The sequence below is a fragment of the Ostrinia furnacalis genome, unplaced genomic scaffold, assembly GCF_004193835.3.
Source record: "Ostrinia furnacalis isolate ACB-3 unplaced genomic scaffold, ASM419383v2 OfSCF3432, whole genome shotgun sequence".
NCBI lineage: Eukaryota > Metazoa > Arthropoda > Insecta > Lepidoptera > Crambidae > Ostrinia > Ostrinia furnacalis.
Window position 1 is genome coordinate 104,409 of NW_021133671.1, and position 63,105 is coordinate 167,513.

Here is a 63,105-nt window from a genome sequence, read left to right on the forward strand (position 1 = left end):
AAATAATATTGACTATTTCAGGAGTTTTGTAATCTTATATTGTACTTGTTTTATGGACTGGAAGACGTAGCGTGGGCAGGCCTCCTACTAGGTGGACCGATGATCTGGTAAAGGTCACGGGAAGAGCCTGGATGTGGGCAGCGTAGGACAGTTTATTGTGGAAAACTTTGGGGGAGGCCTTTGTCCAGCAGTATACGTCATTTGGCTGAAACGAACGAACGAACTTATTTTATGTTAATAAAATATACATTTATTTATAGTAGAGGCAATACTCGTAACCGCGCTACTTCACCATCGTTATCAAATATCTCCTGCAACGCGATAACGGTGGTCCTTCACAAAAACAATGGCGTTGCAGTGACTTATGCGATCACATCAAAGACTACGACTACAGAGAGGCTGAATTCAATCTGAAGCCTGTACCTCTAGCACGAAAAACTTTCGTCTTCGAATCGTTTTTGTATTCGACAGAATTCGATACTCAGCCGAATTCAACGGTAACAGTGACGATCTTGGTTGGCAAAATTAGTAATTTCTCATGTTTAGTTTACTTTATGTCACGTTCACAGAGGCACTGTTTATGTCTTTATACTAAGCCTAGGCGCAGACCACCGACTTTTAGTTGGCCGATAGTTGGGTCGGGCTGTTGATCAGTATGAACAATGAACATGTATGGAAGTGTGCACAATACACCGATTTTGGTATCGGCCGATTCTTCATGCAAATTAGAATCGGGCCCAACTATCGGCCAACTAAAAGTCGGTGGTCTGCGCCTAGGCTAAATCTTTTGATGGCGATTCGAATACGCAAACGATTCGAAGTCGAAAGTTTTTCGTGCTAGAGTTACTGAAACCCGGTCCCTGGCGTCGGATCTCCGAAGGAATGTGCCCGACAATGGGTCTCGGAGCTTGTCAGCGATCTGAGACGGAGGATTTGGGACTGTAAGTAGGTGTAATTCAGTTGTGATTGTTAATTTGAAGTAATTAAGATGATGATATTTACAATATTCGTAAGGCAGTTAATAATTACCGTTATTTCAGTGTAATAAATTAAACACAGCACTAAATATATATCCTAAAATCCTATATGAATGTAAGACAATCCTTAGTAATTACTTATTGGAACTAAATTATCACCAAACGGAAGCACTACTTACACGATAACAATCAATATTCTATACAGCACGAAGCACACATCCATCTCACACTCACACACTATACTTACACGCTTACACAACACTCATCATTTCGCACACACTCTCTCTCACACACACACACAAGAACACACACAAGAACACACACAAGAACACACACACACACACACACACACACACACACACACACACTCACCTCCTGAGTTACATAGGTTTAAATTATCTTAGATTCTCTGGTATATTTTTATTTCTTTTTCTATATTAAATACTAGTAATAAGCAAAATTAAACAATAACACACGGTTCGGGCGGAGAGTCTGGAGGCCTGAAATACAGGAATTTCCTCTCCAATAGTATCTGTTTACTTACCCTATTTTCAACTTAACAACTCTCAACTTCATTATGAAATGCAATATAGTGAACATGTAATGTTGTGGTGGAAATAAAGTATTTATTTATTTAAAAATAAAAATAATATAATATACCTAATTCAGTAGAACTCAACGTACATTTGACCCTTTTTTTGTTCTGTTTGATTAATCAGCATAATTTTTAGCTTTGTAAAATTAATAATTTGTCATTGATCTTTACTTCTACCTCTCCCTAACCACTAGAAATGAACTATGGCATTATACCTAAATAAGTAAGTTTTTATAGTTTTTATTCTGTCTTGTACCATCATCAATTCAGCCACAGGGCGTCAACTGCTGAACATAGGCCTCCCCAGATATCCATATCGCACGGTTGGTAGCAGCCTGCATCCAGCATGCAGCATGTTTCTTGTGTTTTTAAAATCAAATAAAGTTATCCATGTATGTACAGCTATAAATTTTATAGAAACCCACCAAATCGCTGGTTGTTTAGTTTTACAAAAATCCTTGTTGAACATCGAGAGCGTTAGTTTCTTAAGAGATTTACCGACTTACAATATCGGTTGTTTGTGTGTAAGTGTGTTAGTTCAGGACGCGGCTTGGGACTGTACAGCATTGAGCGGACCTTAGGGCGTGGACACACGCCATTAAAGGGCAAGCGTGTTTATTTTGACTAGCTTCTTCACACAGCTTTGTTCAACAGTGTAGCTTCGATAAAATTGCCTATTTAGGTACTATTCTGAATGCGGGCAGCGCAGGATCGATCGTTGTAGAAATCCTTGGAGAATACATTTGTCCAGAAGTTGTTGTCAACTTGTCATTTGACTGAAACGAGTGTCATCAAATAAGTACTTTTTACGGGTTAAACTAACAAACACTCATTAATCAATCTATTTTTATACAGAAACTTTCAACTTTTTGCAGAATGTTCACAACACCCGATGACAATTTGATTAATTAAGTTATTTAATTTCTAGTAAATCGTATCTAACAGTACTTATACCAATGTAACCGCGGTCTTAGACGTTACAGAATTTACGTTTATTGTCCCTGCTTAGATTTTGCTTAGGCTTAGATAATAAAGGCTGGGGTTTACTGTCTTGGGAACCAGGACTTATAGTGAAGTACTAGGCCTCTACATTCCTCTTAGTTCTAATAAAAATAGCCAAGAAGTAAGTAGGTCTGCTTGTTGGTGAAATAAACGACTTTTATGGCCAATACAAAATACAAAAGAGGCCACGTACCGGAAAACGCAGCGTGGGACGTCCACCCACAAGGTGGACCGACGACCTGATAAAGGTAGCGGGAAGGCGCTGGATGCAGGCCGCTACCAACCGTGCGATGTGGAAGTCATTGGGGGAGGCCTATGTTCAGCAGTGGACGTCCTGTGGCTGAAATGATGATGATGATGATGATTTAATAAAAAGAATAAATTGGAGCCTGTAAATGATCTAAGTACTAATTAAAACTTGGCTAATCGCAGACTGAAATTAATTAGTTAACAATTAATAATAATTAGGTCAAGTCTGTGAGTTTGTCATTTTTTTTTCTGAGAGCGACGATATTTTTAATTAGTCTTTGGATTGTTTTTGATTTAGTTTTCCTTTATAACGTGCAAAATAATTAAAAACACTTTTAATTTTTACGTTGGAAACGTGTTAAATTCTTACAACGTCGTTTACAATAACAGCTCAATAAACTGGTGACTTAAACACACAAAACGTCTTCATTAACTAATTTACCAACCCCATAACCTTTGTTCTTCAAAATTTTTCAAAAAAGAGCGTCACCATGGACATGGACGCATTAAACATTGGCATTTCACCATAAACATTACATAATAGGTACAAGTTATTATTCTGTCTTGTGTTTCTTGTATCTAAAGTAAAATAAAGTTATTCAAGTTTTATTCTACAGCTATAAATTTTATAGAAACCCACCAAATCTCCGGTTGTTTTGTTTTTCAAAAATCCTTGTTGAACATCGAGAGCGTTAGTTTCTTAAGAGATTTACCGACTTACAATATCGGTTGTTTGTGTGTAAGTGTGTTAGTTCAGGACGCGGCTTGGGACTGTACAGCATTGAGCGGACCTTAGGGCGTGGACACACAATCAAAGGGAAAGCGTATTATTTTGACTAGCTTCTTCACACAGCTTTGTTCGACAGCGTAGCTTCGATAAAATTGCCTATGTAGGTACTAAGCACAATCAGACAATGGGGAAAAAAGCTCTTTAAGATGGCAAACTTATTCGCAAAGGCTGAGCAGAGCTTACCGCTCTCTATTCATTGGAAATTGGAGCACTTTCACTTTAAAAACTGATCCAAGTGTAAGGACTAGTCTATCAGTCTAGAACAGTGGTCCCTGGAGGCATTCCAAATGATCCACGAAGTGCACTTGCACACCTTGGCCAAAACCACTTTTAACAGATTTTTGCAGTCAAACTGGTTTTGACCGATTATGAGGTGGTCCCTGACAAGACAAAAATTTGGTAATATGGTCCCTCATGACTTATAGGTTAAGAACCACTGGTCTAGAAATATTGATTTCAATTTAATTCAGACGAACTTTTGCACGATGAGGAACCTCTTGGCCTGTTTGTCACCTGACGAAGTGATTATCAGGCCAAAGGTGAAAGTAAACGACATGTTCCATACATTTACTATCTAGACAGTTGGTACAACAGGTAGGCAAGTGGTACTCAAAAAATAATTGGAAATTGAAGATGTGTAGAAGTTTAGCAAACCAAATTGAATGGATTTGAAGGATACAATCATGTACTAGGCTGGGCAGTTATGTATCAATTACACTTGAACCGATTTGATTTAGTTGAAAAATTAGGATGCAGCGCAAGCATAAACCAACAGTTGGGTACTTGGCTGGCCTGCCGCTTCAGTACTTACAAAATTATAAGGGTTAAAGGTACATTCACCATCTCCCAAGTAGTCTCAAGTAGGCTATTCGGTGCATAAAGTCATGAGTGCGAATTTATTTAATGGGGATGTTGCCTGGGTCAAAAAGCAAGAGTTTTAATTAGTCCGTCAGTTAACTTATCAAAAAATACTCTACACGTATTTTTCACTTTTTCAAACTAATGAAAATTTAAAGAGATAAAGCGCCCCAAAGTTCATAAGAAGAGGCCCGTGACGTCAACGCTTGCTTAAAAATGCCGCACAAAAATGTGACGTCGTGCGCAACTTCAACGTACCATAACTATGTAATTATTTGTTAGATTGACAAATAAAAATATGTGTCCAATATTTTTTTATATTAAACATTACGGACTAAAAAAATTTTTTTAGGCAACTAGCCTATTGCACCATTTCTGAATAATGCTAATATTTTACTTACTTGCCAAGTGGTGGTAATCAAGAAGTACTAATCAAATTGGAACTTTACACAGAAATGGTGAAGTGTACCAATAGAAATTGTTGGAATGAAAAAGATCCGATGAATTCGTCAGAACTTACTTTTCAGAGGACTGGCGTCTGACTAATTAAGTAGGTACCTTTTCAAATCCTGCCATGGCGACGCGACGCCGAGAACATTTTCAAAATGGCGAACCAACGAAGCCGAGCTTGGAGAACTCACTGAAGTGTTGACCCCACGCCACGGGCCCAATCACTAAAACGATTGGATTATTTACTTTATCAGAAGAACTTTGTTTAGGTTTCACAAACTTTACTACTACGTTAGACCTAAACTTGAAAATTAATTAGAATAGCGCAGGCATGGAGCGCTGGCAATATAGCCGCCATCCAATAGAAATTGGAAATTTTAGCTTTTAACTTATTAAAATTACTTCAGCTTTTAGAGAAACTAGTAAGTATTTAATATCATTAATCTGTGTTAAAATAAATCAAATAAACAAGAAACTTACGAGATTCATAAAAGCACATTTCGTAGGCAGTCCTCGGGTCAGAATGGGCTCCAAGTTAGTAGAATATTATTTACACATGTTTTGATCAAATGTAATGCAAACTAAACTTCTCATGAGTTATTAACACAGTTTGATTGCAAATTATCAATAATAGAAGCTCTACAAACAAATTCACAGAAGACGCCACCGGCCGGCCATTAATTAAAGATCTTAGTAAGAAAATAAACATGGCTGATGGCCGTCAAAAATATCAAGAAAGATCGGAAACGGAAGTAAGAGAAATAGTGACGTGAGCGTGACCCTCGCGAGGAAAAGTTTATAAAGATCGATAGTCGATATTGCACTCTTGGTGTTACGTGGTGTTACTCTCCGTTATCAATGAAGTATTAAAGGTCTTGATCTTTATAAACATTAGGTACAACAAGTCAACAACAATAAAATTGTATATCAATCAGTTGTATGCTTTCAGTTGAAACATTATACAAAACTCACTTATTTTATTATAAAGAAATAATAATGAAAATAAGAAATAATCCTATACTGTCCTACTAAATATTATAAATGCGAAAGTTTGGATGTCTGGATGTTTGTTACTCTTTCACGCAAAAACTACTGAACGGATTTTGATAAAACTTTACAGTATTATTGTTTATAGCTCAGAATAACAGATACAGAACAGACAGAGGCTATAAAAAATGACGATCTGCGACAAACGAAATTTTACGCGGGTGAAGCCGCGGGCTAAAGCTAGTAATAAATAAATTATGAATTAGATTATTTTTCTTTCTCTCTATTAATCGATGTTGCCTACATCACTATGAGCAAAGAATATGGTGGGCAATGGGGCATTTTTGAAAACGGATACGGAATGGGCGTCACCCAAGATTGAGGCGGAAGCGATTAGGCCAAATGCGACTTTTTGATTGGTTGATGCTCGCTGCGCTTGGGGTCCAAATATTTGTAATTGGTTCAAGTTTGTTTTTTATCTGATTTTTTTATTGGCACAATTGCATTATGTACCTATTTAGTACACTTCCGGTTCTGGTCCAATAAAATAATATTATTTTACTCAAATAAGCAATAACGATTATTACAATAACGTTATTAGTATTTTAAATAAATTCCTTACAAATTAATAAAGATTAGATAGAGCTCAGCGTTTTTTTTAATCATTGAAATATTTTGATTGTTGTTATGATAGCTTTTACGCGCTTTTTTGCTCAACAAGATTTTAAAGTCACATGGGTGTGTGACATAGAGTTATTAACCCTATGGTGTGTGACATAGAGTTAATAACTCTATGGTGTGTGACCATGACCTGTGGCCATTAATCCGGAAAATTTGTGATTTACTTACATTTCACATTAACAAACATGATAGTAAATATTTGAAGATAAAAATGGGAACCTTTGTAAAAACAGACTGACGCTGACGTGGTCGTTTGATTGCCATTGAGCCACTCGCCTCCTCAAGTAGGTATGATGATAATTAAAAATCTTCGTCAATATTCTTGATCGTCAATCTCATCATAACTCTCTTTGCAGTTGGTACGAACAAACTAATGAGCCTTCCGACACCCACAACCACCTGCACAAATGCACACCCTTTGTGTAATAGTTTATTGAACTTTAGCATGAGAGGGTTGTCCAAATGTCCAAATAAGTACATAATGTTTTTGCGTCTATTCTATGCAGGATTAAATGGCTTACATTACAAGTTACAACTGTTATGAATATGAGTTTTCGAACCTGTAAGTCCTGTAAGGCCGATGGGACAGCAAGGTTCTGGAGTAGAGGCCACGTACCGGAAAGTGCAGCGTAGGTCGTCCACCCACAAGGTGGACCGCCGATCTCATAAAGGTAGCAGGAAGAACCTGGATGCAGGCCGCGGCAGCTACTAACAGGCCGTTGTGGAAGTATTTGGGGGAGGCCTAAGTAGGTAGTATGTTTAGCAGTGGACGTCCTATGTCTATGAAACTATGATGACAAAGTTCTTTACGAGATAATACCGTAATGCCCCTTTAAAATCTTTGTATTGTTTGTTAATTTGCAGGAATTAAATCCAATAATTCTATTCTATTTCTACTGGCCTATCATAGAGCTGATTTTGATTGCAAGATAGATCGAACACCAAATTTAATTTTTTTTAGGAAGTAAATCATTGCCACATCGTCATCACAACACAAAGTTTTGATTTGAGTAAATTTCATCCCATCAAAAACAATAAGTACTTGTCAAAAAAACCAAGTCTCGCAACTCAGTTGTTCTACGGTAAAAATGGTCATCAGGTCACCGGTACGCTTATCGGTGACCTGCCGTCAGTTTCGAGCCTGTGGCAGGCCTGTTTAGAGTCAAATTCTATTGCTTATATCTTAGACGAACTGTCCACATGCTAACAGCTAAGTATCCTACGAACATTTCTGAGCTCTTGCTAGACGTCGATACCAGTCAAATGACGATTTCATAGAGAGTTTGACATGAAAAAACGGTCATCCTTCTGCGATGTGCACTGGCGCCGTTCAGAACTTGGTCTCGGGATAAAGCCACTAGTCTCCCGAAAGCGTCTTAAAACTTTCGAAACCCAGGACTGGCTTATGTGGACCTGACATGCGACAGCCCGCTGGCTGAGCCCTTCTTGCAATAGTGCAAGGATTTGTGCTGCTTCTGAAGGTGTAGAATCCCAGGTAAAGTGTCAAAAGAAGCTGAGATGTGTATGGATCAACGTGTGAAAGCAAAAATCCGAAAACACGTGCCTTTATAGGGGGTAAATGGGCCGCAACTCGCGATGTATCGAACAGTTGATACATGTCTTTTTCCTTACTTCTTCACATCAGCTGCGATATCTTTTTAAATACTGGTGTGATTTAAATGAATTTGGTATCAATTTAAAGGTAAAAGTTTAATCTTTAAAATGGTGCCACTTTTTTTGTTACTAACAAATTCGTTAGTAGACAAGATCGCGTGGAAACAACTTCATGTAAGTGATTCCATAGTTTTGCTCGCGAGTGTAGTTTTATCCACAACGAAGTTACAGGCGGTCGAAAATGGCCTGAATTGCTTCGAGAAAAGGATGGTACGGCCGTGCCGCTTTTTTGCTCGACTTGGTGGGGGCACTGCCGTGCCAGTGCCCCCAGATTTCCAACTTGACGATTTGGTGAACGCCTGTGCAATCTGCATGAGCAACGACACAATAGTAAAGGTAAAGAGAGCTGTTGCCTTTTCTATTTACTTAGGCGTATTATCAACCGACTTCAAAAAAAGGAGGAGGTTCTCAATTCGAACCGTATGTTTTTTTTTCTATGTTTGTTACGCGATAACTCCGCCAATTATGAACCGATTTGAACAAATCTTTTTTCGGCGTATAGGTAATACCTCAAGGGTGGTCCCATTTAAATCCCAACTAATATTATAAATGCGAAAGTAACTCTGTCTGTCTGTCTGTCTGTCTGTCTGTCTGTTACCCATCACAGAAATTAAAATTGAACCAAACCCAAACTTGATGCGATTGTGTCGTTTTATTGCGAATTACCTTCCAGCTCCATCATTAGACCCCGATTACTATATAGAATTAAAATACTCATCAATACAAAACGAACGAGCCCAAACTCGATGCATTTAAGTCGTTTTATTATAGAGTTCCTATGGCCACCTTCCAGCTCCATCATCAGATCAGCTCCATGTCATCATAATATTGCATGGTCATCCAAATCACATGTGTTTGCGAAATTTCAGCTTAATCGGTTGCCTGGAAGTGGGTCTTAATTCAGTTTGCAAGATTCCACCCATACAAATATGAGCCAGTCGTTGTAATATGACGTCACGCGCATAAAATGGTGGGCCGGCCGCCGCCCGCACTTTTAAAATTCAATATCTTGGAAACTAATTAACGTATCGAAATAATTCTTTCACGTGTATTTTTTATTTTTAACAGAGAATACAGAAAGCTAAAAAACAAAATTAATGAACATTCTTCATTATAATGATGATTTCTTCAAAACTTTTGTTTTTGTGATTCCAATGTTATTTTCAAGTTAAACTAGGTACTAACAATGTGTCTTGAAACAATTTAGTTTACAGTGGATCAAGATTATGATCTCGAATATATTATATTAAATTAGTGGTTTTTAATTTTATTTTTCCTTAAAAAGTACACCAGAGGTAAACCTAGTGTTTAAATGAATAGTATGTTTACGAATGAAACCTGTTTCTCAAGTCAACTAGACGCTAAAAACAAAAAAAGTTATCAGTAGCTTATAACTAGGTAACTTTAATCTCTAATTCACTGGCCGTTAAGTGCGATTGTTTTTTGTTTTTATTACAATCTAGACTTGCTCGGTCAATGACTTCGACCATGGCGTTTTATTAGGAATTGCCTCCTTATTATTTTATGTTCACTCTTTAAACATCGTTTGTAAACACAATAATTCTAATTTTCGAAAGAATTGACGCAAACCGTAGTTTTGTTATCATTAAGGCGATTAGAGTCCTCAATGACCTTGAGCGTTTGACCTTCACGCTTCGCACAACACCCGCGCACCCCGCATGAAAACTCCGATTTGACACCGATCAAAAATACACGGGCATAGGTAGGTACAGAATAGAAGCTCTTTCTTCATACATTACTGCCTATTATTTTAAACTTGAATTGATGATCCTTGATGTCGATGTCATTCAACCCAGGCGCAAGTGATCTCCCGAAATGTTCTAAACTAGCGCACCGTATAGTAAGGTATTTATATTTAACAAAAATTACAAATCCATGAACATTTTGTATGGGATAATATTTTTTATTTTATTTTATTTAGCTTACAATGTATGTTGTGTGTAAAGTATGTTTGTTCGGGTGGAATTTTGCAAGCTGAATTACACTAATAGATTCTATTTAGGTAGATAATAGCGTCCAAGCATGCCTTAATTCAATCGTATCGTCTGACTGAACGTACTCTATGAACAACTCTGACATAAAATATATTGTCAAACAAAGGCTGGGTTGCACCATCTTATTTTAAATTTGACAAAAGTCAAATATCTGTCAAACTCCATACAAAAAAACACCGGTTATCGCCAAAGCTACGGTCAAAGTTAGGTCACGTCAGGTGGTGCAACTCAGCCAAAGAAAAAAATCATTTTGATCGCTAATGTCAGTTTGCAGCGAGTAACACAACCTCCCCGTCTGAAGGCCAGCGGCCGACTGCCGCCCGCACCCCGCGAAGGCCCCCTCAACAGCAAAACGTTCGGAATTTATCAAAAGTAAAATTTATGAATGAAAGTAATGTTCGATTGAAAAACGCAACGTGTCATTTAAAGATTAAAGAATTCTTAATCTATTCGTGCAAAAATCTTTAAAATTAACATAGCCGTTTGGGAGGAGTAGGGAATTGAAGTAAAAAATCGATGTGCCGTATTTATTTTTTTAATCCACAACAAAGAGACGTAGGAAAAATTCAAACGTGTCAAATGTAGTCCTTGAACTGTTGTATAACATATATTTTTTTCAACTATTTCTGTGCAGCAGTAAAAGAGGAGTAGGCTTTACAAAATGACCATTTTACGCGGATTGAGGACACTAATCGCCTTAAGTACAATTATTCGTATTGTTCAAAACACGTTTTTCGGTTAATTACGGAACTTATTTTCGTTGAAAAATTCGAATTGTAGCTTACAAACTTCTATACAAGGGACAGAGCAATTTGAATGCCAACCCGAACTAAAGAAAACTTTATGCACTAAGGTAAAATTTATGACTAAACTAGTGGCTCGCCCCGGCTTCGCACCGTTGCAATGGAATTTCTCGGCTTTTTTCTTCTATAACTACGTCATGCTTTACACAATACATATAAACCTTCCTCTTGAATCACTCTATGTAATAAAAAAAACCGCATAAAAATATTTGCGTAGTTTTAAATAATATCTTACATAGCGACAGACAAACAGGAAAGCGACTTTGTTTTATAATAAGTAGATGTACCTAATGATGATAATGATAATGATGCTGCAATACAATAGTAAAAATTAAATTTACACATCGTTAGGATATGTTTACACAGATATTATTAGTTAACTTTTGACAAAAATAAACACAAACTCTGGACATAACACAAGCACAATAAAATACATATTTAAACAACAATGTGTTTTCCCATTTAATACAAAATCCGAAAAAAAAAGTCCACCTTATTTACACTGTTCTGTGTGCATAAGTTTGAAATAAATAAAATCCGTAATTATAATTATTTGCGACGTATTCAGAACTTTTTCAGCGTGGGACGTCCGCCCATAAGGTGGACCGACGACACCATAAAGGTAGCAGGAAGGCGCTAGACGCAGGCCGCTACCAATCGATCAACATGGAAATCATTGGGGAGGTCTATGTTTAGCAATGTACGTCCTATGGCTGAAACGATGATGATGATAATGATTTAGAATAAATTTTAAGTAGGGGAGACTGGGGCTGATCCTAACAAATTTTGATTTGAGCGTAATATTTTCTGAACTGCTTTAGCAAGAAACATGGTTTTTTGGTACGTGATGTCAAATTTAATGAGTTTTACGTAAAGTACAACAAAATGTATATAATAATTACCATATCTGAGAAAAATCGAGTTTTGCCAAACAAGTCATTTGTTAGATCTTACCCCCGGTTTGGGGTTGGTTTTAACATCGCTGGGGAAAGTTTTAACAGCGGGGGTAAGAAATAATTTATAGTTGGGAATGGGATTTTGGCTAAGATAAACAACAAAATAATAATCAATGTTTATTAGAAACACTAATAAAATTAAATGCGGTTCCTTGCCGTTCATAAAATAAACAGAAAACTTAAATTTTATTAGTTAAATAAACTGACTCACTCAATCAGCATTACTCAAATCAAAGAACAAAAAATAATTTTTGATCATCAAATGATCATTGAAATTCGGCTCCTTGCCGTTTAAACATGTGTAATAAACTTAAAACTTACTAAATCTATCTTTATCAAATAAAATAACAAAAAAAATACTCCTCTAATAAATCAACATACAACTTTGGTTATAAAAGTCAGTCTTACTCAATGTTCGGGGCAAATTAACGCGTTAGAACCTACCTTTGAAATTAATGAAAAATACAATAAATTCGGATTTATGCAATACCAAAGCCAATTTTCTACGATACATATTTAAAGAGTAATGCAAAAAATTAAACACGTAAAAAAGTTCGTTTTCCTGTGAAATTGGAGGCGTCTGAAGCCACCTGCTCCCGTGACGCTTGGCCGGCAACTGACAGGTCGAGACACGTTCGCGCTTATTCGTAGGCACAAAGTGCGTTGGAATTAGCGTGGTAAGTCGAATAGGTTCTATGTAATTACGCTGTTAGTATTTACCCCTGTTAAAACCAGCCCCAGTCTCCCCTACCTTTTAATGTAAGCGGGCCTAGTGTCATACGCGCTTATAAACTTACACGTGCCTTCATGAGAGAATTTGTAAACATTATTTTTCATATTTGTTTTTGTCGTTATCAAGAAGAATGATAAGATCTGCAGTTTACGATTTAATGCAGGTTGAAGGATTTGTGTCAAATTGTTGGCAAATATTTTATTACGCATTTTTATACAACGTGCTCTTTTTGATTTCCTGGAACTCAAGGATATTAATAAGACCACTTCAAAGAATGGAATGGCATTACATTTTTTGTTAAATTCAATAATTTTTTTCGACTTATTTTTTCATACAAAATTATTTAAAAACTCAATTTTTCACTGAAATAATTCATAATTTACATACACTTATCAATAAAAAGTCTGCATAAAAAGACTAGATGACAATTTTGAAAAAAAAAAAAACTAGATTGATGATACTATAATCTTGGGTATCTTCTAAATCTAGAATCCACAATATCTGCAAAAATATGCTTTTAAAAACACAATATTATATTCCTAAGACTCTTTAACTAGTTTTTATTTATAGAATATACCCCTAAAATTTCCGGAAAAAAAGGAGCACGTTGTATAACAACGTTAGTTTGTTATCGGTCTATCTTTGTAGTCGTTTTAAATCAAGTCAATAGCATTTTTACATACATTCTTAAAGGAGTTTATGAACTGTTAAAGAAAATGCGTCATATCTACAACATGTGGTGCAAATAATAATGCGGATATAATATTCTCCGTTACAATTTTACTCTTGTGATTTACATTATTTTTCGCAAAAGACTTGAAAAGGACATCCTTAAACGCGTGGAATAGCAATAAAGAATTGAATTGGAATATAGTGCCAAATATATCCATGAAAACAAGTCTAACCAGAAGACTGTATTTATACAGGGTGGAAACGATAAGTAATCTCACTCGATTATTTCTAAACTATACAAGATATCGAAAAAAATTCGGATAGATCTAGTTTATTCTTTAAACTGTTATTGGTATCATTTGATAGAGTTTATCAAATGGTACCAATTGATAGAGCTTATCAAATGGTACCAACCAATAACAGAAGCATAGTTTAGAAATAATCGAGTGAGATTACTTATCGTTTCCACCCTGTATAGCAATAAAATTAGATTTCACGAGCGTGTTTCTGTAACAAATCAAATTAATTGAATTTTTGTGTTCTTTGAGTTAGAGTTAGAGTTTCTTTGAAATAACACAGAAATGCAGTAAATGGACGCACTGTTCCCACATAAAAAACCTCATCATCATCATCATCATTTCAGCCACAGGACGTCCACTGCTGAACATAGGCCTCCCCCAATGCTTTCCATGTTGATCGATTGGTAGCGGCCTGCGTCTAGCGCTTCCCTGCTACCTTTACGATGTCGTCGGTCCACCTTGTAGGTGGACGTCCCACGCTGCGTTTTCCGGTACGCAGCCTCCATTCCAGAACCTTTCTGCCCCATCGGCCGTCAGTTCTGCGTACTATCTGTACTCCCAGTGAAAACGGAGTTAAGTCGAAAATGGTGATTTTTGGGAAATCGCATTTGAAGTTAAAAAAAATCCTGCTTCGTCGCTATTAGAGATAACTTGGTGAAATATTTTTTAGGTGAAAGGTAATGTTAGATATAATTAGGCAGTGTGCCAGTTTGGGAAATATAGCATGTAGTTTTTTCGTAATAAAATAAAAACCCAGTTATATCGCCATGCACGGCAATTTTACATTCGTGTAAAGTGATGTAATGGGATATAAATCATTTTACACCACACTGAATTGACCACCCGCTAACAAGTGTAAAGTGATACATTTTACGCCATTTCTGTTGATATTTTTTTGGTTCTTTAATTTTAGAAAAAGTTGTAAAACAAACATTAGTAATTAAACTATGAGGAATCATTATTTCAGCTTATTTAGGGTAAATCGTCCAAAAATTTCTACTTATATCAATGTACACCAANGGTCTTATGAGTCTTTAACTTTTTCGATATAATATCGTCACCGTCGTGGCAGAATTAAATAACTGACAAAACCAAAGTTGCGAGATATTCACGTTTTTGTATTTTTTTTCGTTAAAAATGTCGATAACTTTTAAGGGTAAAAATATTTTACTGTAGGTCTTTTGATATTTTATACAGCAAATTTACCTTTATTAATTCAATATTCTTCGATGACGTTACTTTGTATTATTTTAAATAAAAAAATAAAAATGTAATTATTTAGTTTTGCCACAACCGTATTTTACAAAAAAGTTGCAGTTATTTAGTTTTTGTGTGTCACTTATTTAGTTTTACCACAACCAAGGTATTACAAAAACGAATATTTCCATTGAATAAGTACACTTGTTTAATTTTGCCACACTTTTATTGACCTAAATGTTGATTTATTTATTTTATTTTACTTGTTTTGTTGATGCGATTTTAGTCAAAATCTGTAAAATTGTTAAATAATACTAAAATATACCTACTTATTCAATACTTATAAATGTTTAACAAATTGGTATGGTAACTATCAACATCAGATTCCTATAACATTGAAATTAAATTGAAAGAACCAACATCGAAATGAATATCAACATTAAAATAATCCAAAAACAATAAAACTGTAATAGGGATCTCTCCCTAGGGATCCATAGGGATTCCTTACCCTCAACGTCATGGCAGAACGACGTTCAATGTCTCTGCAGATCTCCGTTGACGCTAAGGCACATCGGCAGCTTAATAGACAGATATGGAAGTCCTTCCGACATGATGTTCGCAACTTTAATACAAATAGTATTAAAGAGACGATAGGGCGGAACCAATGCTCCAAAGTGTTCGCAAGAGACTACTCTATTGGGCGAAGCTAGCTGACAAAGCTGAAGACTGCGGAAGGTAGTGTAACGTCAACAAAAGCCGAGGTTCTGGGTGAGATTGAAAAGTTTTATGGACAGCTATATACCTCGACGAAGATATTGTGGATATCAGCATTATCAGCCTATACGAGATTAGGATGGCTCTCAAACACCTCAAGAACAACAAGGCAACGGGGGATGACGGAATAAACTCGGAGCTTCTGAACTCGGGTGGAACATCGATATTAAAGTCAAGTCCTTCAGAGACTATTTAACTTCGTCTTACTCCAGGGAACAACGCCAGAGGCATGGAAGAGAAGCGTGGTGTTACCTACTCTTTTTCAAGAAAGGGGATAAAACCTTGCTGAAGAATTACTGACCAATCTCGCTTCTGAGTCATGTCTACAAGCTGTTTTCGAAAGTTATCACGAATGATCTCGCGCGTAGGATCGATGACTTCCAGCCTCCCGAACAAGCCGGTTTCTGAAAAGTATCGGTACATATCGAGGTGCTGAAGTGCTTGTACACGCCACCATGTTGGTCCGAGTACAGGAGTGGAGTACGAGGGCGATTCCTTTGCAGTGAGGCATGAGGGAGATGTTATATCTCCGGATCTCCGAAACTATTCACCGCTGCATTGGAAGACGCTTTCAAACTCCTTGAATAGAAAGGATATACATCAACGACGAGTACATCACTCACCTTCGGTTTGCCGACGATATTGTGTGATCATGGCAAAGTCATTGGAAGACCTTAATCTCCCAAAAGGTAGGCCTTCGGGTGAACAACATGGAAAAATGAAGCTTTTGTCAAATGTCTATGTTGCGTCCTACCCAGTTTCGGTTAGGAGCTCGAATCTCGAGATTGTTGACAAGTATGTCTACCTCGGACAAACGTTTCAGCTAGGTAGAGAAAGAGGTCGAATCCAACTCAGCTGGGGAGCGTTCGGGAAACTACACATCATCCTTTCATCCAAAATATCTCAGTGCCTAAAGACGAAAATCTACAATCTGTATGTGTTACCACTGATGATATACGGCTCGGGAACGCGGCCTCTTACTATAGGCCTTATAAATAAGCTCAAAGTTGCACAGCGTGCGCTTTGAAGAGGGCTATGCTCAGTTTTTCTGTACAGACAAGGCACATAGTACGCAGAACTGACAGACGATGGGGCAGCAAGGTTCTGGAGTGGAGGCCACGTACCGGAAAGCACAACGTGGATTTCATAAAGGTAGCAAGAAAGCACTGGATGCAGACCGCTACCAGCCGGTCATATTGGAAATCATTGGGGGAGACCTATGTTCGACAGTGGACGTCCTATATGGCTGAAATGATGATGATGATGAAGGTAACTATCCAGATTCAACATCTGAGTAATGAATATTGAAATTAAAAGTAACATTTAAAGTAATGTTACAAAAATGAAATAAATCAAAAACACAATTGTACGAGTATTTTGAAGCAATGTTTCGGATCGAGTTGTGGCAGAATTAAATAAAGTCACTTATTGACTTTCTTAGTACAAGTATTTTGAAGCAATGTTTCGTAGTGAGTTGTGGCAGAATTAAATAAAGTCACTTATTCAGTTTTGCCACGTAAATTCTACAACAAACAGAGTTGTAATTTATGGTCAATAGTTTCACTAAACTGAAGATATCTTTGGAAATATCATAGATATTGCCACGAGAGTAAGACCAAAATATAGGTAACACTTTCTACTATACAAAAAGTGGAAAAAGTGGTTTTTGCCAAAAGTGTCAGTTATTTAATTCTGCCACGACGGTGACGATATCCACAACTGCATCTTTTGTTTGCCTACATCTTTCACAATCTTTCCATTCTGTGTGGTGTTATTTTTCTATTTTGGAGCGCAGCCAGGTCTTGATCTGTGCTTATGGTATCGGCATTATAATTGTTCCGGACCAAATACCGTCGTGTACGATCTCCCTTCTGGCCAGTTCATCTGCTGCGTCGTTGCCCAAGGAGTTACTGTGTCCTTTGATCCACTTCAGGAGTGCAGGGTAACGCCATTTGCATCTGCAATGACTTAGGAGCGCGTCATGGCATTCCAATATAAGTATTATAATGTAGTATATTAAGTTGCTTTGTATTGCTTGCATTATCTGAGATTATTTTTATATTCAGACCTAGGATAGACATCCATGGTTGCAACCTTCTGTGCTGCTCTGATTGAAATCTGCTTGGAAAATTGTATTGTGTTTATCTAGTGTTGTTGATATTCTTAGTATATTTAGGTAATTCGAGAAGACACCAGCTCCCGTACCTTTTTGGGTTTTGGAGCCGTCAGTGTAATATCCTAACTTCATTGATTCCAGAGCAATCTTGCGTTTCCGCTGTAAGCTGGATATTATATCTTCAGTCGAAGAGTGAACACAGGGAATTCTGCCGATAGGTGCCTCGGTGAGAGGTATTTCTTTTATTAGGGTTTTGTGCAGGATCGTGGAATGTCCTGTCTCCTTGTTTTGCTTCTATATGCCGTTCTTACCTTTAAGTCTTAGAGCGGCTGCTTGCGCTTCCTCCTGAATGATGAGGTCTAAAGATCTGAGATTTAGAAGGTACTCAAGTGATGTCGATGGAGTGGTTCTCATACAACTAGTGGCCGCTATGCTTACTAGGCGTTGCAGGCTTTGGATCAAAAATCTTGCTGTTGATAGTTGTGTTCTGTGCCACCATACAAGTGATCTATAATAATATGTGTAAGAGGGCCATATAACCGACGTGTAGAGCCAGTGTTATCTTTGGGTTGAGACCTCATCTACTACCGATGAGTCTCTTGCCCTGATGGAATGCTATACAGGCCATTTTTATTTTGTTCTCGACATGACTCGCCCAGTTCAATTTGTTGTCTAAGGTGATGAGTTTTGTTTATAAAGAGTTCTAGTAGTTGGAGCTCTTGTTAATTCTATAATGCACTTATTAAGTACTTTTATTGACAACGTTAGGCACTATGAATTCAATTATATGTTTTACTAGTAGATGTTAACCATTATTTATTAAAACTATTAACTAAAGTTCTTTGATTTATAAACTACGCATTATGTTTTCCTTTAATCTGACAATTGGGCTAAGTTATATCATTTTACACCAAATAATTAACCAAATCATTAGTTGCGATTTTCAAATGTTTTTGATCTAAGTAACTGATAACATTTTACACATGTACGAAACTTTTGTGGTTAATGGTATTAGTCTAATTGAATCATTATACACAAAATAAATAATCATTTGTCTTTTACTTTTTGTGCTATAAATTAAGTTATATTCTTTTTCACCAACCAACAATACATAGTTTTTTTTGTGTATATTAATATGAGTCATCTTATATTGTTGATCACAAATTCAATCTGAACAACTTCAATCGTGTAAAAAGTAGTAATACGAGTCGTACCTCTTGCTTGACACAATAAAAAATTGAAAGAAGCCTCCGGTACACGTTGTTAAAAGTAGAGATGTATCAATATACACGAAAGAAAACTCAAAATTGGTTCACAAAGCCTTACTTGTATCATTTGGCACAAAATTATTTTCTTTTCTATACGTCGTAGAAACATATCGATTAGATACAAAAATAGCAAATTTTTCAGAGATTCACATTATGTTATAAAGTCAAGTCGGCCGTTTGGTGTAGTGGTTCGAATCGGACTACTATTCCGGAGGTTGCGGGTTCGATTCCCGCACAGTACAAACATTTGTGTGCATGAACATATTTGTTTGTATTGGACTGGGTGTTTTCTATGTATAAATGTATGTATTTACAAAAAAAAAAGTATTTAAGTATGTTTATATCCGTTGTCTAGTACCCATAGTACAAGCTTTGCTTAGTTTGGGGCTAGCGGCGTAGTGTAAAATGTCCAAGGATATTTATTTATTTTATTTATTTATTTAATTTTGATCTAAGTCGAGTTAGATCCCTTTTCACTGGGGGTACAGCTATGTGCCCTGCCCATTGCCACTTCAGCTTGCTAATACGTCGGGCTATGTCAGCGACTTTGGTTCGTTTACGGATCTCCTCATTTCTGATTCGATCTCGCAAAGAAACACCAAGCATAGCCCTCTCCATAGCACGCTGTGCAACTTTGAGCTTCTGTATAAGGCCTATAGTGACATAAAAAACCTACATATTGTAAATAGTACCTACTCGTCGACGTTAATACTAGATGCATAATAAATTCTATTAAATACCTAGACCACTTGTAATGGAGTAAATAAAAGCCGCGCTTTATAAACATGTTTTTTAACATTAGCATACATTGAAACTGTTTTATTTTCTACTAGCTTTTGCCCGCGGCTTCGTCCGCGTGAAAAGTTTGTCACAGAGCGTCATAAATTTTATTATAGCCTATACAGGGTGGAAAGCTGGAAACATTGAATTTGCAAATAGTTCCAATTTATTCTGTAACATATTATTGATACTTACCGTTTGAAACAGCAGCTTTTAGGATCAGTAGTAACCAGGTTTTCGATATATTGTAGATATACAGTTTAGAAATAATCGAGTAAAATCACTTATCGTTTCCACCCTGTATGTTATTCTGGGTTATAAACAATAATACTGTAAAGTTCCAGCAAAATCCGTTCAGTAGTTAGTAACAAACTCATGTTAACATCCAGACATCCATACAAACTTTCGCATTTATAATATTAGTAGGAAGTAGGATACTTTTATTTTACTACTATTTATAAGGTAATATTTTAATATAAGAAAATTGATTTTAGAAGATTTTATAAGTTTTTTTTAGGCAAAAAATAGTTTTTTTACACGTTTTTATTGTAACGCTGAAGTTTAGCGGGCCGGCACGCATTTTAAAGGCGTGTGTTTACACCATTTTTCGTTCGTTGGATGCATCAAGTTAAAGTTTTTGTATGAACCAGTCACCGACATACGGTGGAATCACTCGGTCATGGACAGGATATACTTCACTGTGAACGGAGTCAAGTGTTACGGTAAGTTTTTGTTTTTTAATTAACTAACATTAATTATCGAGGCTTTTTAATTAATTTTAGGAGATGTTTAACGAGATAATCAGCTTTGATGTTGTTGCGGTTATTTATGTAACTTTTGTTTATCTATGTTATAAATTTTTAGCATTTTTTTTTTGTTTTGTTAAATTCGAAACTAGACATCACAATATAAGCAGTAAAAAATAAAAATGCAGTTAACATAAAATTAATATAACTACAGTGGTAGAATATTACATGACTTATCATACTTTTTATAATGCACTGCATTATTATACCTACACTTTTGCTAGGAAAAATATAATAATAATTATCAAGTTTTGTGTCATGCGTAGCTATATACTTTAATTTTAGAGATATAAATTTTAATTTATAATATTGAGCCAGCATTCTGGGCACCATGTCGCGTTGTTTGGACAGCGATTTAGGACGTATTATTTTTTATTTGTAAATATTTAGTATATGTGTTTCAAAAGTTAATATTGAATGAGTACTATTACTATGTTGAAACAATGAATTCAGAATGCATTAATTAATAATTTATTTAAGTGTCATCTACTTTTTACCCTTGCATTGATAAAATGGTGTTGCAGCGTAAGAATCAGTTCAATATTGGTTAACTAATGTCCGTAGGCTAATGGTAAGAGTAGGCGTGTCGTAGGTCGTGGGTTCACTTTTTACCTATTAAATGAAATTTAAAATAAGTAAATATTTTTATGTTCTTCAATTTTATTACTCGAAGTTTCAGAACCCTGAAAATATGCATTTGTAAAATTTATTTTCCGATTTTATACGTCGATTTTAACCAATTAAGATGATTGATTTTTATTAATAAAAGTCACGATATAGTTTTCTAAAATTTTAAACTTTTTTACAACTCGTAGTAGTTTTAGATCAGGCAGATTCCTGTCCTTCAAAAAATTAGAAAATTGCTTTTGATATTTTATTTTATTTGTTTAACAATGTTTCAACAGCATTTAATTGTACATAAATGTGCAGGAAGATATAATTCTTTATTTATGTGTGAAGGTTATAATATGTTATGCCTTTTAAATGTTAACAACAAGGTTAAATAAAAAGCAAGAAATAAATAAATTTCAGTTAACTCCAAAAAGTACACTCAAAAGTAGAAAAATAATTGCATTAACAAAATGTTAAAGTGAAAAAGAAAAACGTTTTATTCTCGAGGTAGAAATAAGTAGGTAAGTACACATTATTTGTTAAGGTAGTATTTTTTTTACAAGAAATACAATTTACAAGGACAAAAAATTACACATGCGTAAACTCGTGTAACAAAACGTAAACTAATTAACACTTCAATAGCAAAATAATTTGTACGTAAAAATGTAGGCAAAATGTACATAAAAATAATTAATATTCATGAATTCATTGAGAGAGGCCTACGCAGGTAGGCAGTTGATGTACTATGAGTGAAATGATGATGATGGAATAAATTAATAGGTTAGCTGCGTGGAGTTAAATCTACTTTTCAAAAAACATTTTAATTAAAAAATAGTCATAAAAATATGTAGGTATAGTCTGCTTTATGTTTGGACATTGAGAAAGCAGCAATACAGTTATACAGATCATACATCAGTGTGTACTAACTGTAGATAACTGCTTTCATAAATTCTAGACTAGTTTGTTGAAACTGGATTACTGGCAAATGATGGACAAAAAACTGAACTTCTGCTTGTGTTGTTACGATCAGATGACATATTTTTGTTGCAAAATCGCACTTAAATTGTAATCTTTTATTTATAATTAAAAAAATAAAACCGACTTCAAATGCGTGAACACAAAAAAAAACTAAAAATTTAAAATATTGCGTATAAAAAAGTTCAACCCCAATTTTCCACCCTTGGGGGTGAAATATTTTCTTCAAATTCGCATGAAACCACCCTTTTGATAATACCTATTCAACAAAAAAAATAATCGTGCAAATTGATATAAAATCGGCGGAGATATTGCGTATAAAAAAGTTCATCCCCAATTTTCCACCCTTGGGGGTTGTTTTTTCTATTATTAAATTTAAATGGGACCACCCTTGAGGTATTACCTATACGCTGAAAAAAGATTTGTTCAAATCGGTTCATAATTGGCGGAGTTATTGCGTAACAAACATAGAAAAAAAAAACATATCTACGGGTCGAATTGAGAACCTCCTCCTTTTTTGAAGTCGGTTGAAAATGAATCGCAAAATGCGTTAGTAAAAGCGCATGAGTTATGCGTTAAAGATGCCTGGACCAATTTTACCAATTCTTTTTTTTTAATTTTCGTTGAAATCCAAGGATGGTTTTTATGAAAAGAAAAATTCGAATAATTTCCGGAAAAATCCCGGAAGAAGCTGCGGGTAGAAAGCTAGTTATTAAATAAAAGCCGCCACAGTATGTTCATTAATGAACTAATTAATTATACCTATCTATTACAGTGGGATGCGAGGTCAGCTCTCATGTGACATTACTGGACTACTTGAGAGATTACCTGGAGTTGCGCGGTACTAAGTACATGTGCAGAGAAGGTGGCTGTGGCGCATGCATAGTGTCTGTAGTCAAAACACCTGGTGCCGCGCCGACCTCCGTTAACGCTGTAAGAATACCCTAATTTAGATATGCATTTGTTTTAACGCGGTGACAGTACGCTTCCCTTTACTAATTAATTGGCAATTGTGTACGAAAGTAACCTTTTTGTGACTGTGAGATAACAATGTTACTTAACTTTCAAATGACCTTAACGGAATTTTGCTGTCGTTGGTATATTAAGCACAAATTATAATTATAAATGTATACTATTAATGCTGATGGTGGATCCTTGCGATTATTAACTGTGTTTTAGTTTTAGATGCAGATAAAAAAGTTTAATGACAGTTTCAGCATCGATTTAATTAAATACTCCGAAAATGTGAATTCCATTGGATGATCCAACAGTATAATGAAATGATTTCTCTTCCACAGTGCTTGGTATCGATAACTTCTTGCTACAACTGGGACATCACTACCATAGAAAAGATTGGGAACCGGCATGACGGCTACCACCCTATACAGAAGACCCTCGCGGAATACAATGGTAGTCAATGTGGGTATTGTTCTCCAGGATGGGTTATGGCTTTATACAGGTAATTATGAAAGTTATCCCATCACAGAAAATAAACTAAATAAATAATCTTCATCGTTGACAACGGTTGGCAAGTTCCATTCCAAAATATCAATTTATACTTATCTTTAGGCGCTAAGTTAAAACGTGGTAGGTATAGGTACAGTAGGCACTTGATTGATTTCAAATGAAATGTAGGCATGCCTTTGAATTTCAAAAAAAGAAAAGCATCAAGTTGTTTTTTTAACTTGAGTTGTAGGTCGAATAATTTTTAAGACATTTGGGGTCAGACAGAATGATGTCTTTTGAATTGAACTCGATATTTTTTTCTGAATTGATTCAACTTGACAGAACTTAACAATATCACGGATACATGCGCCATCAGATTCCTCAAAATGAAAGTGCAGTGCGTTCCGTCAGTGCGCGAGAGTGCCCTGATTACGGGTTCGACCTCAACCGGTACTCTGTGGTCACTTAAAAGTGACACCATAATTTAAGCCCTAAAGGATTTCTCACAGTGGATGCGGTCTGCGTTCAAGTAAAAAACCAGCACGTACCTGTCAGTTTGCGTTCTTTGCTCATGCTCGCCCTGTCAGATCGCAACAATACAAAACATGTTTTGTACTCGTAAGTATAGAGATTGACAATGTTGTTCAAAAATGATGTGGGCTGCGTCTACTTTGACCTGACAGACCACAGTGTGCTTACCATGAGTTTATGTTAGGTGTGCTCCCTAGCGACTGCGTAAAAAAATGACATTAATTGTATGACATATTGTGCAGCGCCCCCTAGCGACTACTTTCAAGAAACAAAATCTTCATAGAGATTTTTGACGTACTCGGTAGCGAGCACACCTAACGTAAACTCATGGTAGGTACACAGAACGCATCCAGTGAGGCAAATCCTGAGCTTTTTGGTAGTAAAATAATTGCGATCAAAATTCGACTGAATCGTAGGAAATAAGTAAAAAATATGCTAGCAAAAACCAGTCTTATGATCCATTGTAAACTTCTCATGATTATGAACTGATTTACATACCTAATATACAATGCGAGTAGTTCGAATCTTTGGCGTCATAATACCGTGTATTTTTACAGCCTTCTGCAAAGTAAAAACAACCTTACCATGTTCGAAATTGAACAGTCATTTGGCAGTAACGTTTGTCGTTGCACTGGATACAGACCCATTTTGGATGCCTTCAAAAAATTTGCAAAAGATGCCCCGAAACGTATCAATTTGGAAGATATAGAAGACATGCCCAAATGTAAAAAGAACGGATCGCCATGTACTAAAAAATGTACCGATGAAGACGATTGGTGCGTTATTACAAAAGAGGATTATCCAAACATATTGGAAATTGATTTAAAGGACGGGAAATGTTGGTTCAGAGTTTCAACGATTCGTGATATATTTGAAGTATTTAAAAGAAGAGGAGTTGAATCGTACATGCTTGTTGCTGGGAATACAGCAAAGGGTAAGTAACTAACTCTATGAGTCCTTGCAGACTACAGAATTTTTGTAGAAAGATAGTTTGGTCGGGCTGTCAATCAGCGTGGACAAATATGAAAGTGCACGCACCTACACTGATTTGGTGCCGGCCGGGCCAATTCCTCATTCAAATAAGAAGTCGACGAAACTATTGGCCGATAAAAAAGTTTGTACTTAGTGTGCACGATGTCTTAAGGATAAAGTTGGCCATACTCGTATATGTATATCGAGTATTTTAGACTAAGGAATAGTTGGGTGTACCTAATAGAATCGTAAATTTTTTCCTGCTTTTTCAGGAGCTTATCCCATAGACGACTACCCTTCAACATTGATTGACATAAGCGGAGTATCGGAATTAAAAGGCTGGCAGAAGGACCAGAACTTAGTAGTGAACGCAGGGACAACACTGAGTGAGCTGTTGGACATATTCCAAGCCGCCAGCACAGATGACGATTTTACTTACATGAGTGCATTTTATGATCATCTCCGATTGGTTGCTCATATTCCTGTAAGAAATGTAAGTAATAACATACCTTTTACTATTATTATTCTATTCCAGGGGTTCCCAAACTTATTTAGTCTACTGCCCACTTTGAGAATAAATTATTTTTTAGCGCCCTCCATTTTTGTAGTCAAGAGTCGAGCTCAGTCGGTGTCTAAGAGTCCTCCTAGTAGATGACGCCTCCCAAGCCTCTACACAACGTCCCGATTTTTTTTCTGGGTCTCTTATCGGCCCCCCTTTAAGCCTGCAGCGCCCACAAGGGGGCGTTATCGCCCACTTTGGGAAATACTGTTCTATTCTATTGTAATCCTACTAAATAGAAGATAAAAGAGAAACCAAACAAACGGCTTGCCCTGAAGACTCCGATGTTATAAGAGATTCATGCCCGTTTTCACCATCAATCCGATAATTTTTCAGTGACCCCTATGGTAACATAACTGGAATTTTGTTTTATAGGGGTCACTTCAAAAATAGGGATTGATGGTGAAATCAGGCATTAACAACTTCCGAGTAATAACGACTTTCTACTACTACCAATGAGGATCATTTCGATTTTTAGCTGTGAATGCAGATTTATAGGGCTAAGAAATCCTTAATACACAGTGCAAAAATTTTTGTTCTACGACAAAAATTGACGAAGTTATGGCCAAATTACTAAAAAAGTTCACTGACCGCCCGGCGCGGGGACGATGACGTCATTATATCCGATCCGAACGCTGCCGGCGTACTGCGTGGATAGAAAATATTTTTTTCTAGCCAAATTATCAGTTTTAGAGAAAAACTTGTAATGTAATTTATTCATCAGAATAAAGTAAGCTATCGATAGGTAATTTTATAGCAATACTTATTTTTCACAATTTTTATTTTTAAAAATTACTGGTCGATAGGTTACTTTATTTTGAAGAATAAATGTTATTAAAAGTTTTTTTCTAAAACTGATAGTTTAGCCGGAAAAAAATATTTTCCATCCCATTAGTACGCCGGCTGCGCTCGATTCGGATATAATGACGTCACGCGGCCTTGCGTACGTTGACTTTTAGCGGCAAAAACGGCCTATGTTTATTACTTAATATCTTCGTAAGTAATGGTCCGATTTGGATAATTCAAAAAGATATATCTTTCTTATGTCTTAAAGATTAACGTAGATACTAGTTTTATTGAATTTTCTACAACAGTACTGATCCTCATTGGGCTGAAACATGATTTATATTAATTACTAGCTGACCCGGCGAACTCTGTTCTGCCACCTGCCTTAAAGGCAATAAATAAGCCATCGCAATTTTTCCTTATTTGCTCACCGTTTAGACCTACCCTGGACTACGACAAACATTTTAAAACCAAAATCAGATCAATCGGCCCAGCCGTTCTCGAGTTTTAATCAGACTAACGAACATCAATTCATTTTTATTTATACAGGGTGGAAACGATAAGTAATCTCACTCGATTATTTCTAAACTATACAAGATAATCAAAAAACTGGTTAATGATCCTGAAAGTGATTCACGAGCTCTTTCAAACGGTACCAATAATAGGTTATTACAGAATAAACTCGGATCCATTCGAAAATTCAATAGTTCCAGTTTCCATACTAAATGTATGCCAGACACACAATATCAAAAGTGTATTTTTTTTAATTAAATAATAAACTCGTAAAATAAGGTCGTGAATTGCATTGTTATTTAAAAATATTTATGGAAAATATTGATTTTAGGCTTTTCTTGCTATAATATTATCAAGAGTTGAGTGCCACGACTGTGGTAGAACTTAATGTATGGAAAATGGAAACATTGAATTTTTGCATAGATCCAGTTTATTCTGTAAGCTATTACTGATACCATTGGATAGATCTCGTGAAGTACTTTCAGGATCAGTACCATTTTTACGATATCTCGTACAGTTTTTAATATTATGTGGCTTTACTAAATGTATGGAAGCTACAAACATTGAATTTTCGGATAGATCCCGTTTATTTTGTAACTAATTATTGATACCGTTGAATAGAGCTCGTGAAGTACTTTTAGGATCATTAACTAGTTTTCAAATATATTGTATAGTTTAGAAATAATCGAGTGAGATCACTTATCGTTTCCACCCTGTATAGATAGATTATTGAGACACGAATATCTACTAAAACGTAAATTACTTAGTACTATGTAAGTACGAGTTCATTGATCATTTGAATGGTGTTAACGATTGTAAATTGTTTATTTAATCACACACAACTTTTTTTTGTGCGTTTTTATTTAATCGAATTATTCAAATTAAACAATGTTGTTTTCCTTCCAGATTGGCACTATCGCTGGAAATCTCATGATAAAGCATAAACATAACGAATTTCCTTCAGACCTTTTTCTTCTTTTTGAAACTGTCGGTGCCCAATTGACGATATGTAAGTTCAAGCTAACAGACGGCTTTAGACAACCCACAGAATTTTAGTCGGTCGAAGTTTGGTCGGCTTGCAGTAGGTATGAGGAATTGGCTAATACTGATTGATCAACAGACCGGCTAAACTATCGGCCGACAAAAAGTCTGTATCTCTAGCACGAAAAACTTTCGACTTCGAATCGTTTGCGTATTCGAATCTAAAGATTCAGTATGGTTGTGAACGTGTCGTAAAGTGAACTTATTAGTAGAAATGGTTGCAAGAATATATTTACTTATTTTGACAATAAAAATTGTCACGTTACTGTTTAATTCGAAGGTTGAATTCGTATTTGGCTTTGTATCGAATTTAGTCGAATACGCAAACGATTCTAAGACGAAAGTTGTTCATGCTAGAGGTACTGTAGTCTGCGGTAACTGTAACATTCGTGTTTGATTTGTATTAGTCAGTAACTTAATATTACACTAGTCAACAAAAAAACAACTTTTGCATGTAACATGAAAACTTTTGTCTGGTTATGATTAGGACAAGGATAAGGATACTAGAAATACAATTTAAATGTTTTAAATACGAATAGTTTTTTTGTAATACCGTTTTATAACATTTTAGAAATTTTGAATTTTTATCAACAAGAAGAAGTTATTTCGATTTATTGCAACTTTAATATGAATTTCCTTTTATGATTTTCGTCTGTATTTTGCTTCAGAAATGTCTCGTTTTAATGTCCAACAGTAATCCGCTAACATTCGTGGGCTCCACTTGCTTTGATATCGCTTTTCTATGGTAGAAGTCTTGATAGAATCTTTCACCGTGTTCATCGCTGATGGCGCCCAAATTTTCAGGGAAGAAGTCTAAATATGAATGAAGAAAATGTATTTTCAATGACATATTACAGGCCAAAGCCTTATAAGTAGATAAAAGCTCCGCAATAATACATTTATGGTCACTTGATCGGTGATTTCCTAGAAAATTGGAAGTTACTTTCATGAAAGATTCCCAAGCTGATTTTTCTAAATTACTAAGCTTTTTTTAAATTAATATATCATCTTTTATCAATTTCCCTGATTTGAGGGCCAACAAATATGCCCTCAAAGTCAGGATCCAATGTGTCTTTTCGATTTTTGGCGTAACGGCCAGATCGCTAGTTTGAGGTGGTTCTGGTAGCGGACTACCGATAGATCTTCACTATGAGGGATCGGTCTTTTAGCTGAAGGCTGAAGGCAGGTCAGGATACTTAATTTTACTTTGTAATACCTTTTTTGTATCAGTAAGACAAAAATGACAATCAGATGAGTGATTCGTTGGTTCCGCCCAAACCATAGGGATTGCAAAAGGCATAGATCGAGATCTTTTCGCTCACCCAGTGAAAAGACCCACACATGTAACACAACAGATGTATGGAATCCTCACTTTGTCTTGTTGTCCGATGGAAAAGCCAAAAAACTGTTTATGTAACTTAGTTACTAATGGTGTCAAATTCCTTCGCTGAGTTTTGAAAGTAATGTCACCACAAATTAAAAAAACTTGTAAGGATCATTTTTGCACTTTCTTGACATTATTTAAGAATCACTTAACTCTAAAAACAGAACAAAACACTACGCTCTTCAAATAAACAATTTCTCTGAATGCGAAAGTGAAACAAAAACGGTTAATTTTTAATTTTGTGTGGGTAGTAGCTGTAACACGAAAACTAGACCTGTTGGAATCAAAATAAATATGGGAATAAATTGAGGGTAGGTAGGTAATTTAAAATTAGCAAGCACCTTTCTTGTTACAAAATTTTGTTGACCAGTGTTATTATTTTTTCAGGTCCACGACGGGGATTCAAAAAAACTGTGACAATGCAGGATTTCTTAAAAACAGACATGAAGGGAAGCGTCATTCTCAATGTTCTGTTACCTCCGTTAAACAAAGAATATAGAGTAAAGACATACAAAGTAAGTACCTACATTCCATTAATATCAATGATTTTATCTTTGTCACAATTAATAATGTACAGGCTGTACATTATTAATTCTCACGTTTTCGTGATTCGGATTTTCGTATCCGATAGAAAAATCATTTTAACATGCTTTAGTAAATTAATTTCCCAGAAAGAACCTCATGATTCTGTGTGTGTCGTAACACACTATATTTTCAACAGTAGGTACGTGGTGTAAGTGACCTAAATCCGTAGGTATTTCACAAGTGCAAGATAATTGCTATATGTGCGTATACATTAATAATGATAATGTATGTACACACTTAGATAATGACTTAAACCTGCTTTCAAATTTAGGCTGTCATGCATGATACACATAATGAATTTTAATTGAAACGTTTGTTTGGAATTTGGCATAAAATTATCTGAATGTTTTGCCAATTTTGTTGCATTTAATTGGAAGTTCCTTTTATAGTAAAATGACACTCGAGTTCACGATATGCAAGCGTTTGACCTGTCCCTGTATTGAAAATTATGCAAGGAATTATTTATTTGCTTAACATTGAATCAATCATTGATGGAACAAGTTTATATTGTCTGAACTTCACAAACTATAATTTCAATTTATCTACATCATCTAATAAATTTTAAACCCAAAGGTTAACTGACAGAGAATGTCCAATGGCATTAAGTTCGCCTTATGTACCAACTATATGGCATTAAAGAATAAATAAAGAAATAAATTGTAGCTGACTTTTTCCTGCTGAAGCATTTTCCAAGCGTTTGGCGTTTCGGGACCGCCGGATGCCTCAAGTCACCACGCGAACGCTTGCCTTTAAAATCCTGACTCCAGTTTGTGCAGCCAGCGTAATCGCTAATCTAATTAAATGGTTGGAAAACGTCAGTCGGATTACAGATTTTTAAATAGCAGTCAAATATTTCATAACGCTGTCTTCACCTCCCGCGACCGTAGATAAATCCCGCATCCAGGCACCTCCCGCGACCTTCACCAGATCGTCGGTCCACCTAAGGGGAGGCCTGCCCACGATACATCTTTCGGCCCGTGCCCCGCCCAGCACTGCCACTTGATTTTAGCGAATATATACCAAATCTATACTATCTATTTGTGTACCTACTAATATCTATACTTATAATAAATCTGTAGAGAGGTCAATTCTGTACATGAAATATATTTTCAAAATAACTATCAGGGCTAATTTGGTATACCTAGACATAGTTTGAGTTTTTATCCCGGTTTTTGAAACAGGGACGAGCGCGATATTTTTTTTCTGTGACAGACAGTATTAAACGCGGGCGAAGCCGCGGGCGGATAGCTAGTTGGCAATAATTATCAAAATTACATAATTTATTCACACTTAAACCGAATTCGCAGTTAATTGACGTCAATTATCTTTAGGTAACGCTCTACTAAATTAATATTGACATTCTAATTAGCATGAAGATGAAATTATTGTAAGTCGAGAAATTAGATCAGATGAGGTAAATTTTGGATAAGTAATGATGTAAGTAAGTATTTAATAAACAGGCTTCGATAAAATATTAAATATGGCGTTTAGAAATTGAACTGAGATTGTTATTATTAATTACAGTAGGTACTTTATTTCTCTAGATCTTCTTTCTTTAGTAAAAAGAGAAATAAAGCATTATAGTGCTAATTAACTAAAGCCTTTTGTATGATTTGTATGGTTAAAGACATTCAACGGTAGCTAGTTATGTTACAATAGCTTCAGTTACATATTTTTTGCTTTATATCCTAGAGATGAATAAATCTTACATATAAATATTATGTTTTCATATTCGTCGTTTATGTATACAGTGCGTGACATCCTCAATACTACATAATATACTGTATATTATTTATCTTCTATCAATCATGCATGTAGCAAACAGCTGTCAGTACCTAATAACTATTATTATTTTTCCAGATAATGCCCAGAGCTCAAAACGCCCATGCAATAGTTAATGCTGGTTTCCTCTACCGCATCAGACCTTCAGACAACATTCTGAGGCAGTGCAGAATAGTCTACAGTGGACTTCAATCTCCATACACTAGGGCGACCCTCACCGAAAAGTACCTGTTTGGAAAAAAGATTTTTACCAATGAAACTCTCCAAGCAGCATTGAACATTTTATCCCATGAACTGGTCGCGGTAGAAAACCCACCGGAGCCTAGCCCAGCTTATAGGAAACAGCTGGCTTTGGGGCTGTTTTATAAGGTTTGTATATAATATATTATTGTATTTCAATGAACCTTTTTTAGATCAAACTCACAAAACGTAACGTACGCGTAACTTAACGGCTATGCCACGGTATACGGCGTAATTTAATGCGTTTTTTTTTATTTTGACGCAAAAAAGGCTGTATAGGTGACAATGACAAGAAAAATTAAAGAAGGATTAGAATTGAGCACTTAAAATTAGATGAAAATTATGGACTAATGTTCTTTTCTGTTGATAAATCCATTTTCTGACGCAAATAGTTCGCATAGATAGTATCATAATTAGAAATTAAGTGAAAAACACGACCTAATTACCTTATCTTAAAAATACGTCTTGTTTTGTACGATTAATGCATTTTTCTGACGCAAAAAAGGCTTTAGGTACCTATTTTGATAACAGTAGAAAAATAGATGACAAACATGAACTAATTACCTATACTTGTTCTGTAAAAGATACGGAAGTATCTTTTCTGACTTAAAAAAGGCTATTAATATGTAAATGAAACTCCTATGATAACGGATATTCGTCGTAGAATTGAGAGTTCATTAAAAATTATATTAAAAACATGAACTCATTAACTTGTTTTGCACGAAATGTTTTGCTTCTTATCAAGTCAGGTTGCACAGCACATGTAAGATAGAAAAGGCAAGCATGACAGATAAAAAGGCATGTGGGAGTCGGGTCAATCGATGTAGGGTTCCGTACTCGTCTTTCACACATTAGGTACACCTTTCATCTTAATAGTAGGTATAGCCTAAATAGGTGGCCATTATAATTATTGTAAATACATACGACATTACTTATTTTCAAGTACCGTTCACGGTTCCTTGTAGTTTTATGATGGAACCCTAAAAGGCAGATAATTATTATCAAGAAAATGTTAATTCACTTGTTTCATCTGTTTGTACAAAAACAGGTATTTAGGTAAGTCACGATAAAACATGTTATCCAATTTGTAATGAAATTGTAATTTTTAATGAATGCAACTAACAATGTTTACCATCTGTTTTTAAAGTGTTATAAGGCGTAATTTGTTCGTGAAAATATTATAACTATCAAGAGAAAAAAAAAAGAGCAAACAGTTTACAAACTCACATATTTTATAAGTACAGTCAGCCAAAAGTGGCCAAAAGTTGACAACACAACCTCATTCCAATTGCGACAAACACGTGTTGCCAACGTATGAATTTGACGCTGACTGTTTTATTTAATTTGTTATTATTTTTACAATGCCAGCACATTCTGTGTTCGTTCTTTTTCAGAGCCTACTTGCACTTTGCCCCGAGTCGATTCTGAACCCTCTCTACAAATCAGGGGCAACCAAAATACACGAAACGAGACCAGTTTCTGATGGCCGGCAGATCTTTGACACCAACCCGTCTCTGTGGCCTCTCACCAAGCCCTTGCAGAAAGTAGAAGCTTTGGTATGTGTGAGCGAAAGTTTTTAAACATAATCTGCTTACCTTCAAACACTTTGAATCTAACATCAAATGATATTAATATTTTAAGGGAAGCAAATAAGAGATGACTGCTTTTCATACTGGTTTTGGTGCATTGAAATTCAAGCTTCAATACACCATACGACAAAATTATCCTGGCGTTTTGTTTCGAAGCGTAGGCAGTTAGCGTTTATTAGAGCTTTTTGGATTGAATAGAGGTACTGGGTAGGCTGACGATCTGGTAAATGTTGCGAGAAGCTCCTGAATGTGGGCGGTGTGTAGGACCGGTTTTTGTGGAGTTCCTTAGTGCTTTTGTTCAGCAGTAGACGTCGTTTAGTTGAAACGAAACACACCCTGAAGTAACTAATCTGAAGGAGGCTTCAATATCTGTAATTTTGAGTTAAATGAAAATCAAAATAGAATTTGAGAACTAATTCTAGTTTTACAACATCATAAAGCTAAAAATGTTATCTTACAGATTCAATGCGCAGGCGAAGCACCATATACGGAGGATTTGCCTGCATTCCCACATGAGGTGTTTGCCTCATTTGTACTCTCTACAGAGGGTTCTGGAACTATTATTAACATAGATCCTTCAAGGGCTTTGGTAAGGCTTTAATAGATATGTAATGTTTAAAACTTTAAATCATATCAAATGATATGACTATACGATTTGATTTAAATTTGCAGAGTGAGCCAGGAGTAATAGCGTTTTATTCAGCTAAAGATATCCCAGGATTGAATTCTTTTACACCAGCCGACAGTGTCCTTTACTCCTCCAACGAAGAAGTGTTATGTAGCGGCGCTATTCAGTATTACAACCAACCTATAGGGATAATAGTAGCTGATAGCAGACATTTAGCTGATAGAGCTGCTAAGATGGTTCATGCTACTTATAAAAATGTGAAGAAGTCAATACTTGATGTAAAAGAAGCAAAGAAAGATCCGGATCGGTTGACGCAGTTTGCCTCAAATGAAGCAACGAATACTGGCACTGATATCGCTAAGACGTTCAAAGGGGAGAACACGATTTATTCTCAGTACCATTTCACAATGGAGACACTGGTCTGCGTGACTCGACCAGTAGAGGATGGTGTTGAAGTTCACAGTGCTACTCAGTGGATGGACGGAACGCAAATCATGATATCGCGAGCGTTGAACTTAGATTCAAACAGGTTGGTAATAATAATAACTATAACGGAAATAATCCATTAGGAACCCAAAATTTTCGTGCGTTTCAGCCGAAAGGCGTCCACTGCTGGAGAAAGGCCTCCCCCAAGGATTTCCACCAAGACCGGTCCTGCGCCGCTCGCATCCAGGCACCTTCCACGACCTTCACCAGATCGTCGGTCCACATAGTGGGAGGCCTGCCCACGCTACGTTTCCAACCAAAATGTAGGAAGCCACAACAATAGCAAAGAATTTAAGACTTCTATTACTGGCACTTCCGGAGGTTACTGAAAATGAATAATTATGGGATTTTTAGCAGAAAAGAGTCAGTATAAGGAAAAAGTTAAGTTTTTACGGTAGCAGTACATCTTTCCATATTATCTCAAATATCGTATTAAAATTTTCAGCATAGATGTTTACGTCCGAAGGCTGGGTGGTGCGTATGGTATAAAGATATCGCGCTCCACCCAACTCGCAATAGCAAGCAGTCTCGTCGCGGTAAAACTCAACCGTCCCGTAAGATTCATACAGGCGCTCACCACAAATATGAGAGCAGTGGGAAAAAGATTACCTTGTTCCACTGACTTCGAGGTAATTGTTTTACCCCCTTAGGGGTGGAGTTTCGTAAATTCTTAGCGGATGCCAGCGTGATAACATCTACCTGCATGCCAAATTTCAGCCTGATCTGTCCAGTGGTTTGAGCTGTGCGTTGATAGATCACTAGACAGTCAGTCAGTCACCTTTGAGTTATCTTATTTAGATTGGTAAAATAGGACTTACAAAAGTTGGGTAGGCACTCCAAATGTTAGCCATATTCCACCATTGGAATAGGTACCATTCAATGGTGCCAAATGTAATTAACTAACACACCATAATTATTGTGGTGTGTGAGTTAATTACCGTGGTTATGCCAAATGAATTCCTGCGTAACAAGATAATCTGCCAGATAAAGGGGAGCCGTTTTAAAGTACATAGACACAAATTTTTGTTCCACTCAATTTGTCTTACTAAGTAGTTAACTGCTATTGTATTTTCACAGTGATCAATTTTATGTAACATTTTTCCTAGAAACGATGGTAGAGAATTTTCACTATCGGCTTCTAGCATTCATAATAATATAGAGTACAAACTTAGCACAAATATGTTAGATAAAATATCCGGGAATTAACAATTATTAGGATACTACCTAAACACAATTATTGGAATTCAAAAAATATTTTACAGGTGAGTGTGAACAAGTCTGGTGTCATTCAACACGTGGATTACAAATTTTATTCAGATCAGGGATACAAGATTAATGAAACTTTCTATTTGCTTATGACTGATTTATACTACAATCTTTACGACAGTTCCCGATGGACCTTCAAAGGATACAACGTTCTGACTGACACCCATAAAAACACATGGTGTAGAGCGCCAGGTACTTTTAGATTTTACATATATATTTTTTTTAAACATATTTACATTATTTCAATATTTTATGGTATTCATTTCTAGGAACATTAGAAGCCGTTGCTATGGCTGAAAATATACTTGAACGCATTTCCTACGAACTAGATCTTGACCCTGCTGAAGTGCGTATTGCAAATGTAGATACAACAACACATAACGATATAATAGAAATGTATCAGACATTAAAATCCAAATCTGACTTGACGGAAAGAAGAGCTGCAGTACAGAAATTCAATACTGAAAACAGATGGAAGAAACGAGGCTTAAGGGTTGCTTTCATGAGATGGACTCCAGTAGGAGGCTTGATCCTGGACGTGAATTTATCAGTGTACCATGGTGATGGCACTGTTGCCATCACCCATTCTGGAATAGAAATGGGTCAAGGAATAAACACTAAAGCAATCCAGATTGCAGCATATTTCCTCAAAATACCCGTTGAAAAAATTAAAATTAAAGGCAATAATACTATCATTGGACCTAATGCATTCATCAGTGGTGGCAGCCTTGCATCTCAAAATGTTGGAATCGGGGTACAAAGAGCATGTGAAGAATTAAATGCTAGGTTGGCGCCAGTGAAAGAAGCAACACCTAACGCGACATGGGAAGAAATAATTACTGCTGCTTATAATCAGGGTATTGATCTTCAAAGCCATGGTTTCGTGAATTCTTCAGACGCTCAGAATTATAACATATACGGCGTATGCTTCGCTGAAGTTGAAGTTGATATACTGACTGGTGAGCATGAAGTGCTGAGGGTAGATTTGTTGGAAGATGTAGGAAGGACCGTCAACCCTGAAGTAGATGTTGGTCAGGTAAACATTGAAGCTTTTTTTATGTGAATCCATCGATAAAATTAGTAAAATTCATTGTGATGTTATGTAAGAAGTAAAATAATTATGATAAAGTTTATTTATTGATTTATTAATTATCTATTTTTGGAGCCGCTAGATGCAAAGCCATCAATAAGGGGAAATTGATAATGAGATTAATAACATTCATTTTTAGATTGAAGGCTCGTTCGTAATGGCCTTGGGATATTGGACTTCTGAGAACGTGGTAAGAGATCTGACGACGGGTGAAATTCTGACCAACCGTACTTGGAACTATCACGTGCCACAGGCGAAAGACATACCTCGTGATTTTAGGGTATACTTGAGGAAAAATTCTTACAGCAACGACACCATCCTGGGAACCAAATGTAAATTGATACATTCTAATTATTAACTCATAACCTATCGCAGTCTTAAGTTTAGATTTTTTATTCGCTTTAATTTATCTATGTAAGGCTGAGTTGCACCACCTAACTTTGACCGTAACTTTAATGAACTGTTTTGTATGGAGTTTGACAGATTTTTGACGTTTGTCTAAGTTAACGTAAGATGGTGCACCCCAGCCTAAGAGTTTTATGCAATATGTACGTAGGTCCTGACCACTGCTTTTTTCTTGAGAGGTCTTTTTTATCTTTGATTTTGCCTTGTGGTTTAACTATCTGGATTGTAACTACATATTCAATTTAAAGTTTCGGGTCTCTTTTAAAATAACTTTGTTGCGAAATTATTGGTGCTATGACAATTACACAGTGTATACGTAGTCTGTACTTAACATATTATACCTATTTATTTTATTTGCAGCTGTTGGCGAACCACCGGCGTGTCTGGCAAACGTAATAACGTATGCTCTAAGAGAGGCCATTACCTCAGCTCGTTACGATATGAAAATACCCAAGACTCAATACTTCGAAATTGGTAAGATCATTACCACTTTGATACTGTTCAATGTTTCAATTACATCATTTATACTAAAACATCAAAACTGGCATATTTGAACGACTTTTAAATCAAATTAATTACTCATGCAACAGATAAAACGAATAATAATTAAATTGTATAAATGCAATTCTTTGGCGACCGGCAACAGTGTAGAGACGGCGCGGCGCCGTGGCGTTCCATACAATTTATCAATGATATATTATGTAGTTATAACTGTTATGTGATTTTTGCAACAAAACACTTATAAAGGCAAACATAATATACATGGTGTGGTTTTGTAAAACAACGCCCATCTCAGGGGTGATAGTACACATAAAAGTAATTACAAGAAAAATAAAATTATAACTATTACTTCCTTAGTAAAAAACCTTGTTCAAACGTCTCCTAAAACTTTCGAGAATGCGCTTGTTACCGCCCGCACCACTCCCGCTTACCTCGCTACGCCATAGGGCACATGTGGCCGCCGCCCCGGGAGAGCAGGGGCCTTTCATGGATTTTTTAAATGAAAATATAAAATCAATGAGAAAATAATAGAATATGAAATGAAAATATAAAAGAATATGAAAATAAAAAAAAAACATATTTTTTTGGCATCAGTGTTGTGTATACTACCACCCCTGAGACTGGGCGTTGTTTTACAAAACCACACCCTGTACCTATTTACCCTCCCGACGTTGTTTATTATGACGTAGTGTGGTCATTTTGAGACAAATAAATACTTTCTATTTCCTATTCTAAAGAAAGGTAGCCCGCTTAACACGCGAGGAGACGATTGTCAAATTGTATGAAATGCCATGTTTAACTTACATTATGCCAAGTCACTCTAGGAGCGGAGAGAAAATAATCAGGACCTATCTACTTAATTATACTTATACTTTCCCACCACTGCAACTCCTGTATAGCTAGGATCTAAAGCTTGGCCTCCAATAAAACCCAACCAGTGAATGTTTTATTTTCTTTTTCAGATGGATCTTGGACATTGGACAAAATATGCATGTATTCAGAAACAAAATTTGAGAATTTTAAGTTTACGTAACTAATTACATCCTTATTTTCATTAATTTTAAGAGTTTGTGTACCTTAATCCTTCAAGCTCCGCGAATCTAGACACATAGATAATCAATTGTTATGACATTAATGAATGCCGCCTGGGACTCAAGCGGTTAATAGATAATATAAATATTTATAATACTTCAACTATGTTGTATTTAATCAACCGAGACCTATATTTATGTGGGATTGTTAGCGGAAGTATCAATAATTTAACACTTCCATTTTTGATCGTCCATAATTATACATAAAAAACCGGCCAAATGCGGGTCATGTCACGCACATTGTAGGGTTCCGTAGTTGCCTGTCGTTACCTCAGAATATATTAAAAGGGCGTCTTTATTTTCTAACTTAATTTATTATTATTGACCTCTAATATAACCCCTTTTAAGGAATAACTTGAGTACCTATCCCAATCACCCTGTATTATACTCGTCATTAATTAAGTTTATGTTCACAACTTTAAATGTTTCTTCTAAAGATTTTTATTAGTTATGTTAATACATAAGTCGAACGAATCACTCTTAAAACTGATCTATATTTTTCCGTAAAAGTTCATAAAAACCACACGATAACAGTCTCCAAGCAAAACCACGGACTTATGACATGACGTAACTATAGGGGTTCCTTGTAAGAACTACGGAACCCTAAAATGGCACTGTCTTATTCAATGTAGTTACCTAAGTAAATAATCAAATACGTGCATGTAATCAGCAAGGAAATTAAGGCATTTAAATAAATAGAATTGATACTGTGTGTTTTTTTTATTAAAACTGTTTGTAATTAGGGATGGGTATTGCAGGGATTTCCCTTTATAATCCATATTAAATGTATTCTTATATCTATGGAAATACAATTATCGAGTAGGTTTTTGTTTATAGTTTATGACTTGTTAAACCGTTATTATCTTAATCTTAGAAAGTATTTTGAGTGATATCAGATTAAAAAAATATCCAAAAATTTCTGAATTATATTATTTACTAAACTTTCTCTCCACTATTAAATTAAGTTATTTTTAATTGTGTAATATTACACTCGGTGCTGCTCGCCAGTTCAGTTATTTGAACTTGGCTTGACACGCTACTGCGTGTCTAGATTTTGGAAATCACTGGGGGAGGCATGTTTAGCAGTAGACGGCGAAGCTCAAGTTATAACGATATTATTATATTCAATACGACCTCTAGCTAGAGCAATAGTGTATCAAATCAGTCAGCAAATAGATGTCTCTATTTGTATGTTAGCGCTCCTGCACACGAGACACGACGCCGCCGCCGCGCCGCACGGTGGGCTGATATTAGAGCTTCATAGACTTAGGGTCGCTCAAAAATCAAGTGCCGAATTATGAAAAAATAAATATGCCAATGTGTTCCTTTACCAAAAAGGAATATTTTATGTTATGTAAAGTTTCTTGATAAAGTTATTATTTAACAAGTTATTGACAATTTCCTTTTTTTTTGTATGGAGCTCAACATTTATTTTTATTTTATTCGTTATTCTCAAGCTTTCTTAAGAAATTGACTTTTGTATTATGTAATGCAACATATAAGCTATGTTATCACCAAGTGTCGCATTTCGGAAATCTTCGGAACATTGTCATTTTGGACTTTAAAATAAATAAAAATAAAAAATTTAAATCACTGCCAAATTTTGTAAAAATAACTACGCCAATGTGTTCCTTTGCCAAAAAGAAATATTTTATGTTATGAAACTTTTCTTGATAAAGTTATTATTTAATAAGTTATTGACAATAATTACTTTTTTTTTATTTAAATTTTTTATTTTTTTTTATTTTAAAGTCCAAAATGACAATGTTCCGAAGATTTCCGAAATGCGACACTTGGTGATAACATAGCTTATATGTTGCATTACATAATACAAAAGTCAATTTCTTAAGAAAGCTTAAGAATAACGAATAAAATAAAAATAAATGTTGAGCTCCATACAAAAAAAAAGTAATTATTGTCAATAACTTATTAAATAATAACTTAATCAAGAAAAGTTACATAACATAAAATATTCCTTTTTGGCAAAGGAACACATTGGCGTAGTTATTTTTACAAAATTTGGCAGTGATTTAAATTTTTTATTTTTTTTTATTTTAAAGTCCAAAATGACAATGTTCCGAAGATTTCCGAAATGCGACACTTGGTGATAACATAGCTTATATGTTGCATTACATAATACAAAAGTCAATTTCTTAAGAAAGCTTAAGAATAACGAATAAAATAAAAATAAATGTTGAGCTCCATACAAAAAAAAAGTAATTATTGTCAATAACTTATTAAATAATAACTTAATCAAGAAAAGTTACATAACATAAAATATTCCTTTTTGGCAAAGGAACACATTGGCGTAGTTATTTTTACAAAATTTGGCAGTGATTTAAATTTTTTATTTTTTTTTATTTTAAAGTCCAAAATGACAATGTTCCGAAGATTTCCGAAATGCGACACTTGGTGATAACATAGCTTATATGTTGCATTACATAATACAAAAGTCAATTTCTTAAGAAAGCTTAAGAATAACGAATAAAATAAAAATAAATGTTGAGCTCCATACAAAAAAAAAGTAATTATTGTCAATAACTTATTAAATAATAACTTAATCAAGAAAAGTTACATAACATAAAATATTCCTTTTTGGCAAAGGAACACATTGGCGTAGTTATTTTTACAAAATTTGGCAGTGATTTAAATTTTTTATTTTTTTTTATTTTAAAGTCCAAAATGACAATGTTCCGAAGATTTCCGAAATGCGACACTTGGTGATAACATAGCTTATATGTTGCATTACATAATACAAAAGTCAATTTCTTAAGAAAGCTTAAGAATAACGAATAAAATAAAAATAAATGTTGAGCTCCATACAAAAAAAAAAGGAAATTGTCAATAACTTATTAAATAATAACTTTATCAAGAAACGTTACATAACATAAAATATTCCTTTTTGGTAAAGGAACACATTGGCGTATTTATTTTTTCAAAATTAGGCACTTGATTTTTGAGCGACGCTAAGTCTATGAAGCTCTAATATCCGCCGCCGCGCTTTTGCACTGTTTATACGCGCCGCGTGAAGACCGCTGCCGCGCCACCGCCGTGCCGCCGCCGCGCTGCTGGCGAAATTATGCTTTGACGGCGGCGCAGTGGCGGCGCGGCGGCGGTTTTACTCGGCGCGTATGAACAGTGTAGGGGCGCGGCGACGGCGCGGTGACGGCGTCGTGTGCAGGAGCGCTAAAAGACACTTTCTGTTTTGTTTCAAACAAGAATAAAAAATATGTTAATATCTTCGTATCATATTGTGCTAATGTTGCACTACATCTGAACGTATCTTGCACTGGGCGGATTTTTTTCATAATAAATAGATCTCGTAAACTGTTTCTTGCCAGTAACTGTTATCGACTGGTCCGAATAAGACATGGAAAAAGTACAATTTAGGATAAATGGCAAGCCGTATTCTGGTATGTACTGACTTTATGATACATTTTACAGATGACAATACATTATGCGTTTGTGTTGCAAAAATATCTCATAATACACTGGTCATCACAAAAATCGGCTCACCTACATTTTACAGGAAAACTCGTTTCTACTGACACAATCATGGTGCCCCAACAATGTTGGTGTTATTTGAAAGCCCAATAAATATCCTTAAAGAAAAACGCATTTAATTTCTAAACGATTAACATAATTATACAATAAATGTGACTTGAAAAACGACCTCACTTTGGGCTCACCTCTGGGATCAATTAAACCAATCTTTATGGTTATAAAACCAAATAATGATCTCACGTGTCCTCTTTAACAGATGGATAGCGATTAATCCCAACTTAACAGTTTTATAGGCATAAAAGTTGGCTCAAGCGTAACTACCTATTTTTTGAAGAAGTGACTCTGGATTCTTCTACAGACACATTTTTGGGGTAAAAACCTTTCCTTTAATGAAATGAAGTTTAGAACTAGGCTTTTAAATGGTGCCAATATTAGTGGGAAGTAGGGATGCATAAGTTTGAAAGTGCTTGTCGCGGGAGGTCGATTGTGATGACCAGTGTATTTTAAACATATTTTTGTGAACGCTGCAATGTAATCTTGTTGGTGATCAATTAAATAAATAAACTAGCGGCCGCCCGCGACTTCGTACGCGTAGACCCCATTTTTACCCAATTAGAGGTTGAATTTTGCAAATTCCCGTCTTAGTGAGAGTCTTAAATTATGCCCGTTTTCACAATCAAAGTGACCCATTTGAAAACCAAATACCTGTTAAGTGTTAAAATAGGGGTCACTTAAAATTTTGGGATTGATGGTGAAATCGGGCATTAGTGTTCTGAAAGGAATCCCAATGAAAAATTTGAGACTCCTGAGTGATTTGTAGTTTCTGAGTATTCGTGACAAGTGAGTAAGTCGGTCAGTCAGTCAGTTAGTGACCGTTCGCTTTTATAGATATACTAGATAACACTGATGCCATAGAGCTTAGCTCGACGTGGGGTCTTCTGTAAGTAGATAAATAGAATACACAAGACAAGATAAGAAAAAATACACAAAAGAAATGACATAATAATTTGGCGGTCTTAATAGATAGGTAGTAAAATTTTATTTTTCACTATTTTATTTGGTTGATGTGTAAAAAAATATTTACTTTCATTGTAGCATATTATATACGTAGTTTTTTATGGGCTATTTTGCAACAAAATGTTATAGCTTGATGTGATAAGCTACATGGAGACACGTTAACATTCGCAAGGAAAAAATCCTGAAAAAAAAACTTTCATGTTTATCTACCTGACTGATTACAGTTTTTTAAATTTTATTTTATTCAGAAAAACAATTACATAATATAGCTTATACCAGATGATAAAGACGAAAGTATGAAAGAGTTAAGTAATTTCAAACACTTTACATACAATCTCTCGGCGCTGATAAAACTAAGCTTCTTTTAGCAAAAACAATTATAATTAACCTTGCCATTCTATGTATTTAAGTTGCCAACTCATTTTAATTTACATAGGTACATTTAAAAATTACGAGCTGAAATTCAGTTATCTGCCAGGTGCACGTTCAATATTGTTTATTTTCCAAAGTAAACATGAATCTTAAGTACATATTATGCGTTGTATTATAGGTTTCTAACTTCGAATTTAACAGCATTATGTATGAATGAATACCAAGCGGTCCAACCAGCGGAAAACAGTGAAACCAGCGTTTTGGGACGAGATGCAGAAGATGGTTTATAGAAGACTGTCATTTGTTTTTCACAGTGGGTTGCGATGTGGACTCCCAAATGACGTTGGTCGAGTTCCTGCGGAACAGAGCGGGTCTTCGCGGAACTAAGTACATGTGTCTAGAGGCTGGCTGCGGAGCTTGCATCGTCAGCGTCGTCAAAGGCGAAGGCTGCACACCGGAGGCTGTGAATTCTGTACCTATTTTTTTTTTGTTGTTCATATAGACTGTAATTTTTTGTAAATGTTCAATAAAACCTATTTATTTGGAGGCTCTCTGAAACCGGGCAGTTCGTGTACCGGAATCATACAGGTGTGGGATCGAATCCCGAATCTGTCAGTCTAGTATGACATGAACAAAACGATTTATGATCTAATCTGGAATTATTGAGAACCACAAGTAGGTTACTTTAACAAGGTATACAAAGGGCTACATGGTCTTCCGAGCAATATGCTATGATTAGTGAAATAGAAACTAGTGAGTTTTTATTACACCTTACATATCTACTGATAACTCAGATAATGACACTGATATGTAATAACGAATCTTAATTTTACAGTGCATGGTGTCTATACTTTCATGCCAGAACTGGGACATAACAACCATAGAAAAGTTGGGAAACAGGCTGAATGGGTACCATCCAATTCAGAAGGTTCTGGCGAAACATAATGGCACACAGTGTGGGCATTGCTCTCCAGGATGGGTTATGTCTATGTATAGGTAAGTACGTAAATAGACAATAAAATAAGATAATAGCTAGCGAAGTAGTTGTAAATGGGTCAGGGGGAGTGCAAGGCAGCATTTATCCAGCATTAGACGTATTTCGATTGAAAGACGAAGATTTAAATAAATTTCATTAACCTTATTCTTGAAACAAACTAAAACCACATTAATGTAATTTCTTCTAGCCTCTTGGAAAGTAAGCCGGATATAACAATGCTTGAAATAGAAAAGTCTTTAGGCAGTAATATATGTAGATGCACTGGATACCGGCCCATTCTTGAGGCTTTTAAAACATTTGCTAAAGATGCTCCAGCACCACAAGATATTAATGATATAGAAGATCTGCACATATGCACGAAGAAAGGGATCATTTGTAAACATAAATGCCATGATGATGATTGGTGTGTTGTATCACACAATGATGTAGATGAATTGAATATACAAGAAATACATTTGGAGGATGGCAAATCTTGGTACAGAGTACAAAATGTTAACGATATTTTTCATATTTTTAAAACAAAAGGAACAGATTCTTATATGCTCGTGGCTGGAAATACGGCAAAGGGTAAGACAATGAAAATAAAGTCTTTAAATAATAATTCAAACATTTGATAATTATTAATTTGAGAACAATATTATTATTATTGAATTTTCAGGTGCGTACCCTATAGAAGAATATCCAAATATGATTATCGATATAAGTGACGTGCAAGAACTAAAAACATATGAAATAGATCAAAATTTAGTTTGTGGTTCGGGCACAACTCTTACAGCATTGCTAAAAATATTTGACGAACTTTCACAACAAAATTATTTTAAATATTTTAAAGTTCTGCGTGATCATCTGGATTTGGTGGCACATATTCCAGTGCGAAATGTAAGTTTATTTATTTATTTATTTATTTATTAGGTCTACCAACATTGTTACATTACAACATGTACACTTAAAAATTACAATTATGAACAAAGTTACAATGCAACAACAATTATTAAGTTTATATAAACACTTTTTTAAGTGGTAGTATGAATGGTTGTAGCAAATTACATTTTTCTTTGAAGGTCATTCTATTGATAAAGTTATTAAAATATTCATTTACATTTTGTTTCTAGTTGGGTACTATTGGAGGCAATTTGATGATTAAACATCAGCACAATGATTTTCCGTCAGATATTTACCTATTACTTGAAACAGTTGGTGCGCAAGTAACAATAGGTAAGAATAATTGGATTCTTCTGTCTTGAAATTTATTTAAAAATGATTTACCAACATAGAGGCAATATACACGATGTTACTTTGCATTATTACACTTTTGTAAAAACTGACGCTCACTAGGTTTATTCCAATTGCGTCTGTTGAACGTGCGAGAAAAAAATAGTTTATTCCAATTTGTACAGCAAAACCAAATTTACTAAAAACTTAGTGTTTTTTTTATGCGAGTCTCTTGTTTGTCTAAAATAATAGGTATTGTTCGCTACTTTTATCTCTGTGAATAAGGCAAGGATGCAAAGTAGCACCGTGTATTTTTCACAGTATTCATGATGTCATTTTCAATTTCAGTGTGTTCTCCAAAAGTAACAAAAATAATGACCATGCAGCAATTTCTAAATACAGACATGAAAGGAAAAGTAATTTTAAATGTACTTTTTCCTCCGTTCAATGACGAAATGTATAATGTCGTAACATATAAGGTAAGGTATACGAGGGTTGAACACCGCCAGTCAAATGAGATACACTTTATAAGCTGTCAAAATGATTATCTCTCCTAGAAGCTTCTACAGAAACACCTACGTTTAACTTCAAATTATTTTCATTACTATAATCAACGTATTAACTGATATATTTATTTCAATTTTGTATGATTTTACATCCTTATTAAGAGTTGCTTCAAGGAATCAGATAAGACATTAATTCATATTTAATTTTGTATATCTTGTAGATAATGCCACGTGCTCAAAATGCGCATGCAGTAGTGAATGCTGGATTCCTTTATAAATACCAAGCCTCTAACAACAAAGTGTTAGAATCAAGAATCGTCTACGGTGGACTCTCACCTAGTTTCACGAGAGCTAAATCTACAGAATTGATTTTATTCAAGAAGGAATTATTTACAAATGATACGTTACAGTCCGCATTAAAAATGTTGGAAACAGAGCTCAAGGTGGAAGCGATTCCTGGTGAACCTTCAGTGGCATACCGAAAGCAGTTGGCTCTTGCTTTGTTCTACAAGGTACTAAATATTTTATGTTTAACTTGTGATTAAGAATTAGGGTTGAATTTTTACCGTAACGTTTGGTGAGGATGTTTTTTTCAATTTCTTACCTCGCCTGTTTTTTATGTTCTGTTTACGTTCCGGTAATTTAGTTTGTTAAACATTATCAGTGTTATATTTTACAGTTTCTTTAAAATGTTTTCAGAGTTTATTATCATTATGCCCTGCAAGCTTGATCAATCCCAGGTTTCAATCAGGAGCATCAAAACTGATTGAATCCAGGCCAGTGTCACAGGCACGACAGCTATTCGACACTGATCCGTCAACGTACCCACTTACTCAGCCTATACCAAAAATTGAGGCATTGGTTGGTATATTTTAATAAAATTGTTTTAAGACTTCACTTTCAATTAAAAATTAAATATAATAATTAATGTCGATGTTTTAAAGACAAAATTAATGTTGAAACGGCTACAATGTGTTGAATTTTACAGATTCAATGTGCAGGTGAGGCTTTATATACAGAAGATCACGCCACCTATCCTCATGAGGTCTACGCAGCACTCGTACTAAGTACAGTAGCAACTGGTGAAATTGTATCTATAGATCCAAGTCTTGCTCTGGTAAGACTATTTGTATTATTTAAAGAGTAAATACTATTTATGCTATTTATTTTATAGATAATCATATCGTTAGGTTTGAATAAAACGTTCTATGTTTATTAGAAACAAGCAGGAGCAATCGCATTCTACTCTGCCAAAGATATACCGGGACTGAATTCATTTACACCCGCTGAAGATCCTTTTGCTTTAACAAACGAAGAAGTGTTTTCGAGTGGGCAAATAAAATACTTCAACCAGCCCATTGGTGTGATTGCTGCTGAGAAGAAACATATAGCTAATAGAATTGCTAAAATGGTCGATGTTACATACAAAAATGTTGAAAAGCCGATTATTGACGTTAAAATTGCTAAAAACGATTCCAGCAGAGTCAGTTTAAAGCAAGAAATTGATGCAACGGAAACAGGAAACGACGTCGATAAAGTCATTAAAGCTAACTATACAGTCCGAGGACAGGCTCATATAACAATGGAGACAATTGTTTGTATAACAAAACCAACTGAAGAAGGCTTAGAAGTTCATACTACAACCCAGTGGATGGACGCACCTCAGTCAATGATAGCAAGAGCTTTAGCTATTGAACAAAACAGGTATGGGAATATAAATAGAAAAATCTGTTAATTAAATGTAGTTATTATAATATTCATGTTTAATAAACAACAGTAAATCATAATTCTAGGGTTGATGTTCATGTACGACGATTAGGAGGTTCTTTTGGATTGAAAATATCTCGAAACACACTCTCTGCGGTCGCTTGCAGTCTCGTTTCGTATAAGTTGAACCGACCCTGTCGGCTCATTATGCCCTTAACCTCGATAACCAGAGCCTTAGGCAAAAGGTTCCCTTGTTCATCTGATTACGAAGTGAGTTGAATAATTATTTTTATTTTGCAATAAAATGTGCTGATACCGTAGTATTAGTATCTTTTTATGCACTATTTTCTTAGACCTTTCGAAAATGTTAATAAGTTCTTTATACTTTTTGCAGGTAGCGGTTAACTCCCAAGGAATAATTCAGTACATGAATTTAGATACGTTCGAAGACCATGGATTTATGGTTAATGAAAATTTAACTTTCTTAGCTATAGGCTCATATAATAATTGTTATAATCCGTCACGATGGAAATACAGAAATTTCGATACTCTTACCGATACTGCAAAAAACTCTTGGTTCAGAGCACCAGGTAATTATTTAGCTATCCTATTTGGATATGATTTTTTTCTGATAAATAATAATTATCTGGTTACAATACCAATTGTTTGACAATAATAAAATCATTAACAGGTCATTTGGAAGCTGTGTCAACAGTGGAAGTTATAATGGATCATTTATCATATGAAATGTCCTTGGATCCACTTGAAGTCCGATTATTAAATTTGGACGAATCGGCTTCTACCGGCATATTGGATGTACTTAGCATTATAAAAGATCGTGCCGAATACAGTACAAGACAAATAGCCACACAAAAATTTAATACAGAGAATAGATGGAAGAAAAGGGGTCTACGAGCTTCCCTTTTAAAATGGGTTCAAACTAATCCTCGATACTTTAATGTATTATTATCAGTTTTTCATGGTGATGGCACTGTTATCATATCACATGGTGGTATAGAAATGGGTCAAGGTATAAATACTAAAGCTGTACAAGTATGTGCATATCTTTTAAATCTTCCACTAGACAAAATACAAGTTAAACCAAATAGCACCACAATATCCCCAAATGTGTCAGTTTCTGGCGGAAGCTTGACTACTCAATATGCAATTATTGGTGTTCGTAAATGTTGTTTGGAATTATTAGAAAGATTGAAGCCAATTCGGGAGCAAATGGAAACAGGTTATACTTGGGCAGAACTCATTCAAAAAGCATTTGATTCGAACGTCAACTTGCAAGTACAAGGATTTGCTGGTTCTGAAAGCGAATTGGAATATAATATATTTGCGATTGGTTTAGCGGAAGTTGAAGTGGATATACTAACAGGAGAAAGAGAAATTTTACGAGTGGATGTTGTACAAGATGTTGGCCACAGTGTTAGTCCTGAAATTGATATTGGTCAAGTAAGTAGGTACCTATTTATTAAACAGTCGTCAACGTGTCAGAGTATTCACTTTGTTAGTGAAATCGCTTGATGACTGAATATGTCGCCAACTGTTAGAACAACATATGGCTTTGTCAATAGAAATATCATATAAACACAAAGCAAAAGCCAAACACATTCAGTAAATAGTCTTACAGCTGTAATTACTCTTTTCTTTCTTTCATTAATAATTTAAATTGCAATCATATAATATTATTATATTTTTGCAGATAGAGGGTGCTTTTATCATGGGTCTAGGATATTGGGTCACGGAAAAATTAGAATACAATTCAGATACTGGAGAAATATTAACTGACCGAACTTGGAACTATCACGTACCGCAAGCCAGAGATATACCGCAAGACTTTAGGGTTTACTTCAGAAAGAACTCTTATGGCGAAACAATTATTTTCGGATCGAAAGGTAGCGTTTATTTAATGAAGGGGTTTGTCACACTGGGTGCGTTCTACGGGCAGCATTCATGTATCTTTATACGTGACTGCTATAATATCTAATAAAAATGTATAATACATAATATAGCCTGACCAGGAACATAAAAACCCTGGCATAGAGGCGCATCAATTGCATTTGATAGTGCAACACTGAGTACAGTCGTACCTGTGTTAAATTAATAGGCTAACTTTATGTATCAGGATTCAGGATTACGGGCTAATTTAATATTTTCATAAATTAACAAAAACATATTATTGTAGGTAACCTGGTTTAAATAAATTAAATGAAACCATCAATCGAGCTAGTAGGATTTATTTTATTATTCATCAATAATCAAATTCAGAACTTGAATATTCAACTGCAATGTCTGCTCATGAACGCTTCAAACTCGGTACTTCTTTCCCAATTCCATAAAATTCAACACTTAGAAAGTGACAAAAAACTTTAAAATAGGTAGTTGAAACAAACAAACAAACAACACAGCTAATTTTCATAGTGGACTGTACTATACGATAAACATGTCAGTCAATTTGACAACCTTTGTTGGAAACATTATTCAATGAAAATATTGTCCGAACCCTTGGTATTTCTCTTCGACAAATACTTTATCACATTGTGAACCACTTTTCTTTCACGACTATAAAAAGATTTTAGCAATTTTATTCACAAAATCAATTGCGCACATTTAAAATAAAGTTTGTTTACACTTTGACAGCAATAGACTGACATGCAAGGTGACATGTCAATGAAGTTTTTAGTTATTGTTGCCATTGAAAGAAATTAGTACCATTAGATTTCCGCAACATGGCGAGGGTTTTTATGTTCCTGGTCAGGCTATAAAATGTATCGAGACCTACAATGTACAGGATGTCCCGAAATTTGCACATCACAGTGACACCAGAGGTAAATGAGCTTAAGACGCATCTAACAAGTATATTAAGTCAATTTTTAAAAATAACTAATATGAGTCATATTATCATATTTAAAAAATTAACAAACTTTTCTATGGAAATGAATAAATAAAATTGGTCATATTATCTTAAAACTTAAAAAACTTTTCTATGGACAGATTAAGCTTATTCGATGCGTCTTAGACTCAGCTACCTCCAGTGTCAGTGTGACGAGCTAATTTGGGATACCTACCCTGTATGATGCGGGCGCGTTCACTTTGACCTGACCACTGCCCGCAGAACACATCCAGTGTGGCAAAGCCTGAAGTGTACTTACTGTTTGCGTGTTTTCAAATTATAATTATGATCTTTTTCTGATTTTTGGTTTAAATCTACAGCTGTTGGAGAACCGCCGATGTGTGTGTCAGTATCAGTACCTTTGGCTATAAGAGCAGCAATGACATCAGCAAGATCCGATGCTGGAATCTCAACTACAACTTGGTTTGAAATAGGTATTATATTGGCTTATTGGATCTTTTGTCTTAGTACATTAAAATAAATAAGGGTTTTTATGAGGCTTACATAATATTTTTTTTTTCAGATGGACCATTTTCGTTAGAAAATGTTTGCTTAGCGGCAGGGACAAAAATTTCGGATTTTAAGTTTTCGTAAAAATAATGTTATTTTATGTAATTTTTCGTTAGCAAGTAGGTAATAAGTTGTATGTAATAAGAAGTAGCAAGTTTATTATAAACTTAAATTATGTATAGTACTTACAGTAAAAACCAAGCAATTTTGTAATGCAGTAAAATGGGCACGGTTCCATTTTTTTTTTAAGTAAAAAATATACTTATTTTTTCAGTTTTAATGTTTGATTTGTTTTGCCAATTTTGTTGAAAAGTTGTAGATACAAAATGAATTACCTACAAAAATAAATGTTTAAGCGTTGATTAAACTTACTATTTTTAATGGACACAATTTTATTATTGGTGTCTGAATTTTAATTTGCAAAATATTTGCATACTATTTGACATCTTGATGTAGAGAAGTATAGCCTGACCAGGAACATAAAAACCCTCACCATGTTGCGGAAAACTAATGGTACTAATTTCTTTTAATCGCAACAGTAACTGAAAACTTCATTGACATGTCACCTTGCATGTCAGTCTATTATCAAAGTGTAAACAAACTTTATTTTAAATGTGCGCAATTAATTTTGTGAATTAAATTGCTAAAATCTTTTTATAGTCGTGAAAGAAAAGTGGTTCACAATGTGTTAAAGTATTTGTCGAAGAGAAATACTAAGGGTTCGTACAATATTTTCATTGAATAATGTTTCCGACAAAGGTTGTCAAATTGACTGACATGTTTATCGTATAGTACAGTCCACTATGAAAATTAGCTGTGGTTTGTTTCAACTACCTATTTTAATTTTTTTTGTCACTTTCTAAGTGTTGAATTTTATGGAATTGGGAAAGAAGTACCGAGTTTCAAGCGTTCATGAGCAGACATTGCAGTTGAATATTCAAGTTCTGAATTTGATTATTGATGAATAATAAAATAAATCCTACTAGCTCGATTGATGGTTTCATTTAATTTATTTAAACCAGGTTACCTATAATAATTTTTTTTTGTTAATTTATGAAAATATAAAATTAGCCCGTAATCCTAAATCCTGATACATAAAGTTTTAACCTATTGATTTAACACAGGTACGACTGTACTCAGTGTTGCACTATCAAATGCAATTGACGCGCCTCTATGCCAGGGTTTTTATGTTCCTGGTCAGGCTATAACAAATTGTAACCCTTGAGATGCCTAATGCTTACAATTTTTAATTTCTTCTGGAAATAGCATCACTTGAAATATCTTAAGGTAAACAAATAAAATATTATTAAGCTTTCACAATTATGTCGACATACTATTAGAAACCACTTGTTATTTAATCAATTAGGTTCAAATAATTCAGGCATAACTACCACCCAGACCCAATGTCCTAAACCCTATGCATTGCAGTAATATCGAAGGTGCCTCTGCCCTGTCAAGCTTATTATTATATTTATTATGTCCTGTGGATCTAGAAGTGAAGTGGTTGAGATGAATAAAACGAGGTTTGTATGATCTGCCTAGAAATAGAGCACAGAACCTCAAATAGGTAGCTTCAATGGCTATTATAATAGTTACAATTTCAAGGATAACATAGGTATAAACATTGATATTGAATCAAATGTAGTTGTGCACTAATTTGAAGGCGCCCGCCCATACAAAGAAACGCATTAAAAAAAAAAGATTTGTTAATCTTAAATACATTTATTTCTAAAACAAAATCACTGACTATATAGGATTACATTAAAAAATTATGGAGCCTTTTGGTATGATGATGACGTAATTTCCAAATTGTCTACTTTTCTCTGTATCTCATCAAGTTCCTTCAATTGTCTTTCTCTATCACTAGCGTCTGATAGTTCATCTCTTTTGCCTCTAGTTGATTTAGTTTTAAGATTTTCTAAATTGTCAGATGGGTCGTTCATGGAAATCTTGTTAAGTGTTTCTAGATTGTATTCCTTTCCTGTTTCTTTAGGGTCATTCTGAAAAGTATTAATGAGTACTTTAGTATCTATAGAGCTAAATACACAATGTCTAAGTTAATGTATGTGTAGTATATTACGTACTCAAATCTTTTCTCTTCTTTTATTTGTTCATTATTTTGTATTTTTTATTTAATATTCTTGTATGGAACCATCACATAAATACAAAAAAGACTGTGGCAACTTAAATTGTTAATATGTAGCCCTTCAAGCCCCGCGAATCGAGACACAATAGAAATAAATATTTACGCGGTTTGTGCGACCGGGTTAAACTACTAATACACTAGTGCTGCTTCACGAATCACGATACTTACACTCTGATCTTTTGATTTTTCTTTCTTAGAGCAGTTGAAGCAGAATACTTTTCTCTTCTTCTCTTTCTTGGGTTTAGTCGTGGCGGTTTTATTATGGGAAAAAAACGGGAACTTCATATATTTCCTTATGCTGAAAAAATGGCGCAAATTATTTTAGAGTCTAAGTGGAAACAATTTTGGGAACAACATATTTAGAGTTAAGTAAAATTACCCATTTGAAATAAGAATTAAAGTCCCACTTACCACTTCTTTTCAGGATTATGAATGAGATTAGAGTTCGTCTCATATAAATCGTTCTTGTAATTGTTTGAATAGGCCTTGTTTTCCGAATCCTTCGCAAACTTTTCGTTACCCAGCCCATACAGCGACATAGAATCTAAATTCGAATGACGCGAATTAAACGGGTCTTTTATGCGAAGTGGGTTGGGGCCTAAATCGAACGAGCTATCTGAATTGGAGTTCAAATAATACGGGCCTCTGTTGGTATTCTTCATAATGTACCCTTCCGAGTTATATCCCAATAAAGATCCGTAGTCGTTTTCGTGCTTCAACTTTGGATTCCTGAAATATTTTATAATAGGCATTTAGAAATACGTACAACGTTTAATTTATTATGCTAATTTTGTATTTGAGAATGCGGCGCAATAATGATGACTCGAGTTTTTAGGTATATTTCTCCGTGGACTAGTGGTAAACCAGATATCATGACAACTTGTAGTCTGTTTACGATCATCCTAACTATTCATAAATCTCACATACCTTCCCTTATTTTCAAGTTCATAAGGAAAATTTTCATCAATGGAATACTCGTCCGGCTTCTGTATAAAGCTGGCTACGTCGATTTGTGCCAAGGGCTCTTTTTCTTCAGCCATTTCATATTCCGGACGATTTTTGTGAACGAATCGCTTGTCACCTGCCTTTTGGTTCCTAAACTTTTTGCTTAATCGTCTCCCGTGATTGTTCTGCGAGTTTCTATCAGATATATAATCATAACAAAATGCCCCATTCATGGCAAGTAGTAAACACAATAAATAAAAATAGCGTGGCATTGTCGTGAGACATGGCCGAAATTCTTGACAAGGATGTCATTAGGACTTGACAGTGGTTTAAAAAGGAGGCGTTGGAACCTTTTTGTAGAGCAAAAAGATTGATAAACTTTTATTTAGTGAATACGTTATCTATACAACAGCACTCATCCAATTCAATATTCTATGGAAATCATAAGGGAAGGCCTATGTTCAGCAGTGGACGTCCTGTAGCTGATCATGATGATGATGATGGCGAATTATATATATGAGTAGTAGCCGTAGAAATGTGTTTATGTCGTACTACTAGTGGTTAACGGGAAGAGGTCTAGTGGATGATCGGAAACTAAAAGTACCTAATCGACCAAAGTTTTTCACGATTACTCATGTTAGTTACATAATCAGGTAAACATACCTATTTTCATCATCCTGCCTAAAGTCTTTGCGCAAATAAAGGTCTCATGTCGTCCTGACCTTATTCCCGAAGCCCCATAAATCCAAGGTAACCGTTCGATGTATCCTTCATACCTATAGCAGGCTTGTTCCGAACCGGGTGTAAGTCCCTAATTTATGTTGGTCGTTTGTCGCCGACATCCCTCACAGATGCCCAGATGCAAGGGTTTAGGTAGGTACGCGTAAAGGGCGTTTTAGATTCGTACGATAGGACGAAATGCTTAACGAGAATAGGACCTGCAAAAGTCCTACGTTGAATTTTACTAGCATGTATTTTTTTATGCCCCTAGTTAGCATGTTCAGCTTAGTAGCTAACTGCTTGTGCTACAATTGAGCTCACCATTAGTCGAGCGGTGGCGGCGCACGAACCCGCGGTCTTCAGGGGCTTAGTGCGAGTTCCAACGCCTTCACCTCCAGCTATCGTGGCTTCAATAATTAAAGTAATTATTCAGGTTTTTTCAATAATATCTGTAGTTAGATAGTTATTTGAATAGTTAAGATGTCTTAAAGCGAGCAGCATCAATTTGTATGGTAGTTACTGAATTAAACTTTTTATTTACCTACTTACTAATTTAATTTAGTTAATACCATACAAAATTGTTCTTTGTTGCCTTTTTTAATTATAAAGGTGACTCTAATTTAAATTATTTTCTTAGTAAATAAAAACTTTGAAAATAAAGAAAATGCAAAATACGTGTTCATGGTTATTAATATTATATAAATTATTGTAAGTACCTAGTAGACATTGTAATGAGTCATGAAAAGGCTAGTAAAATAAAACATTTACATTGTTCTTTATGTACTAAGAAAAAATTTATCGATGCAATGTTATAGAAACATATTATTTTATGTACAAATGACAACATGTGGTGTTGATACCGTTAAGTAAATACATCTGTGCAATGTAGAAGTAGTGCAGAAATGTTTATACGACGGAGAAGCTGCTTCGTCTAATTGGTTCCACCCAACTAAATACCTATTGTGCCATTTATACGTTACGATCTCATTATTTTACAAATTGATACTGAAAAAAAAAACGTTTTTATAATGCCCTATTGCTTTGAGTTCTTGTTGAAACAGTCTTTGTTTAAAACTGGCATAATCGTTTTAAACGTTTCTTCACAGAGCGATACTTACCTACATGGAAATTATTCATGAAAATCTCGTTATTACATTGGGGAGTATATCGTGAGCAATGATGATGAACTCATATATTACGGTCTGAACTTCAAAACATCATTATCCTTCTGAAAAATTCACGTTTTTCCATTCAAAGTGAACCACAATGTAGGCAGTTCCAGAGTGGAAACAATTAATTCATATCAATTTGGGGTCCAATCCGAGTTTACTGTTTTGTTGATCTGCTCTAGCTAGGTACACAAATAACTACTTAAAAGAACCATAATCAAATCGTCAACGTATCGAACCGTGTAAACTCGCTGACGATTTCTTAACGGGCGCGGCGTGCAAAACGCCCGTGTGTCGCACTCTGCCGGATCTTATTGGACGTTACAGCTTAGCTTGCTACTTAATCGTGCAAGCAATTATTGTCTCTCTAAGACCTTACTTACTACTTTCCTTGGTAGCATAGATTTTGGGCTGGTATTTGTTTTGTACTAACAAGTAAAGCAGATTAATTCTTGGGACCATATGCTGCTCCTTATTGAAAAAGTCAATACCTATAGTAAATAGACTTCTATACGCATTTGGTATCGTAACAATTTGACAATAATTAGGTATGTTTAAGTTTTCGATATTTTACTATAAAAAATGATTGAATGAGATACAAGGGGCTTGGATCATGTAAATTTTGACGATAAGTACTTCTGGATACAGTTTGTATCTGATGTTTAGATCTACTAGGTTATAATTAACTTCATAGCTTACTAACTAAACAAGGTTAGTCAAGGTCAAATAAAAACTGTAAAACGTTCGTTCGGTCGTTTCAGCCGAAAGACATCCACTGCTGGACAAAGGCCTCCCCAAGGATTTCCACAAAGACCGGTCCTGCGCCGCTCGCATCCAGGCACCTCTCGCGACCTTCACCAGATCATCGGTCCACCTAGTGGGAGGCCTGCCCACGTTGTAAAAACTGCAATAAAATTGTCTTTAGTGTAAGCAATTTAAATTACCTGTACTGAAAATGGGTGTCGCTTCTCCACTTCTATAAATTACCCGAACTAGTCTCGTTAATATGAGTTAATGGCGTTACAATGAAAATGAATGCGATAGCTGTGCCACAGTAAAATATTTCGTTTCAGTAAGTTTTCAGGATATCTACTCGTAAGTAAACAATTTTATTCAAAGAATATATCTTCCGTTTGTAATTCGTAATCAACTCCAAGAAATCTTAAAAATCGTACATAAGAGGAAGTCAAGAATAATATTACGAGTAAAACGATTACGGCGTAAATAGCAAGTATTTATGAATACAGGGTGTTAGGTAATGGAGAGCCGAAACTAGCCCATGTTAACATGGGCATATAGATGGTATGGTGATGTCAGAAAATTGATACTAATAGCTTCATTTTAATTATTTTAATTTTCATACAAATCAGATTTTATTTAATTTATCTTGCATGAAAATTAAAAAAAAAACAAAATGATGACATCCTGACTTCACCATACCATTTATATGCCCATGTTAACATGGGCTAGTGTCGGCTCATATACCCATTTACCTAACACCCTGTATAATCACAATTACCGGTAAGTGCGTGTTTTGACGAACCGCCGCGGTTTCTACCCGGTTTGGCACCGGCCTACACAGATAATGTACACATTTTCATTTCAAAACCTAGCCTACTTTTAATTAGGAAAAACATTTAACCTACAAAATAGACACGTTATTGTTACTGTTACACAGTCTACACTGTGCCCATTAAGAATATAACTAATCCATTCATGTCGTTAAGTTAACAACCACCGCTTAATTCGCATATATTATGTCCTCTATAATTAAATTACATTTAAGTACGATCTCGTATGTTAGTTTCATACGGTTAAGCCTACATTCGCGTGACAAGCTTTCGAATGGGATGTGACGAATTATGTGCTATTAGGCTTTGATCTTAATTCTGTAGGGTCTTTGGAAAATACGGCACCCTTGTTGTGAAATAGGGCTGTTATTAAGTACCTACTTCACACTTTAAATGTGGTGCTTCGAAGTTAGAGTTTGTTTAATCAATAGTTTTGATTGCGCATTTCAAATAGTTTTGCCCATGAAAACGAATGTATGAATGAACCTCTAGTACACGATTGCGTGAACCTGTAGTACGTTACAGTGAAAACTCATAATCGGTCAAAACCACTTGACTGCAAAAATCAGTCAAAAGTGGTTTTGGCTGATGCCCTTGGTTAATATCACTTTTTGACTGATTTTTGCAGTCAAAACTCGTTTTGACTGATTAAGAGTTTTAACTGCAACAAGTACACGATTAGAATGTAGTGACGAAGAAGAAGAATGTTCAACTGGCTGAAAAATTACAAGAGTTCTCACAGGACAATATTTTATGCTGGACGAGGTAAGAAATTTTGTTTCATTGCAAAATTATTTTTCTTGGAAAATATGATTTTCTTCTACTATAAAATGAAAATGTTTTATGTTATAAATAAAGTAGATTCACAAAGTATTTTGGTAACCATCCTTTTAAGTATAAGAATACCTGTAGTAGGAGGTTACCGCTCTTCTAACAGTATTAACATACATCCGTATTTATGAGTTATCCAATAAAAATAAGACTATTTTATATTCAGTTTTATATTTTACAAATCTAATAAATCCAGTCAAGCACCTAGCTGACAAGAGTCTATTCTACTTGAAAAGGGTTAAAACAAATGAGTAGTAGTAGTAGACACTGAGACTAGGATTGTAGGAACGCTTGACACTGATGTATTATCAGGGGCTCGTACATTTGACTCCACTTTTCTGAGAATATTTGAATTTTCTTAGCGAATATTGTGATAGTTTTGACTAATTAACTTGAGTTTAAAATAACACAAAAAGACTATAATACTCGTATACTGACGATTCTTTAAGATTTGGGAGATTAAGTAAAGTAGTTGGAGTGTGTTTAGATTTTTAGAGATTAAGTAAAGTAGTTGGGGTGTGTTTAGTAAATTAGTGGAGGTCTTTAGACTGATAGATAAATTACTGCTTTTTTAATCTGAACCTTTTTTAACGAGAAAGCTCTGGACCTGCAAGATTATTAACCCAGATACTCCTGAAACTTTTTATCCTTGTCAATTTTTATAAATTTTTAGTATGTTTCTAAATAGAGGTCAAGTATCCACAGAAAAATTTTAGAAAAATTCTTGGTCAACTGGAAAAGCCGGAAAATGGGTGGTGTTTTAACACCTGGTCGGAGAATGGACTACTACCACGAGAAAAAATTATACTATGATTTTGTTAGGTTTAAGAGTTAAAAACGAGTTGTAAGTTATACACATTTATTTCAAAAATACCAAAATCTTATTCAGAGGAGGTAGGAGGATGGTGGAGACATAAATCATAACCCAGGATACTTTTAGACTAAGAGCTACTGAACGCCAGACCTACGTTATTTTATAAAGGCTGAAAGTTTGTCAGCGCATGCTCCCAACATAGCTAAGAACCATGGCCAAACATGAAGTTTGGGTCATGGTGGCTTTGGCAGACAGACGGTACTAAAGGTGTGTAAAATACCAACTTAATTACGTCAAAGTATAAAGGCTGATTTTTTGATATTTCCTTCAAAATGTTATTAGAAATGACGTCATTAATTGACAGACACCTACCATGGTGGCAGTCCTTAGCCAGACGCCTTAAAGTTCATGAAAATGTAGTCATACTTACGTCATACTATAAAGGCTGATATTTACATAAAATATTTGAACTATCATTTGATGAAGTTTCCTCATCAGCCAGACACTTCTGATGGTTCCTTCGCCTTACCAGACAGCTTTTAGGGTGGCTGAAAGTGCGAACGCGAGGCACTATAAATATTGTTTTTTGTACTTTTTCTTAAGTTACTCAAGTATTTGAGTCTGTAAATCATCATCTCATGTTGATGAGCTGATGATGGAAGGTAAGTACAACTCCTTAAGGCTTAGGTAATCCCTAATTTTAAAGTGATTACCTCTGAAAGTTGCCTAGAGTAAAGTTCTTAGCAACATTATCATTACCTATGTTAATGCTAATGTTGCTAAGAACTTTACTCTAGGCGTTTAGCAACTATTTTGAAGATAAAATTTGTGGCACCACATTTTCCGCGTATATAAATTCTAGTGAGGATTTGGGGGTCCTAATTCAATATAGAATTGTTATAGTATTATTTGATACTATAAATTTGATTATACTATGCATAGTAATAGATATATCGTGATGGTTTCGCTGGAAGGATACTCTGCAGCGCAACCACTTTCAATAACAAAATACGGCGAAACCTGTGACATCATTTTTTTTTAAATAGGACTAGAATTTTATAGACATTTCAAAGATTTATTTTAGAAACTTACACTAGACTAGTTAAATCAAAAGTAGTTCCGCCGGGGAGCATGACGTGAATTATCCTACAACTCCTAAGCGTTAAGGAGTTGTACCTTCCATCAACATGGGATGATGACTAGCTGATGCAAACACCCAAATAACTTTAGAAACTATACTTATATATACTGGTTAAGGAATTGTCCTCCAACTCCTAAGCCTTAAGGAGTTGTACTTACCTTCCATCATCAGCTCATCAACATGAGATGATGATTTACAGACTCAAATACTTGAGTAACTTAAGAAAAAGTACAAAAAACAATATTTATAGTGCCTCGCGTTCGCACTTTCAGCCACCCTAAAAGCTGTCTGGCAAGGCGAAGGAACCATCAGAAGTGTCTGGCTGATGAGGAAACTTCATCAAATGATAGTTCAAATATTTTATGTAAATATCAGCCTTTATAGTATGACGTAAGTAGGACTACATTTTCATGAACTTTAAGGCGTCTGGCTAAGGGCTGCCACCATGGTAGGTGTCTGTCAATTAATGACGTCATTTCTAATAACATTTTGAAGGAAATATCAAAAAATCAGCCTTTATACTTTGACGTAATTAAGTTGGTATTTTACACACCTTTAGTACCGTCTGTCTGCCAAAGCCACCATGACCCAAACTTCATGTTTGGCCATGGTTCTTAGCTATGTTGGGAGCATGCGCTGACAAACTTTCAGCCTTTATAAAATAACGTAGGTCTGGCGTTCACTAGCTCTTAGTCTATTTAGTACGTGGCGCATTTTTACACCAAATTGATTTTTTCTTGCAAATTTTACATGTCAGTGGCGTGTAGTACTCGTAAGTACAGTAGTAGTACATACATAGGGATGTAAGCTCCGTAGAACCTGGTTGTGGCGCCATTCTTCATAAATATTGTTTCGAGTATAACTGCTTTGCCATGGTATATTTTAGACATTTTGGCACAAAATTACGATCGGTGTTTTAACACCTGGTCGCATAATCAACGTCTAACTTGTATATTCATTAAAAGTTTAGGCCACGATATAAAAGACCGCTGAGACTTCACGAAATAGTGGAAATATTAGATGTGCTATGCTGTGCTTTTAATGAATATACAAGTTAGACGTCGATTATGCGACCAGGTGTTAAAACACCGATCGTAATTTTGTGCCAAAATGTCTAAAATATACCATGGCAAAGCAGTTATACTCGAAACAATATTTATGAAGAATGGCGCCACAACCAGGTTCTACGGAGCTTACATCCCTATGTATGTACTACTACTGTACTTACGAGTACTACACGCCACTGACATGTAAAATTTGCAAGAAAAAATCAATTTGGTGTAAAAATGCGCCACGTACTAAAGTATCCTGGGTTATGATTTATGTCTCCACCATCCTCCTACCTCCTCTGAATAAGATTTTGGTATTTTTTAAATAAATGTGTATAACTTACAACTCGTTTTTAACTCTTAAACCTAACAAAATCATAGTATAATTTTTTCTCGTGGTAGTAGTCCATTCTCCGACCAGATGTGCTAACAGGCACAAGGTTCGTTCGTTCGTTCGTTCGTTTCAGCCAAATGACGTCCACTGCTGGACAAAGGCCTAGGACCGTGCATAACAGAAGGTACTTCCACTATATTGCATTGTTGTAATAATTGTGATTGCGGTAGGTACTTTCATAACAGAAGAACTAGCTGCATTGGAGGCATCATTAGATTCATTTCGTCTTACTTTAAAAAATTCAGAAAGCGGGATGTTATCCTCTTTGTCTGAAGAAGACTTGTCGTACTGTACTTCTGCCTCGGCTCTAAGTTAACCTAAGAGAACCTGGAAATTCACGAAAAATAGCAATAGAAAACTTACACGCTATAAGTAACTGTAGTTAGATAAACGGAAGCAGGCTAACCTGGAAGATTTTGTAAGGCAACGTGGTT

The 63,105-nt window shown here is 35.2% G+C and overlaps 3 protein-coding genes across 5 annotated transcripts; 2 read left to right on the forward strand and 1 right to left on the reverse strand.

The window, feature by feature from the left end:
- The first annotated feature begins 20,529 nt into the window (after positions 1-20,529).
- LOC114357817 (xanthine dehydrogenase) lies at positions 20,530-40,068 on the forward strand. Of its 2 annotated transcripts, XM_028311599.1 has the most exons (18): positions 20,537-20,598; positions 23,045-23,202; positions 23,568-23,728; positions 24,804-25,180; positions 25,491-25,711; positions 27,983-28,085; positions 29,889-30,016; positions 31,947-32,237; positions 33,503-33,664; positions 34,158-34,286; positions 34,370-34,854; positions 35,257-35,440; positions 36,074-36,269; positions 36,347-37,113; positions 37,307-37,499; positions 37,933-38,046; positions 39,036-39,150; positions 39,234-39,435. In XM_028311599.1, exons 1-17 carry the CDS (start codon positions 20,556-20,558, stop codon positions 39,104-39,106), a joined length of 3,783 nt encoding a protein of 1,260 aa, XP_028167400.1. In that variant the 5' UTR covers positions 20,537-20,555; the 3' UTR covers positions 39,107-39,150; positions 39,234-39,435. The 2 variants fall into 2 exon arrangements, with proteins under 2 accessions (XP_028167402.1, XP_028167400.1); XM_028311601.1 differs by having other exon boundaries at positions 20,530-20,598; positions 39,036-40,068.
- Positions 40,069-42,441: 2,373 nt separating this feature from the next.
- LOC114357816 (xanthine dehydrogenase/oxidase-like) lies at positions 42,442-52,120 on the forward strand. Of its 2 annotated transcripts, XM_028311598.1 has the most exons (17): positions 42,442-42,577; positions 44,372-44,529; positions 44,893-45,053; positions 45,242-45,621; positions 45,713-45,933; positions 46,167-46,269; positions 46,615-46,745; positions 46,994-47,284; positions 47,472-47,633; positions 47,761-47,889; positions 47,992-48,476; positions 48,566-48,749; positions 48,874-49,069; positions 49,171-49,940; positions 50,191-50,383; positions 51,702-51,815; positions 51,905-52,120. In XM_028311598.1, exons 1-17 carry the CDS (start codon positions 42,535-42,537, stop codon positions 51,973-51,975), a joined length of 3,792 nt encoding a protein of 1,263 aa, XP_028167399.1. In that variant the 5' UTR covers positions 42,442-42,534; the 3' UTR covers positions 51,976-52,120. The 2 variants fall into 2 exon arrangements, 1 of the variants encoding a protein (XP_028167399.1); XR_003656334.1 differs by lacking the exon at positions 51,905-52,120 and having other exon boundaries at positions 49,171-49,944; positions 51,702-51,782.
- A 1,540-nt stretch (positions 52,121-53,660) lies between these two features.
- On the reverse strand, positions 53,661-55,273 carry LOC114357815 (uncharacterized). The gene is made up of 4 exons (XM_028311597.1): positions 54,965-55,273; positions 54,449-54,766; positions 54,206-54,335; positions 53,661-53,891 (listed from the first exon to the last, which is right to left on the reverse strand). The coding sequence occupies exons 1-4, from the start codon at positions 55,252-55,254 to the stop codon at positions 53,661-53,663; spliced, it is 969 nt and encodes a 322-aa protein (XP_028167398.1). The 5' UTR covers positions 55,255-55,273.
- Positions 55,274-63,105: the final 7,832 nt, after the last annotated feature.

Coding starts and splice junctions, on each gene's coding strand:
- LOC114357817 (XM_028311601.1), top strand. CDS start 20,556: ATGGACAGGATATACTTCACTGTGAACGGAGTCAAGTGTTACG. Junction 20,599..23,044: donor GAACGGAGTCAAGTGTTACG/GTAAGTTTTTGT, acceptor TATCTATTACAG/TGGGATGCGAGGTCAGCTCT. Junction 36,270..36,346: donor CACATGGTGTAGAGCGCCAG/GTACTTTTAGAT, acceptor ATTCATTTCTAG/GAACATTAGAAGCCGTTGCT.
- LOC114357816 (XM_028311598.1), top strand. CDS start 42,535: ATGGAAAAAGTACAATTTAGGATAAATGGCAAGCCGTATTCTG. Junction 47,285..47,471: donor CTCTTGCTTTGTTCTACAAG/GTACTAAATATT, acceptor AAATGTTTTCAG/AGTTTATTATCATTATGCCC. Junction 48,750..48,873: donor CTTGTTCATCTGATTACGAA/GTGAGTTGAATA, acceptor TACTTTTTGCAG/GTAGCGGTTAACTCCCAAGG.
- LOC114357815 (XM_028311597.1), bottom strand. CDS start 55,254: ATGCCACGCTATTTTTATTTATTGTGTTTACTACTTGCCATGAATGGG. Junction 54,767..54,964: donor GAACTTGAAAATAAGGGAAG/GTATGTGAGATT, acceptor AAAATATTTCAG/GAATCCAAAGTTGAAGCACG. Junction 53,892..54,205: donor AAAAATCAAAAGATCAGAGT/GTAAGTATCGTG, acceptor AATACTTTTCAG/AATGACCCTAAAGAAACAGG.